Genomic DNA, 72089 nt, shown 5'->3' on the forward strand with positions numbered 1-72089 from the left:
AAAGTCGCTATCTTAAAACAAAAAAACTTCAAATCCAGACTCCAGCGAGGAACTGCTGAATTGGAATTCATTTGCAAATTGGATACTATTAATTTAGGCTTAAATAGAGACGAGGAGTGGCTAAGTCATTATGCAAGGTAGCCTATTTCCCCTTGCTTTTTCCTACCTCCCCCCCCAGACGTTCTGGTTAAACTTGGATTGAAACTTGGAGAGTGGTCAGTTTGGATGAGCTATTGCCAGCAGGAGAGTGAGTTTATGTGTGTGTGTGTGTGTGTGTGTGTTCCCGGGGGGCGGGGTGGGTGAGAAAGCCTGGATCTGTGCTGAAAATGACCCACCTTGATTACCATGCACATTGTAGGGAGAGTGGTCACTTTGGATGAGCTATTACCAGCAGGAGAGTGAGTTTGTGTGTGTATAGGGGTGGGGGGCGGTGAGAAAACCTGGATTTACGCTGGAAATGGCCCACCTTGATTATCATGCACATTGTAGGGAGAGTGGTCACTTTGGATAAGCTATTACCAGCAGGAGATTGAGTTTGTGTGTGTGGTTTTTGGAGGCGGGTGAGGGGATGAGAGAACCTGGATTTGTGCAGGAAATGGCCCACCTTGATTATCATACACATTGTGAAGAGAGTGGTCACTTTGGATGGGCTATTACCAGCAGGAGAGTGAGTTTGTGGCGGGGGGGGGGGGCGGAGGGTGAGAAAACCTGGATTTGTGCTGGAAATGGCCCAACTTGATGATCACTTTAGATAAGCTATTACCAGCAGGACAGTGGGGTGGGAGGGGGTATTGTTTCATGGTCTCCGTGTGTATATAATGTCTACTGCAGTTTCCACGGTATGCATCCGATGAAGTGAGCTGTAGCTCACGAAAGCTCATGCTCAAATAAATTGGTTAGTCTCTAAGGTGCCACAAGTACTCCTTTTCTTTTTTTAAAAAATGTTGATTTGCAACTAAATATAGTCTTTACACTAAATTTGGTGCTTTTTCTTTTGCTAACCATGATGGTAAAGTATATCTATGTACATTTATATAAGCAGTCATGTGGCTTAATTTACATGTCTTGTGTCTAATTTTTACATTTTAATTATGTTGGAAAATGGCAAACGATGCATTTATTTCCAAGACTATGATGGATTTTTTACTTATGATTTGTCCACGCACTATTTCGATGAAAATTCAAATGCACTTAAAAATGCACGAAAACAGCATTTTCAATTGGTTTATTAATTGAACAAAACTACCTTAAATGTGCTGGATACATAAGAACAAAAAAATTTACCGAAACATATTTTTCATTTAAAACTAACTGATTTAAGGAAGTATCTGCAGTTAGTGAAATGAACTGATTGTATTTGGTTATCGTGTCTCTCAAGATTTTAGAACTAATAGGTCTGACCCCCCCATGTCTAGTATTTATTTATAGACTGGAAGAGGAAAACAAGCTTTCCTTCTTTTTCCACTCCCAGTTTCTGAAATTTGAATGTAATTGTTATTGAACTGAACTAGCTGAATCAACTTAAATTAAAAAAAATATTCTTTCTGTGCCTGCAGAAGAAGCTACTGCTGTCAAAAGCTGGTTTACCATTTCAATAAACTCTGGTTCCAGCCAAAGACTGCCATGAGTTCAGTGGTTTGATTACCATTAAAACTTGGCAGCAACCATGGACTTGTGAATATTTATTACTTAATTTAAATGACTTTACTAAGCTATTGCAAGTTTAGGCATTAACATGGGTTGTCATAATTTCAAATTTAATCTCCAATAGATTTGTTTTTCAAAAAATAAATCTGTTTTTAATTTAAATAAAAATAATCCAATTTAACTTTTAAAAAATCCCTTTTTGGGTTTCTTGGTTTTGAAACAACCATTGATTTTTATTCATCTTGATTTTAGGAGAACTACTACATTCATGAGAATCATAAACTGCTCATATGCCATTGAAGGAGAGAAGGCAGCAAAAGTCATCATATCAATAATTTGTTATGAATTATTGACTCAGTCTTAAAAGAGACTAACTAGAGGGTTGGACACTTGTTTGTTTATGTAGGGCCAGTTTCTACCTCTGAACCAGTAACAATTGCACTGGATAATGCTGTAAAACCTACATTTTATTGTCAAACCGTCTAAGCCATTCCTCTTCTGCTCTTCTTGGTTTATAAGTTTCAGATCAACAAAATCTTCCCCTTGACAGTTAGTCACTGCCCATGGGGCTCTGCAGGCAGAGTAGCCTGAGCAGTAACATTGTGACATCCAAGGTAATTCAGCCACCCATCACTCACTCACTCCAATAACCCTGACCTTAAATCCTAACCCTACAGCCTCTGCCTTGGTCATCTCTCCTATTGAAACCTGCAGGATCATTTGCTGATTCCTTTTAACCAATGGGGTTTAATGATGCAAATCATCTGCACAGGATTAGCATTGACTGGCTAAGTTAACTCTGATGTCACAATGTGCCTCTACCTGCAGCACCAACTAAATGGGCACAGTGTGGAGATCAAGCTTTCCTGGTGGCAGTGGTTCCCAGTTGTCACTAAAATCAACAAAAAGAAAATCAAGTGACTTCAAGTGAGCTCTAGCTCACGAAAGCTCATGCTCAGATAAATTGGTTAGTCTCTAAGGTGTCACAAGTCCTCCTTTTCTTTTTGCGGATACAGACTAACACGGCTGCTACTCTGAAATAAAATCAACAAGGTTCTTTCCACCAATGCCTAGAAATTCCCTGAAATTTTGGAATCAATAGGACGTAGTCTTCAAAAATTACCGCATTACAGACTGACAAAGAAATGCCATTGAATTGTGCTTTAGACCTCACTGCTCTCAGCCAACAATGACTTGAATCTCCTCCCTTTTAACTCCGTAATAACCCCCAGCTCACCCACTCAGCATGGAGACTCTCAGGGACTGGAGGCTGAGCATTCTCAACAGGTGGCCAAAAGACAGCACTAGTCATGACAGGAGATCACTCTGGTGGAGATCTCTGTCAGTGCACTCTTCCACCCCACCTCTTTGTGAGGGCCTCCTACAATGACAGCTGGAGAACAGCCCCACCTGCCTCAGGAAGAAGAGCAGCAGAGAGAAATGGAACAAGAGAAGAGAAAAGAAAAGACATGAGGAAGGGCGGAAAAGAGAAGCAAAAAACGGACAAATTCCAAACGCCTCAGTGAGTCATAGATTTCAAGGTCAGAAAGATCCACTCTGACCATCTAGTCTGTATAACATGGGCCATAGAACTTCCCTTAAAATAATTCCTGTTTGAATTAGAGCGCACATCTAAGAAAAACAGCGAATCTTGATTTTAAAAATGCTAGTTGTGGAGGATCCATCACAACCCTGGGTTAATTACTTCAAACCCTGACTGTTAAAAATGTTTGCCTTATTTCCAGTCTGAATTTGTCTAGCTTCAACTCACAGCCATTGGATCTTGTTATACCTTTGTCTGCTCAAATGAAGAGCCCATTAGCAAATAGTTGTTTGCTTATGCTCATCTTTTAACCCTCTCTGTGTTCAGCTAAATAGATTGAGCTCCTTGAACCTATCTTTATAAGGCATGTTTTCTAATCCTTTAATCATTCTTGTGGCTCTTCTCTGAACCCTCTCAAATTAATCAGCATCTGTCTCAAATTGTGGACACCAGAACTGGACACAATATTCCAGTAGTGGTCGCACCAGTGCCCAGTACAGAGATACAGAACCTCTCTACTTCTACCGGAGATTCCGCTATGGATGGGTCCCAGGGTCGCATTTGCCCTTTTGGCCAAAGTGTCTCAGTGGGAGCTCATGGTCAGTTGATTATCCACCATGACCCCAAGTCTTTTTCAGGGTCACTATTTCCCATGATAGAGTCCCCCTCTTGTACATATAGCCTATATTTTTTGTTCCTAAAGGGAAACTTTACATTTGGACATATTAAAATATATGTTATTTGCTTGTGCTCCGGTAACTAAGCAATCAAGATGGCTCCATATGAGTGACATGTCCTCTTCATTATTTACCACTCCCCGGATCTTTCTGTCATCGGCAGATTTTACAGTGATGATTGTATATTTGCTTCCAAGTCACTGATCAAAAGTTTAGGTCGTATACATCCAAGAACCAATCCCTGCAGAACCCTACTTGAAAGACACCCGCTCGATAATGATTCCTTATTTAAAATTACATTTTGAGACCTATTAGGTAGCCCGTTACTAAGGGGCGTAGTCTGAGTTGGGACATTTTTCTGAGAACTTTACTTGTGTTTTCCGAACCTAGAACTCGGCTGGCAACGTATGGATCAGGCTGAATTGGTTCCAACCTCACTGAGAATCTTACCTTCTACACAGGGGATATCTGCTTTCTGCAAAATCAACACCGAAAGGAGAAACACTTCCAAAGAAGCTCCTCCTTAGCACTCAGGTGCGTGAACACAAATCCTCTCTTAGTCCTCTGGGAGAGACTGTGAGAAGGAGGCTTGCTGCAGCAAGGCTACAGGGGTCTCCCAGGTTCCCCCTGCCCTGCATCCCTGTCCTGCCTGGCTGATGTCAAGGGAGCTCTGTGAGGTCACAGCCTCCTCACCACCTCTGCCCAATAGGTTGAGTTCCTGCCAAAGGCCCTTGTGAAGTCACTGCCACACCCACCTCTCCCTTGCAGGGCTGATGTCTCCCCCTGGACAGCCCAGTAGGATGTTTGAGCTGCTCCCCACATCACCCCACATGCTCATTATTGATTCTGGGCAGCAAATAGGCTACCCAGAGTCTGTTCCTCACCCCACACTGAGTTTTTCGTAGATTCATAGATTTTCTTTTAGGCCATTAGATCTCCTAATGAGGCCTCTATTTCACAAACCATGAAATTTCACACCCTTACCCCCATATTAAGCCCAATAGCTTGTGTTTCACTAAAACACGCCTTCCAAAAAGGCAGCCAAGTGTGATGTGAGGCCACCAGGAAACAGAGAATCCACCTCTTCCCTAGGCAATTTCTTCCACTCATTAATCTCCCTCACTCCTAGATTAGGACTGGGCATTTGCTGTATTCAGATGTGTTGTTTGAGTGGGCTGACTTGTCCACATCATTATTTACCACGACACCAATCTTTGTGCCCCCTGCAGACGTTACCGGCTGTGATGTGATATTGACTTCCAGATGGTTGGTGTAAATGCTGAAGACAGTTAGTGGCTGAGAGTCTGTTCATTCCCCGCCGTCCCCCAGGTACCACACACCCACTCCCCGCTGTAGTACAGGAAAAGGGCATCCAGCCCTACTCTCATATGGTTTCAAAAACACGCTTAGCAGCAGTTTCAACCATGGGGTTATGAACCACGCATGGGGGTCCCCTGTTAACAAACACACTTCACATCTAGCGTGTCAACAGGCTGCAGTTCTATGCATCTGAGTTTCCCACCTTCTAAACTGGTATGAGAAACCCACCTTGATGATCTTCATTTAAAATTGGGGAGACTGTATGGCACAGAGAAATGAAGTGACTTGCTTGTGGTCACACAGTGATTGAATGGAAAAGCCTGGATGAGAACAATGTATTTGTTCTGGTTCCCAGACCAGGTCCTGGTCCCTTGTGTTCCTTGCCTCTCTGGTCTAAAATTCAGGAAGCATCTTACTGGATGCTTTTCCTTCTTCTCCATTTTGCAGAGAGCAGCAGAAGACGACACTGGAGGGGTTTGTTGGGGAAACTTTACTGGCGCCAAAGACGACCAGGAGCACCCAAGACTCCCCACTGGACAGGAACTTTGCCCAGGACTCCTGAACTCTGTGTGCAGACACATTGCTCGGTGTCAGCCCTTTCAGAGTGTGGTACCACTGGGCCTGTAGGACCTTGTGTTGAATGTAACCCTGTTTTACTGCTTCCCCTATCTTTGCCCCTGTTGTTTTTCTCCTCTGTAAATATCAGTTTCCCTTTCCTGTAGGCATTGTACTCTTCCAATGTGTGTGTGTGCTCACTCTATTGGAAGAGAAGGTTAAAGGACTAGGCAAGTATCAACCCTGCGCTGCATTAGAGAACATGAAGATTTTCTGGATAGAAGTCTGTTTGGTGCTTGAAGCACAATATGCTGAAAAATCCAAGAGTGCAGTGCAGAACGGGGGAGAATATTGGCAGCTTGTTACCTCCAGAAGAAGAAAGAGGAGAACCTATGTACCCCCAATGCAGATAGAGGTACAAAACCATTTTCAGGCTCTCTGCACAGCAAATGCAAAAAAGCAAACGCAATATGGGTTGCATAAAGAGAGGCATACCATGCAAGTCATAGGAGATGATGGTACTGCTCTATTCAGTGCTGGTTAGGGCTCAGCTGGAGTACTGTGTCCAATTTTGGTCACTGCTGTATGAAAAGGATGTAGAGAAACTGGAAAGGATCCAGAGGCGAGTGACAAAAATGATCAAAGGTGTGGAATGTAAGTCATATGAGCAAAGGCTGGATGAATTGAGTATGTTTAGATTGGAAAAGAGAGAAATGATAGCAATCTTCAAATACTTCAAAGGCTTTCATAAGGAAGATAGAGAAAAATTGTTCTCTTGCCACAGAGGGCAGGACAAGAGGCAATGGGTTCAAACTATAGCATAGCAGATTTAGATTAAATCTCCAGAAATACTTCATAACTAAGATTTTATCAATGATGATTGTATATTTGCTTCCAAATCACTGATCAAAATGTTAAATAGCATTAGCGCCAAGAACCAATCCCTGCAGGATCCTACCAGAAAGATACTTGCCTGAGAACGATTCCTCCTTTACAATTACATTTTGAGACCTATTAGGTAGCCCGTTACTAAGGGGAAGAATCCTAGGCGGGACATTTTTCTGCCCATTTACCTTTTGTTTTCCGAGCCTAGAGCTCGGCTGGCAATGCATGGAGAAGACTGAAGAAGTTCCAACTCTCACTGAGAATCTTACCTTCTACACAGGAGATGTCTGCTTTCTCCAAAATCAACACAGGAAGGTGAAAACTCCCAAAGAAGCTCCTTCTTAGCACTCAGGTGCGTGAACACAAATCCTCTCTTGGTCCTCAAGGAGAGACCGTGAGAAGGAGGATTGCTTCAGGAAGGCTATAGGGGTCTCCGAGGTTCCCCCTGACCTGCACCCCTGTACTGCATGTCTGATGTCAAGGGAGCTCTGTGAGGTCACAGCCTCCTCACCACCTCTGCCCAATAGGCTGAATTCCTGCCAAAGGCCCTTGTGAAGTCACTGCCACACCCACCTCTCCTTTGCAGGGCTGATGTCTGCCCCTGGACAGCCAGGTTGGACGTTTGAGCTGCTCCCCCAATCACCCCACTTGCTCACTCTTGATTCTGGGGAACAAGCAGGCTTTCCAGTAAAACAGCAGAGTCCGTTCCTCATCCCGCACTGAGTTTTTCATAGATTTGTAGGCCATTAGATCTCCTAATCCAGCCTCTATTTCACAAGTCATGAAATTTCAGACACTTACCCCATATTAAGCTCAATTCCTTGTGTTTCACTGAAACCCACCTTCCAGAAAGACAACCAGTTGTGATGTGAGGCCATCAGGAAACAGAGACTCCACCTCTTCCCTTGGTAATTTGTTCCATTGGTTTGTCTCCGTCACTGTCAAAAATTCTTGCCTCACTTCTAATTTGAATTTCTCTGGCTTCAGCTGACAGCCGTTGCTTCTTGTTGTGCCTTTCTTGGCTAGACTGAAGAGCAATTTGGTACTCATTATTTTCTCTCCATGAAAGGAGTTCTATACCGAAATAAAGTCATCTCTCAAGCTACTTCTATAGCTAGGCCCCTACCAATTATAAAGGACAGTGAAATTAGCCCTGCCCTGTGAAATCCCATCTTCCCGTGCCGGCTTGGAGCATCCCGCTAATCCGCTGGACTGGGGACAGGACAAGATTTTCCCCTGCACAATTGCTCTCAGTGGGTCTATCAGACTCACCTGTAGAGGCAGCATATTAGTGAGGTTGGTACACCCTCAGATCTGTAGTGCAGCAGCCCCGGAGTTGGGCTCAGGGCTTTGGCCCTGGCAGCTTCTGCCCAGGCTTGGGGATTCTGCCCCCACCCCCACCTGCTCCTGTTCCGGCCAGGGCTCTGGGTGCCCAGGCTCAGGGCTTCTGGCCCCTGAGCTTGCAGCCAGGGTTTGGGGAACCCAGACTCATGTCTTGAGCTCCCGAAAACTCCAGCCACGTGCCTGGGCTTGGGGCTTCTGCCTCCTCCCTACACACACACACACTCCTGCCAGGGATCTGGGCACCTCGGCTCAGGGCTTCTGCCCGGCAGCTGCAGTGGCCGCTCGAGGCTTCAGCCCCCACGGCTGGAGCCAGAACTTGAGGCACTCAGGCTCAGAGCTGCTGCTCCGCAGCTGCAGCAGGGACTGGGGTGCCGGGCTTGAGGCTTCCACCCTCCAATTCTCTCCTGCCAGGGCTCTGGCTGCCCAGGCTCGGGGCTTACTCCCCCTGTGGCTCCTGCTGGGGCTCAGGTGCCTATTTTTCTGGGGCCCCGGAAATTGGCCGGGGCCCCTGCATTAATCTGCCAGGGAACCAGTAGCTAGGAGCCCCAGCTGAGGTGCTCCCACCAGCTGGGACCCACCTCCACATACGGGAGCCTCCTCTCGCTTCAGGAAGGTTAGTGGCTGCTGCCTTCAGAGTCCAGCACTGAAGGCAGCACAGAAGTGAGGGGGTGTCAAGGTTCCTCCCCCACTCTGAACTCTAGGGTATAGATGTGGGGACCTGCATGAAAAACCTCCTAAGCTTATCTTTACCAGCTTAGGTCAAAACTTCCCCAAGGTACAAAATATTCCACCCGTTGTCCTTGGACTGGCCGCTACCACCACCAAACTAATACTGGTTACTGGGGAAGAGCTGTTTGGACGCGTCCTTCCCCCCAAAATACTTCCCAAAACCTTGCACCCCACTTCCTGGACAAGGTTTGGTAAAAAGCCTCACCAATTTGCCTACGTGACTACAGACCCAGACCCTTGGATCTTAAGAACAATGAACAATCCTCCCAACACTTGCACCCCTCCTTTCTTGGGAAATGTTGGATAAAAAGCCTCACCAATTTGCATAGGTGACCACAGACCCAAACCCTTGGATCTGAGAACAATGAAAAAGCATTCAGTTTCTTACAAGAAGACTTTTAATAAAAATAGAAGTAAATAGAAATGAAGAAATCCCCCCTGTAAAATCAGGATGGTAGATATCTCACAGGGTAATTAGATTCAAAAACATAGAGAACCCCTCTAGGCAAAACCTTAAGTTTCAAAAAAGATACACAGACAGAAATAGTTATTCTATTCAGCACAATTCTTTTCTCAGCCATTTAAAGAAATCATAATCTAACACGTACCTAGCTAGATTACTTACTAAAAGTTCTAAGACTCCATTCCTGGTCTATCCCCGACAAAGACCAGCATATAGACAGACACACAGACCCTTTGTTTCTCTCCCTCCTCCCAGCTTTTGAAAGTATCTTGTCTCCTCATTGGTCATTTTGGTCAGGTGACAGCGAGGTTACCTTTAGCTTCTTAACCCTTTACAGGTGAGAGGAGCTTTCCCCTGGCCAGGAAGGATTTCAAAGGGGTTTACCCTTCCCTTTATTTTTATGACAGGGGGGAAATGCTGTGACACCTCCCCCAAACAACTTTTGACCTCCCCGCATTATCCCATTTTGGGTCAGGACTCCCATGGTTTCAGCACTGTGAAATTTCAGATGTAAACATCTGAAATGGTGAAATTGACTAATTTAAAAACCCTCTGCCCATGATATTGACCAAAATGGTCCGTGAATTTGGTAGGGCCCTAGTTATTATGGATGCCACAGCAGCTTTGCACTCCCAGCTCACCTGAAAGAGCATTGATAATTCATGCTACATGAGAAATTTCCTGGAAAAAACTACCAGGATTGGGAAAAAATGAAGGAAATCAACCAAAGCCTAAGCTAGTATGGAGAGCATTCATCCAAGCAGCATTTCAACCCCTCCCCTCCCACCTGTCTGCCTGCCGTGAAATGGGGGGATACAGAGGGGCATGGATTTCTGTTTGTGAACTTTCTAAAGACTGGGAGTACTTGTGGCACCTTAGAGACGAACACGTTTATTTAGTCTCTAAGGTGCCACAAGTCATCCTTTTCTTTTTGCGAATACAGACCAACACGGCTGCTACTCTGAAACCTTTCTAAAGACTATAGGCTTTAGCACCAACCCTACAGCCCAGACTCTGAATTCTTGAAAAAACATCCATTTTGGATTGTGCACAGCAGAGGCTGCTTGAAGGGGAGGGGAAGGTGGAGGAGGGAGGGTGAGGGAACAGGCTGGGCAAATGGCATGGCGTCTGCACTATACCAAAGACACACACACAACGATGCATGGAATATTATCCAGGACAGTAAATTATTTGGCCATAATTTACAAAGTCCTGAGTTTTGAAAGTACAATTTATCCAGGAAAAAAATCGGGGTGGAGGGTAGAAGAGTTGCAGTTACCAGCCTGGACTTCCAGTCTCTGGCCAGGCGCATCCCCCTCTTTAGGGTTTTCACCAGTGTCTTCTCCAAACTGCTCCTTCTGATATAATTCGACGACCACGTCCTGGCCTTCAGGGTCATTTGCAGGATCTTCATTGTTCCCAGCTGCAGCACCCCCCTCATTATCCTGTCTGATAATGAGCCCGCTATGGTTCAGCAAAATGGCATGTGTCATAATAGGCCGTTTGCTGAGAGCCCTCGATGTAGGGATAATACTCCCTTTTTCTTTTTTTTAATAAGTTCTTTCCCTTGTTTCCTATGAGTTGCCCTGTGTAACCGTTGGTTGTCCTATGATATCTATTCTGCCTAGTAACAGAGCGAGGGAGAGACCCCACCCTTTTTGGTGCCACGTGCCACGCAGGAAGTGGGCTGTGTGCAGAAAGTCAGTTGGCTGTCAATGGACTGGCAGTTGGCTGACAGTTTGTTGCTCGTGGCTCAGGGACAGCTTGGGTGGAGCAATCAAGGTGCTGCTGTCTATTCCACCACTTCAGAGACAGAGGAGGTCCTTGAATTGTCCTTACCCACGCACACTGCCCGTTATAGCGGCAGCATACCGCACTCACTCTGCCCAGCGGGGGTAATTTGCTCGAACTCTTGAAGATGAGCGGAAGAGGAGGAGAGAGACGTATCTTGTGAAGGGATCTTACCTTCCCCCCCACTCTTCTCTTTCTCTCCTCTTTTATTCCTGCCACTATCATTTGCTTGTTAGGGACTTGGCAACTGCCAAACTTATTATCTTTATAATTAAGGTGTTATTAAGGCCTCTGCAAGTGCCGCAAATGTGGCCACCCCATTGCACTTGCAGCTATCAGTGTGGACAGACTGCAGCGCTTTCCCTACTGCGCTTTATGAAGGTGGGTTTAACTCACAGCGCTCTACATCTGCAAGTATAGCCATGCCCTAAGAGTAAAGTGTGTATGTTTAAGAAGTTATTTTGCAAATCCTGTGGTTCCTCCCTTTAACTGCTCTGTGGTCCCTGAGGGGCTAAACTGGAAAGAGAAGTAAAGAGAGATGAAGGGGGAATCTGGGAAAATGTGGAAAGTGCCTGGAGAGGCTTGGGATGTCCCAGCACTGGCTTTAGTTGCAGTCTGAAAGACAGACAGTCCCAGTTGTCCCCCTCCCATCTCCTCATCTGGTCTGTCTCTCTCCAGCATCCTGGCCTCCTGTACCAATCTAACTCCCCAGGCTCCTCATCCATTCGCAATCTGCAGCCCCAGCTCCTGCTTTCAATCTCTTTGCCCAGCCAGTCCCAGTTCTCCAGAATCCCAGCTCTTCATCAGATCCATCTGCCATTCCCCCTCACCTCCTTTCTGGTCATGGTATATGGAGGTACCAATGACATAGGGAAGGATAGGAGAGGGGTCTTGGAGGCCAAATTTAGGTTGCTGGGGAAGAGATTGAAGTCCAGGACCTCCATGATAGCTGTCAAGGTTCCTCCCCCACTCTGAACTCTAGGGTACAGATGTGGGGACCTGCATGAAAAACCTCCTAAGCTTATCTTTACCAGCTTAGGTCAAAACTTCCCCAAGGTACAAAATACTACCCCCGTTATCCTTGGACTGGCCGCTACCACCACCAAACTAATACTGGTTACTGGGGAAGAGCTGTTTGGACGCGTCCTTCCCCCCAAAATACTTCCCAAAACCTTGCACCCCACTTCCTGGACAAGGTTTGGTAAAAAGCCTCACCAATTTGCCTACGTGACTACAGACCCAGACCCTTGGATCTTAAGAACAATGAACAATCCTCCCAACACTTGCACTCCCCCTTTCCTGGGAAATGTTGGATAAAAAGCCTCACCAATTTGCATAGGTGACCACAGACCCAAACCCTTGGATCTGAAAACAATGAAAAAGCATTCAGTGTTTTACAAGAAGACTTTTAATAAAAAATAGAAGTAAATAGAAATAAAGAAATCCCCCTTGTAAAATCAGGATGGTAGATATCTTACAGGGTAATTAGATTCAAAAAACATAGAGAACCCCTCTAGGCAAAACCTTAAGTTACAAAAAAGATACACAGACAGAAATAGTTATTCTATTCAGCACAATTCTTTTCTCAGCCATTTAAAGAAATCATAATCTAACACATACCTAGCTAGATTACTTACTAAAAGTTCTAAGACTCCATTCCTGTTCTGTCCCCGGCCAAGACGACTACAGACAGACACAGACCCTTTGTTTCTCTCCCTCCTCCCAGCTTTTGAAAGTATCTTGTCTCCTCATTGGTCATTTTGGTCAGGTGACAGCGAGGTTACCTTTAGCTTCTTAACCCTTTACAGGTGAGAGGAGCTTTCCCCTGGCCAGGAGGGATTTCAAAGGGGTTTACCCTTCCCTTTATATTTATGACAATAGCTTTCTCTGAAATGCTATCAATTCCACACGCAGGGCCAGCTAGACAGGCAGAACTGCAGGTTCTCAATGCATGGGTGAGACAATGATGTAGGGAGGAGAAGTTGAGATTTATTAGGAACTGAGGAATCTTTTGGGAAAGGGGGAGCCTAAAGAGGAAGGATGGGCTCCACCTAAACCAAAGTGGAACCACATTGCTGGCACTTAAAATTCAAAACGTCGTAGAGTAGTTTTTAAACTAAGGGCTGGGGAAAGCTGACATATGTGGAGGAGCATGTGGTTCGAACAGAGACGTCTCTTAGGGGAGGATCTATTAATGGAGATTCTTTGTGTTCTAGTAAGGAGGAGAGGATGGACGATAAAATACTGCTAGGATTGGATGAGAAACAATCAAATGAAAAAGAGTCCCATTCATTTACATCACAAAATGGCAGACAGCTGAAAAGTAACAATTTTAAGTGCTTATATACAAATGGTAGAAGTCTAAATAATAAGACTGCTGAACTAGAGAGCCTCATCTTAAATGAGGATATTGATACAGTAGACATCACAGAAACGTGGTGGAATGAGGATAATCAATGGGACACAGTAATACCAGGCTACAAAATATATCGGAAGGACAGAACAGGTCGTGCTGATGGGGGAGTGGCACTATATGTGAAAGAAAAAATAGAATCAAATGAAGTAAAAAGCTTAAATGAACCAAACTGTACCATACAATCTCTATGGATAGTTATTCTATGCTTGAACAATAAGAATATCGCGGTGGGGATATACTACAGACCACCTAACCAGGATGGTGATAGTGACCGTGAAATGCTCAGGGAGATTAGAAAGGCTACAAAAATAAAAAACTCAATAATAATGGGGCATTTCAACTATACTGACGGGATACATGTCACCGCAGGACTGGATGCAGAGAGAGTTTCTTGACACCTTAAATGACTGCTTCTTGGAGCAGCTAGTCTTGGAACCCACAAAAAGAGAGGCAATTCTTGATTTAGTCCTAAGTGGAGCACAGGAGCTGGTCCAAGAGGTGAATATAGCTGAACCGCTTGGTAATAGTGACCATAGTATAATTAGATTTAACATCCTCGTTGCAGGGAAAACACCACAGCAGCCCAACAGAATAGCACTTAATTTTGGAAAGGGGAACTTCACAAAAATGAGGAAGTTAGTTGAACAGAAATTAAAAGGTACAGTGCCAAAAGTGAAATCCCTGCAAGCTGCATGGAAACTTTTTAAAACCCCATAATAGAGGCTCAACTTAAATGTATACCCCAAATTAAAAAACATAGTAAGAGAACCAAAAACATGCCACCGTGGCTAAACAACAAAGTAAAAGAAGCAGCGAGAGGCAAAAAGGCACCCTTTAAAAAGTGGAAGTTAAATCCTAGGGAGGAAAATAGAAAGGAGCATAAACTCTGGCAAATGAAGTGTCACACTATAATGAGGAAGGCCAAGAAAAAATTTGAAGAACAGCTAGCCAAAGACTCCAAAAGTAACAGCCATTTCTTTTTAAAGTACATCAGAAGCAGGAAGTCTGCTAAACCACTAATGGGGCCATGGACAATCGAGATGCAAAAGGAGCACTCAAGGACCACAAGGCCATTGCAGAGAAATGAAATTAATTCTTTGTGTCGGTCTTCATGGCTAAGGATATGTGGGAGATTCCCAAACCTGAGCCATTCTTTATGGTGACATATCTGAGGAACTCTCCCAGATTGAGATGTCATTAGAGGAGATTTTGGAACAAATTGATAAATTATACAGCAATAAGTCACCAGGACCAGATGTTATTCACCCAAGAGTTCTGAAGGAACTCAAATGTGAAATTACAGAACTGCTAACTGTGGGAGATTAAATCAGCTGCTGTACCAGATGACTGGAGGATAGCTAATGTGATGCCAATTTTTAAAAAAGCTCCAGAGGTGATCCTGGCAATTACAGGTTGGGAAGCCAAACTTCAGTACCAGGCAAACTGGTTGAAACTATAGTAAAGAACAGAATTATCAGATACATAAATGAACATGATCTGTTGGGGAAGAATCAACATGTTTTTTATAAAGGGAAATCATGCCTCACCAATTTACGAGTATTCTCTGAGAGGGTCAACAAGCATGTGGACCATGATCCAGTGGATATAGCGTACTTAGATTTTCAGAAAGTCTTTGACAAGGACCCTCACCAAAGGCTCTTAAGCAAAGTTAGCTGTTATGGGATAAGAGGGAAGGTCCTTTCATGGATCGGTAATTGGTAAAAAGATAGGAAACAAAGGATAGGAATAAATCGTCAGTTTTCAGAACGGAGAGAGGTAAATAGAGGTGTCCCCCAGGGGTCTGTTCTGGGACCAGTCCTATGCAACATATTCATAAATGATCTGGAAAAAGGGGGTAAACAGTGAGGAGGCAAAATTCGCAGATGATACAAAACTACTCAAGAAAGTTAAGTCCAAAGCAGACTGTGAAGAGCAACAAAGCGATCTCACAAAACTGGGTGACTGGGCTACAAAAATGGCAGATGAAATTCAGTGTTGATAAATGCAAAGTAATTTGCATAATTTTAGAAAACATAATCCCAACTGTACATATAAAATAATGGGGTCTGAATTAGCTGTTACCACTCAAGAGAGAGATCTTGGAGTCATTGTGGATTGTTCTCTGAAAACATCCACTCAATGTTCAGCAGCAGTCAGAAAAGAGAACAGAATGTTGGGAACCATTAAGAAGTGGCTAGATAATAAGACAGAAAATAACATATTGCCTCTATATAAATCTATGTTACACTCACATCTTGAATACTGCGTGCAGATGTGGTTACCCCATCTCAAAAAATATATATTGGAATTGGAAAAGGCACAGAAAAGGGCAATAAAAATGATAAAGGGTATGCAAGAGCTTCCATATGAGGAGCAACTAATAAGACTGGGACTTTTCAGCTGTGAAAATAGACGACTAAGGGGAGCTATGATAGAGGTCTATAAAATCATGACTGGTGTGGAGCAAGTAAATAAGGAAGTGTAATTTCCTCTCTCTCATAACACGAGAACTAGGGGTCACCGCCTGAAATTAAAAGGCAGCAGGTTTAAAACAAACAAAAGGAAGTATTTCTTCACACCATGCACAGTCAACCTGTGGAACTCTTTGCCAGAGGGAATGTTATGAAGGTCAAGACTATAACAGGGTTCAAAAAAGGACTAGATAAATTCATGGAGGATAGGTTTACCAATGGCTATTAGCCGGGATTGGCAGGGATGGTGTCCCTAGTCTCTGTTTGCCAGAAGCTGGAAATGGGCAGCAGAGGATGGATCACTTGAAGATTACCTGCTCTGTTCATTCCCTCTGAAGCACTTGGCACTGGCCATTGTCCAAAGATAGGCTACTGGGCTAGATCAACCTTTGGTCTGACCCACTATGGTCGTTCTTATGTTCTTCCACCCATCCCACTGGTTCTCACTCCTCTCTGCTCTCTGGCTGCAAGTCCCCTTGCTCACTCAGGGCTACTCTCCGCCCTCTCCTTTACTCCAAATGCCAGTTTCTTTCACCCCCTGCCAGCTTCCAACATCCCTTAGACTTTTTCTCCCAACCTACTCACCCCGTCCCCTAGTCTCTGCATTTGAATCAAGTACTTCCTCGTCCGGGCCCAGTGGGATGGGGGAGGTGGGTAATTGAGAGCACAGGAGAGACAGGCTCTCTGCTCTCAGTTCAGGTATCTGGACCCAGCACAGACCGCATCAGCTGAGAGCTGCAATTGTAGGGAAAGTCCTGCTCAGCCCCAGGCTGGAGCATGCCAGTGCAGACACAATTGCCAGGGGGAATGGAGCTGCTAACCTCAAAGAAGCCTCTATTGGGTCTGTGTGAACTCTGACTTTTCAAAGACTTCTCATTTGGTCAATTTAGGTAGATTTTCAGAGACAGCAAAAGCCGCATCCCTGGCACAAAGGCCACCTCCTTGGGAAATTTCAAGTCCCTGCTTCAAAGCCTGGGGGCACTAGAGCTTTTCAAAGAAAATGTCATCAGAAGTGTTTAGCATTGGTAAGCACTGTCTACATAGACTAAGGCCAGAAGGGACCACTGTGGTCATCTCGTCCCCGCCTATAACAGACCCATAACATCTGGCCTAGCCTCATTCTCACTAAAGCTGAATGACTTTGACTGAATGTTTCAGGAAATATTCAGCCTCAAGGCAGACACCCAGCATGGGAAATTTCAGCCCAGCCAGTTACAGTTTGGCAATGTTATAAGCAACTGAAAACAAAGGCGTCTCTTGGGAAGCACTGGGCAACCTTCAGAACAGGCAGTGCTGGCAGCGCCCCGTATAATGTGAGGCACTCACAGCTGGGCTGGAGCGATGGGATGTCAGTCAGGGCCAGCAAAGGTGAGGATGTCAGAAATCCTCCTGATTTGAATTCACACACCAGAAATCTTCTTTGCAGCGCCCCACAGCCCCTAAATTGGGGGCTGCAACTTATCGTAAATAAGATGCGAGAGCAGAATCATGTCCAGAGTCCAAAAAACAGCAATTAATCCAGAAACAATAAATTAATTATAAAATGCTGTTAATACCTGGAGTGACCCCACCAGGAAGCCAAATAGCCTGAAGACAAACCATGGAGCAGGTACTTTAGGAATGATTCTTTAGAGTTAGTATTCTAAAGGCTGGTGCCGATGTCAGGAAGGGCAGGGCGAGTCACTTCTCTCCCCAACCTGCCTAAACACCCACTGTAACCCCTTTGGGGTTTAGAGAGCATGGTCCCTTTAAATCTTTTCCCGGGGAACAGGGAGTTGATTGTTCTATGAGGAGAAAGTCCTGTTGGGAGGGCAGGGGAGCGGGGAGTGGGGGAAGAGCACAACAAGGTATTTAAGCCCTCCTGCTGATGTCCCAACTTTTTGTTAAAAACGGTCCAATTGTCACGTATTTTCTGTCTCCCCCCAGTCGGTACTGGTGGGTCCCGCTGCTGGCTGGATCCCTGCTTGCCAGCCGCCTGCCCACCAACGTTGAGTGGGGGGACCCAGTGGCTGACAATGGGGGTGGGTGTGCAAAGCTGGTGGCAGGGCGTTCCCCCTCTCGCTGTCCTCTCCCTGCTTTGCCCCTTCACCTTGACCCCAGCCCCACTGCTCCTCCATATCTGCACCAGCGGGGAGATGAGCTCTGCAAAGACATGGGCCAGGTCATCCCTCCCCACCCCTCCAGCCCCACTGTGGCTGGAAGCATCTTCCATCCCTTCCCTCCTGCACAGTGCAGAAAGGCTGTTGCTGGCCACATTCTGGTGTGAACCCTGGCAGAAATCTGGGGTGGGGGGGCATGTGAACTTGTGTGCCACCCTCCCCACACACACACACAGGTTGCCTTGGGAAGATGTGGTACCAGGTACCAGGAGAGGCAGGTCCGGCCCAGGGGCCCAGCCAGGCATGGAGAGTGGAGAGCGCCAGGCAGCGAGGGTCGAGCCTGTCGGTCAACCTGTCAAGCCCTGTGTCAGAGAGGTGCTCGGGACTGTATGTGTGTCACCTGTCTCCATGTGAACCCTAAAGCCTAAAAGATAAGAAGGGAAATAAAAGGAATCCAACTACTCAGTGTTCTTTTTAACAGGGGCTCAGTCAACTTGATGTTAATGTTAACATTTGTACTGCATCGTTCTGATCGATTGCAGCTGAACTTGCTTGAATATGAGTAATTTTACCAGGTGTCCCGTATTCAGCATAGGGAAATATGATCACACTAAATAAGAGGGAGGCTATTAGCTTGTTACGTGGGGAGGCTGTCACTCTGTGTGGCTTTGCAGAGAGTGACAGAAGAGGGCACCAGAGAGGTTTGTTGAGGAAACTTTACTGGCGCTGAACACAACCTGGAGCACCCAAAACTCACCACTGGACTGGAACTTTGCTCAAGACTCCTGAACTCTGTGTATAGACACATTACTCGGTGTCAGCCCTTTCAGACTGTGCTACCACACAGGGGATTGGGGGTCAGGACTCCTGGCTTTTATTCGTGGGTTTTCTGTTGAGTTATGGGACCTTGGGCAAGCTATTCCCCTTCTCTGTGTTTCAGTCCGCAGCAGTAAAATGAGGATCTAATACTTACTCACTATTGTAAAGTGCTGTGAGATTTACCCAGGAAAAGTTGCTCTGTGAGTGCTATGCAGCACTGGACCATCCACGGTCAGATCCAGATTCCTAGAGCGAGGAGTGTTTAGATCCTGGCTTTCAGTTCAGCCCAGTACAGAGAGAGGAGCCCATCCTAAAGTTTGGATTGAGAAGGTTAACACCTCCTGGGTGGGGAGATGAGCTAAGAGGCATTTCCATACCCAGCCTGGTCGATATAAATAGATGATTTTTAAAATATAAACTGGATTTGTAATTAAATTAGCCACAGGTTTGTTTATTAAAATTAAATTTGAAATTGACAAGTTTATGACAATCTCTGAAAATAATTTAAAAAGAAGAGAAAAATATCGTTAAGCAGAGCATGTTCATTGCAAAGTTTTTAAGACAGTCAAACCACTGAAGTGATGGCTAAGCCCTGGCACCAAAGATAGCTGAAATGCTAACACAGCTTTGGACAGCAGTATCTTTCTTGGAAGGTGCAGAGAATATTTTCTTCCTTTCAGTTTATTCAGAAAGTTCAGTTCAATGACTAGTTCACTGAAATTTAAGAAAGCCATTGGGTGTTGACAAAGAAGGCAATCTTGTTTTCCTCCTTCAATTTATGTATAAAAATTAGGTGTGAGGGACTGAAATCTACTAGTTCGTAAATCTAGAAGGACATGGTGACCAGAATGCATCAATTGAGTTCACTAACTACATATAACGTTTCCTTTGTTTAAGAAATCAGTTTTTATCAAAAATGTTTTACATTTAAAACTTTTTTCGTATGCTTCTCTTTCTAGCTCTGCCACGATGGTGCTGTGTGACCATGGATAGGTCACTTCCTTTCTCTTTACCTCATTTTCCGCACCTTTGTAATGGGGGTGGAGAAATTTCTCTTACTCCTAGCAGTAGGGAGATGTGAGCAGGTCAGGAGTGTTAGAGCCCTTTGAGCTCAACAGGACAATGGGTGATTATTGTTTGGGGCAAGAATCCCTACTGATTTCCCATTTGTCCCCCATCCAAAGCCAATAACACATCTCTGTGTTTGCAATCATGGGTTAGAAAAAGACAATTACCTTTTCCGTATCTGCAAAAAGAAAAGGAGTACTTGTGGCACCTTAGAGACTAACCAATTTATTTGAACATGAGCTTTCGTGAGCTACAGCTCATCCGATGAAGTGAGCTGTAGCTCACGAAAGCTCATGCTCAAATAAATTGGTTAGTCTCTAAGGTGCCACAAGTACTCCTTTTCTTTTTGCAAAGACAGACTAACACGGCTGTTACTCTGAAACTTTTCCGTATCTGGTGTTCTTTGAGATGTGTTGCTCATGTCCATTCCACAATAGGTGTGTGTGCTCGCCATGTCCCTTAGCAGTACCCATAGGGGAGCACCCCTAGTGACTCCTGGAGTGGCGCCGCCATGGCACCATATAAGGGGCACTGCACGCTCCCCCCACCCTCAGTTCATTCTTGCCAGGCAACTCCGACAGAGGGGAAGGAGGGCGGGATGTGGAATGGACATGAGCAAAACATCTCGAAGAACAAGTTACGGAAAAGGTAACTGCCTTTTCTTCGAGTGATTGCTCATGTGCATTCCACAATAGGCGATTCCAAGCTATATCTGTTAGAGGTGGGTAGGAGTTCACAGACACTCGGGACAGAGCATTGCCCTGCCGAACCCGGCTTCCTTCCTAGTTCGGGAGACGATCGCATAATGTGAGGTGAACGTGTGTCCTGATGACCATGTGGCAGCCCTACAAATGTCCTGAATAGGGATGTGAGCCAGAAAGACAGTCAACGAGGCTTGCGCCCTTGTCGAGTGCACCCTCACAATCGGCAGTGGGGGAACTCCCGCCAGGTCATAACAAGTCCGGATACACAAAGTGATCCAGTTGGAGCGCTGCCAGGTAGAGATCAGCCGACCTTTCATGTGCTCAGCCGTGGCGATGAACAGTTGCGAAGACTTCCTGAACAGTTTCATATGTTCCAGGTAAAAGGCCAGAGCCCATCTAGCATGTGGAGGCAGTGCTCCTCACTGGACGCATGGGGCTTGGGACAGAGCACCAACAGGAAAATATTCTGGCCCATATGATAGGCGGAGACCACCTTAGGGAGGAACGAAGGGTGTGGTGGGAGCTGGATCTTGTCCTTATGGAACACCATATACGGGGGTTTGGAGGTCAGGGTCTGGAGCTCGGAGACCCGCCTAGCAGGCTTGATCACCACAAGAAAGCTACTTTCCATGAGAGGTGGGACCAGGAGCATGTAGCAAGCGGCTCAAATGGAGATCCTGATAACTTGGTTAGCACCAAGTTCAGATCTCACTGAGGAACCAGGGGCCTAACATAAGGAAAGAGGCGATCCAAGCCCTTAAGGAATCGACTGGTCATGGCATGAGAGAATATCATGTGGCCTGTACTGGTGGGTGAAAAGCCAATATGGCTGCCAGATGCACCTTGACAGATGAGGGAGCTAGGCCCTGAGATGAAGGAGGTAATTCAATGTGAGCTGGATTGGGGCAACCACTGGAAAACGCCCCAATCAGTAGCCCACAGGAAACCGAGACCATTTCACCAGGTAGGCCTGAGGTGTGGAGGGCCTCCTGCTCTTCAGTAGGATGCGCTGGACACCTTCCAAGCAAGTCCTCTCCTCCTGGTCTAACCATTGAGCAACCACACTGTGAGGTGGAGGGCTGCTAGGTTGGGGTGGAGGAGGCAACCTCAGTCCTGGGAGAGAAGGTCCGGGCAGGTTGGCAACAGCCATGGCGGGGCGACTGCCAAGCTCATGAGAGTCCTGTACCAGTGCTGCCTGGGCCATGCCAGGGCGATCAGAAGGACGTGAGCCTTGTCCATCTTGATCTTTTCCAAGACCTTGACAATCAAGGGGGGAAAGCATACAGAAGCTGACCCGACCAAGACAGAAGGAAAGCATCGGAGATCACACCCACGCCCAGCCCTCCCCGGGAGCAGAAATGGAGGCACAGGCAGTGCTGCCTGGTCGTGAAGAGGTCCAGTTGGGGAGTGCCCCACGTGCGGAAAATCCAGTGCAGCGACCATTCATGCCGAGAAGAAAAGTCTCGGCTCAGCCGATCCACCCGAGAGTTTCGGACACCCGGTAAGTGGTGGGCTTCCAAGGTGATATCGTGGGCTATACAGAAATCCCACAGCCTGAGGGCTTCCTGGCAGAGGGCTGAGGAGTGGACCCCGCCTTGCCTGTTGATGTAGAACATGGAGGCCGTGTTGTCCGTGAGAACCCTGACCCTCCTGCCTGCTAGGCACGAGCAAAAGGCCACAGCGGCTAGACGGACTTCCCTGAGCTCCTTGACATTTATGTGCAGGGCTAGTTCCTGTGTGGACCACAGACCTTGGGTCTAAAGATTTCCCACATGGGCCCCCACCCCAAGTGCGACGCATCGGACACCAACTCTACAGTTGGGGGCCAGCTCCTGAATGGGACCCCTAGAGCATGTTCCCCGGGGTGGACCACCAGCAGAGGGAGGTTCGGGCACAGTGAGGACTTTGTCCATCCTGTCTCTGGACTGGGAGAAAGCCGAGGCCAACCAGAGCTGAAGGGGCTGCATCCTGAGTCTGGCGTGACAAACCACGTATGTGCACACCAACGTATGACCCAGGAGCTGGAGGCACGTTCTGACAGTCATCACAGGAAACCTTGTGACCACCCCAATGAGCTCCCTCAGGGTTTCGAATCTCTCTGGAGGGAGGGAGGCAGGCTCTGGCCAATGTCACATCCAGAATCGCTCCAATGAACGTTATGTGTTGCACCGGTACCAATGTGGACTTGGTGCTGTTTACCAGCAGCCCCAGTGTGGAGCGTGTGGACATGAGGAGAGTTACATGATCCTGTACCTGTGATCTGGAGCTGCCTTTGACCAGCCAGTTGTCGAGGTAGGGAAAAATCTGGACTTCCCCCAATGCCCGAGGTAGGCCACTACCACAGACATACACTTTGTGAAGACCCTGGGAGCAGTTGATCGGCCGAACAGGAGGACAGTGAACTGGTAGTGTTCCTGCCCTACCGTGAAATGGAGGAAACGCCTGTGGCCCTTGAATATGTGAATGTGGAAGTACGCCTCCTGTAGATCAAGGGTGGCATACCAGTCTCTGGGATCCAGGGAGGGGACAATGGAGGCCAGAGAGACCATTTGAAACTTCAGCTTTACCACATACTGGTTCAGGCCTCACAGGTCCAGGATGGGCCTGAGCCACCCTTTCACCTTTGGGATAAGGAAATAGATGGTAGTACCCCTTGAATCTGAACTCCGCCAGCACCACCTCCACCACTCCTAAGTGAAGGGGCCGCCACACCTCTTGCTCGAATAAGCCCTCTGTCCCTGAAGAGTGATGGGAAGGGAAGGTGGGTGGGTGGGTGGGGTAGCAAGAAACTGGAGGGTATAGCCCCAGGAGATGGTGTTGAGGATGGTGTTGAGGTGTTGAGGATGTGTTGAGGACCCACTGGTCTGAGGTCAGCCGTGACCACTCTGGGAAGAAAATACATAGGCAGTTGGAGAAGGGAAGGTCAAGTGGATCCCTGGTACGTTGTCCCCAGGTGTCCCATCAAAACTGGCGTTTACCTGCCTGCTTGCCCTTGGAAGGCCCAGGCTGAGGCGCAGGCTGAGATTGTCATTGTGGGTGCTTTTTATCGTCCCTTGATTTTTTACAAGGGGGCTCATATCTGGAGTGGGTGGCCTGACTGGGGGCCTGTGGTGGTTTGAGTTTGGTCCTGGCCAGGGGCCAGAACATAAAGCTCAAGAGTCTTTAATGTCATGTGGGAGTCCTTAAGATCTTGTAACTTCACATCTGTTTGTTCTGCAAACAGGGCCTTGCTATCAAAAGGGAGGTCCTGCAGGGAGTTCTGTGTCTCGATGGACAACCCCAATAACAGGAGCCACGACGCTCTCCTCATGGACACCGCAAAGGCCATAGATCTTGCAGACATATCTGCAGTGTCCAAAGCTGCTTGAAGGGCCGCCCTGGCAGCAGCTGTGCCCTCATCGACCAGAGCCTTAAACTCCTTTTTAGCATGCTCCTGGAGGGAGCCCACAAACTTGGACATTGAGCCCCACAAATTGAAGTCATATCTGCCCAGGAGGGCTTGGTGGTTTGCCACCCTCAGATGGAAACTTGAGGAAGGATAAATCTTCCTATCAAATAAATCTAGTCTCCTCGAGTCCTTATTCTTAGGGGTAGGAACAGGTTGGCCCTGGCACTCTTTGTGGTTGACTGCCTCGACCACTTAGAGAGTTGGGGGCAGGGTGGGTATACAGATACTTGTGCCCCTTGGGGGCATGAAATACTTTCATTCTGCCCTCTTAGAGCTGGGGGGCAAGGAAGCTGGGGTTTGCCACAGGGCTTTTGAGATCTTTGCCACCCCTTTGTGGAGTGGGAGAGCCACCTTGGCCAGCACTGTAGCTGAGAGGACATAGAAGAGGGAGTCCGAGGGCTCCTCCACCTCCTCAGCTTGTAGGTTGAAGCTTGATGCCACCCTTTTCAAAAGTTCCTGGTGGGCTTTAGTGTCCTCCTGCGGGACAGGAGGAGGAGGGGCCATGATCACCTCATCGGGGGAGGATGAGGATGGGGGTGCAGTGCTCTGCGTCCCCACCAGTGCCACAGGACCCACCACTTGGTCCCCTTCTGAGCACAGAATTGGGGAGGAGCACTCCACTGACCCCTTTCTGGGGGGCTGAGAGAGGGAGGCCAACGGTCTTTCCGAGGCTCCAGCCACCGAGCGAGCCACCAACAGGGGCTGCGTTGCGGCCCCTTGGTACCATGGTGCTGGCCAGGGAGCCTGCTGCGGTACTGACAAAGCAGACTGTCTTGCCTCGCTCACCAACTGTTGACTTCAAAGGGAGGCCGGGCTGGCATACGATCTGCCGCTATCCCGGGATGAGGATGAGCTATGGCATTGGAAGCGGTGCTGATCTTGGGCCCGTGATCCCAGCGTGGAGGAGCGGGAGTACCGTCTGTAGCAACTGCTCCACGAAAGGCTATGACAGGCGGATCCGTGGCAGCTGGGTGCCAGCAAGCTTTGCCTGGGGCTGCGGGAGCGGTGCCGTGGCGGGAACCTTGAGCAGGATGAATAACGGGAGCGCCGTCGACATCCGTATCATGAGGGACTACAATAAGCTTCTCAGAGTCAGCAATCTCCTGTGCCACCTGTCCCGGTGGGGCACACTCTGATCGCGAGGTCTGTGTTCCCTCGAGGCGGAGCGGTGCCTGGAACCCCTGCTGCTTGGCACCCAGCCAGGCAACCTGGTGGGGTCAACAGGGACCGGTGCAGGCTGCATGCAGGACGGTCACTGCACGGAGAACAGCTTCGGGAACTTTCCCTTGACCGTGAGTGGTACCATCCAGGCAGTGACTGTGGAGGTGCGAGTGTCGGCTTGCCTCTGGACTGGAGAGCCGCTGGCATCGGTGCAATGAGTACCAGTAGAGACAGAATGTCTCAAGCTGCCTGCAGGGCCTCCGGCGTGGAGGGCACCTGAATGTGGCCACTGGTGCCCAGAGAGGTTGGCTTCGAGTGGGACTTGAGTCGGAGGCCGCGAGGGTGATGGGGATTGAGAGCTGCCCAACACAGGTCTAGTCTCTCCTACAGCCTTGCCCCAGTGCCTTGGTGGAGAAGACCTCTTCTTCGCCTTTTTAGAGTGTGCTGTGGACGGGGAGCGGTGCCAACTAGTGAAACGCACCAATGGGTCACGGCGCACTGATGCCACGGTGCTCAGTGCCGATTCGGAGCAGAGTAGCGATGTCAGAGTCAGGGCCGACTCCATGAAAATGGCTCGGAGCTGTATGTCCCGCTCCTTCTTGGTTCGAGGCTTAAAGGATCTGCAAATTTTGCAGCGGTCACTGAGCTGGGTTTCCCCCAGACAGCATAAACAGTTAGTGTGTGGATCACTCACTGGCACAGGCCTTTTACAAGTGTCACACATGACTTAAAACCCGGGGCATGCCCCAACCCAGGTGCACATGATTATTCTAACTTCTTTCTTTTTTTTCTTTTTTTTTTTTAAACTACAAGTACTAACTAACTATGAACTAACAAAGTCCAAAGAGGGAAGCTACAGCAGAGCTGGAGCAAAGCAGTTCGGAGGCACCTTTACTGGCAGTAAGAAGGAACTGAGGGTGGGGGGAGTGCGCAGCTCCCCTTATACCACGCCATGGCGGCACCACTCCTGGGGCTGCTAAGGGCGTTCCCCTATGGGTACTGCTGAGGAACAAACTTCTGACACTGGTGCACGTGGCAAGCATGCACACCTATTGTGGAATACACATGAGCAATCACTCGAAGAAGAACGGTCAGTGCCCCTCTGTCCTCCACTGCCTTCAGTTGTTCTTTGGAGTTAGAGGCATGGGTGCTAACAGGACTAGAGTCCCTAGCCAATGAGGGTCTCAGTCTGGCCTGTAGGCCCAGAATTCCAGACAGTAGAGATCAGGACGGATTGATTTCATTCAGAATGTTTTGCATTTGTACTTTTTCGTTATTTTCCTAATGAAAGATTGATTCTCATGAATAGGTGACCATTAAAACATGTTGACTTTCTGGATGCGTAGGATACATAAAAACAAAAAGGTTGTTTGAAACATACTTTTAATTGAAAACTAACTGATGTAAGCAAGTATCTCTAGTTAGTGAATTGAACTGATTATTCACGGTCATAATGTCGAGTAGCTCACTTCCTCTCCTAGCTAGTGTTTATTCTTTTTATTCTACTCCCAGTCAGTTTTTTAAATTTGAATGAACTAGTCATTGAACTGAACTAGCTGCATCAACTGAATGAAGAAAATAGTCTTTCTGCACCTGCAGAAGAGGCTATTGCTGCCAAAATCTGGTTTAGCATTTCATCAAATTTCAGTTTCAGGTCCTTAGCCAATGACTTCCAACCGTTCAGTGGTTTGACTGCCTTTGAAACTTGGCAGCAAACATGGACTTCTTAACGTTTTTATTTAATTTAAATTAGTTTAAAGCAACTTTAGGCCTTAATATAGGTTGTCATACTTTCACATTTAATCCCCAATAGGTTTGTTTTTCAAAAAATAAACCTGCTTTTAATTTACACTTAAAAAATCCTATTTAAATATTTTAAAAATCCCCCTTTGGGGGTTTTGGGTTTGAAACAACCATTGATTTTTATTCACCTTGATTTTAGAAGAACTACTTCATTCACGAGAATCATAAACTGCTCATATTCCATTAAAGGAGAGAAGGCAGCAAAAGTCATCATATCGATCATGTGTTGTATATTATTTGCTCAGTCTTAAAAAGACTAACTAGAGGGTCGGACACTTGTTTGTTTATGCAGGCCCAGCTAACAGGTGTGGGGAGGGGCAGGAATGCTGTGTCTGTCCCTGAACCAGTAGCAATTGCAGAGGATACTGCCACAACACCTACATTTTATAAACAAATCATCTAAGCCATTCCTCTTCTGCTCTTCTTGTTTTACAAGTTTCAGAACAACGAAAGCTTTCCCCTGACAGTCAGTCACTGCCCATGTGGCGCTGCAGGCAGAGGAGCCTTAGCAATAACATTGTGACATCAGGGGTAACTCAGCCACCCATCACTCACTCACTCCAATAACCCTGAGCATAAACCCTAAGCCTGCTGCCTGACTTGGTCATCTCTCCCATTGAAACCTGCAGGTTCATTTGCTGACTCCTTTTAACCAATGGGGTTGAACTATGCAAATCACCTGCAGAGAGTTAGCACTGACTGGCTGAGTTGACTCCAAAGTCACAATGCCCTTCTGCTTACAGCACCAATTTAAAGGGCACAGTGTGGAAACCAGGCTTTTGCGGTGTGGTTGTTTTCCAGTTGTCACCAAAATCAAGAAGATTCTTCCCACTGATGCCTGCCTAGAAATTCCCTGAAATTTTGGAATCAATCAGACTTAGTCTTCAAAAATTATCGCATTACAGACAGACAAAGAAACGCCATTGAATTGAGCATTAGGCCTCACTGCACTCAGCCAACAATGACTTTAACTCCCTTTTAACTCAGCTCACCCAATCAGCATGGAGACTCTCAGTGACTGGAGGCTGAGCATTCTCAACAGGTGGCCAAAACACAGCACTAGTCATGAGAGAAGAGGAGAGGAGAGATCACTCTGGTGAAGATCTCCATCAGCGCACTATTCCAGCCCCACATCTTTGTGAGGGCCTCCTGCAATGACAGCTGGAGAACAGCCCCACCCTCCTCAGGGAGAAAAGCAGCAGAGGGAAATGGAACAAGAAAAAAGAGAATAAGAGAGGAGGAGGAAAAGGGAAACAAAAAGGACAAATTCCGAATGCCCCCCGTGCGTCACAGATTTATAAATCCCAAGGCCAGAAGGAACCACTCTGATCATCTAGTCATAATACTTTTTCAATGGACACCAATTTAAGTACTCAAGATACATAAAAATACTTGCATAATAAAATTACTAGACAGACCTATATTTCATTTTTATCCCTTCTACATTTCACCTGAAACAACTTTGAAATGGAGTTTATCTATCTGTAATTGGAAGTCTTTCAAGATGTGCGATCCTTATCTGTAGTCCACACATGGGCACATATGCACGCCATGCACCTGAGTCTGGAAATTCTAACAAACAGCATCAGTTGACCTGCACACGTGTGGTAGATCTCCTTGTACTCTCAGTTCTCACCTTCTGTGTAAATATGGGCCATAAAACTTCCCTCAAAAATAATTTGTACAGGAATTAGAGCAGATTTTTTAGAAAAACACCCAATCGTGATTTTAAAAAATACCAGTTGTGGAGGATCCATCACGACCCTGGGTAAATTGCTCCAAACCCTGACTGTAAAAAATGTTCGCCTTATTTCCAGTCTGAATTCATCTAGCTTCAACTTGCAGCCATTGGATCTTGTTATACCCTTTGTCCGCTCAAGTGAAGAGCCCATTAGCAAATATTTGTTCCCTTATGTTAATCCCTTAACCTTCGCTTTGTTAAGATAAATAGATTGAGATCCTGGAGTCTGTCATTATAAGGCATGTTTTCCAACCCTTTAATCATTCTTGTGGCTCTTCTCTGAACCCTCTGCAATTTGTCAGCATCTGTCCTAAATTGTGGACACCAGAACTGGACACAATATTCCAGTAGTGGTCACACCAGTACCCAGTACAGAGATATAGAACCTCTCTACTTCCACCTGAGATTCTGCTATGTATGGGTCCAAAGATCATATTTGCCCTTTTGGCCACAGTGTCCCACTGGGAGCTCATGGTGAGCTGATTATTCACCTTGAATAATAATCACCTATATTTTTTGTTGCTAGAGGTATAACTTTACATTTGGACATACTAAAATGCATGTTATTTGCTTGTGCTCAGGTAACTAAGCAATCCAGATGGCTCTGTATGAGTGACATGTCCTCTTCGTTATTTACCACTTCCCCAATCTTTCCGTCATCTGCAGATTTTATCAGTGATGATTGTATATTTGCTTCCAAGTCACTGATCAAAATGTTAAATAGCGTAGGTCATGGGCAGTGGGTATTTTAGGCAAGGGGAGGCTTTGCCTCCCCAAAAACAGCCTACTGTGGCCCTGCCCCCAGACCAGCGTGCCTCTTGGCTCCTGCAGGAATTCAGAGCCGCCCAGGGCGGCTGGTGCTGGGCCATGCTGCCTGCCTGGCGCTGGCTGCCCGAGCACCGGGACTGAGGGCTGCCTAGAGCCCTGAGGCTGTGAGAGCAGCGACTGCGCTGCCTGGCCACTTGGAGCTGGGGGCGCGGCGACCATGCTGCCCAGCCGCCTGGAGCTCTGAGGCTGGGGGGCGCGGTGGCTGCGCTGCCCAGGGGCTGTGGGAGCTGAGGCTGCGGCTCGCTGGGGCCTCGCCCCTCCGCCCGGCGCTCGGGGGGCCATGGTGAGGATGCTTTGGGGTCCTGTGGGGGATGGGAAGGCAGAAGGGGAGGGGAGGGTCCTCAGGCACAAAGGGAGGGGCCCAGGGTTAGCTCCAAGAACTGATACCGTAGCTCCAAGAACTGATCCCTGCAGGACCCTACTAGAAAGACACCCGCTCGATAATGATTCCTTATTTACAATTACATTTTGAGCCAGTTACTAAGGGGGCGGAGTCCTCGGCGGGACATTTTTCTGCCAACTTAACCTGTATTTTCCAAGCCTAGAGCTCGGCTGGCAACGTCTGGATCAGACTGAACAGGTTCCAGCCCTCACAGAGAATCTTACCTTCTACACAGGAGATTTCTGCTTTCTCCAAAATCAACACGGAAAGAAGAAAACTCCCAAAGAAGCTCCTCCTTAGCACTCAGGTGCGTGACCACAAATCCTCTCTTAGTCCTGAAGGGGAGACCGCGAGGAGGCTTGCTGCAACAGGACTACAGGGGTCTCCGAAGTTCCCACTGCCCTGCGCCCCTATCCTGCCTGGCTGATGTCAAGGGAGCTCTGTGAAGTCACAGCCTCCTCACCACCTTTTCCCAATAGGCTGAGTTCCTGCCAAAGGCCCTTGTGAAGTCACTGCCACACCCACCTCTCCCTTGCAGGGCTGATGTCTGCCCATGGACAGTCCGGTTCGATATCTGAGCTGCTCCCCCGATCACCTCCCTGCTCACTATTGATTCTGGGGAGCAAGGGGGCTTCCCAGTAAAACATCAGAGTCTGTTACTCACCCCCAAGTTTTTCATAGATTCATAGATTGTGAGGCCCTTAGATCTCTTAATCAGGCCTCTATTTCACAGGCCATGAAATTTCACACACTTACCCCCATATTAAGCCCAATAGCCTGTGTTTCACTAAAACACACCTTCCAGAAAGACAACCAGGTGTGATGTGAGACCATCAGGAAACAGAGAATTCACCTCTTTCATCTTTAATTTGTTCCAGTGATTAATCACCCTCACTGTTAAAATGTATGCCTTACTTCTCATTTGAATTTCTCTGGCTTCAGCTGGTAGCCGCTGGTTCTTGTTGTGCCTTTTCTTAGCTAGAATAAAGAGCACTTTGGTACTCATTATCTTCTCTCCATGAAGGTATTTATAGGCCATAATCAAGTCACCTCTCAATCTTCTTCTATAGCTAGCCATCTTGAGATCTACTTGCCTCGAGAAGGCGGTTCAGGGGTTTCAGTGTGAACAACAGGTAGTTTGGGCTCACCTGGACATGCGTAGCGGCTGCCCTAAGAGGCAGAAAGCCTTATATCCAATTTCCCATATAGAGCACATGACTAGTAGCAGGTATATGACCTACACCTACAGCTCTAAGTTTTGAAAGACTGCAAGATGTGGACTAGGACATGTGCGTGCACCCCAGGGCCACTGCCCTGTTAAACTAGGATTCAAGGAAGTGACACGATGAACACATGTAGTGAAGTTTAGTTGCACAAGTCAAATGAATTCTGCTCCTGGAAGCTGCCAGCTCCTCCGGCAAAAATGCTGGAATTTCTGAATTTCATCAGAAAGATGGAGGAATTAGTGAAGTATTCCAGGTGCCGCACCAACTATCCAAAAGAGTGAAAGGCAGCCCCCAATTCCACAGGTTGGCATGGCAATGGAGAACACCCCGCTACTTTTGCATCACAGACTTCTTACAGACTTGGATCCAACTATCTGAAAGACTTTCTTCCTGCTTATTATCCTTCCCAGGATCTGCACTCCTGCTCAAGCCAGCTCTTAATGATACAGCCAGCTTGCTTTAAGTCAGTGGGTAACTGGATATTTGCATATTAGCCATTAATCTCTGTTTTAATAAAAATATTGAAGACTATTCCACAGGTTCTATAGTACTAAGGAATTGCCAGCATTATAGCTATATTTTAACTCATTTTATTTTTATCCCACATTGTTTTCTAAACTATTCAACAGGGGCTCCCAAGCACTTTAGCCTAAGAGGATTTTTTTTAACAACATTCTTGGAAAAACTTGTATTCAAAATAAATAAAACAAAAGGAATGTATTTTTTACATAATTCATTTTTTCAGTTATAGTACTTGTATATTGCTAGTCATGATAATTACCGTGGCTAGATACTACAGACAGATAATAAACTTTTTAAGTACTCATAAAAGTATAGCAAATACTTCTGCAGAATTGCACTTTGTGCACACATATCTGTCTGCATGGAAACTATATTATAATCTTACTGGGGTATGAGCCATGTCTGTTTACATCAGTAGAGCAATGAGTACATTGTTGGTATTCTGTAAATAACAGCAGTATGCTACTATAAACAATTTTTAAACTTCCACATAGAACAGAACCAAAACAAAGAGCAACATGTTGAATTCAGGAAAAAAGGTTTTTTTAATAAATAAAATATAATCAGAAATGTGGTTTTGGTAAGAGGAAAAAAATTATGTATCCAACAGTTTTAATTAAAGACTACAAATTATTGAACAAACCATCCACAATCCAATAAAATTTTCAGGGAACAAAACAATTACAGTACTCACCAAAACCATGTTTGCTTTATAAATATATATACATATATGCAAAGAAATATAAGAGGAAAAAGTTGCTTTTCATTACAGAAAGGAATAGCTCAGTCTCTATGTACTCGAAGCATATATAATTGGTTTAACTCCTGAGGACCTAATTCACCACTTCATTCTGGTAAATTATCTCCTGTGAAAGCAAGAGAAACACTACATGCATCTTTGGAGATGATTTCAATATTATTTAAAGGAAAATTGTTTGTTTCTTATTAAAAACTCTTCTCTTTATATATAATCTTATTAGAGAAGTGACTCAAATAATTTTAAGCTTATGATTAAGGCTATGTTTTAGGCATGGGTATTTTTAGTAAAAGTCATAGACAGGTCACGGACAGTAAATAAAAATTCACAGCCCGTGACCTGTCCATGACTTGTACTATATGCCCCGGACTAAATATTGGGGGGGTGGGGGTGGCCCGGCGGTGCTGCAGGGGGCATCCCGGGGGCCACCATTAGTGCTGGGGTGAGAGGCAGCAGCGTGCAGCACGGGACCCCTGCAGATACTGGATTGGCAGGGCTGGCAGGCTCCCTACCTGGCTCCGCGCCTCCTTGGAAGTGGCGACATTCCCCCAGCTCCTAGGCAGAGGCATGGCCAGGCAGCTCTGCATGCTGCCTCCTCCCCGAGTGCTGGCTCCGCAGCTCCGGTTGCAAAGTCAAGCACTCAAAAGTTGGGAAATGCCAGACACAAGGCGGCCACTGCAGCAGGTGACTTTAACAGTCCAGTCATGCAAGTCATGCCCCCAGGTTTCAATAATACCAATTCTATCAAATGTAGTTATCAGTGAGAACGTTTAGTTCCTCCTGCTTCTTACCCAGTCTCCTAGCAATGGTGCATAAACAATTCAGTTTCTTCTCTTCACATTTCTTTACCACCTCTAGTCAATATCTTCCCAATACCCTGAGTTAGAACCCCATTTGACAGCTTAGTACCCTCCCTTTGTACTGTTAGAGGAATGTCCTCCCAGCTGCGTCACTAGTCTCCAAACCGTGAGATTATCCCCCACTTCGGAGATGCAGCCTCCCACTGGTACAGCCCCTCTCTCACTGGAACATGTCACTATAGCCCTGAGGCTGCAGTACAACCCTGGAGCAGCTTAGCCCCACTCCCCGGCTTGTGGTGGAGGAACCCATTCCCTGAGAGTTTCTGTGAGCCAAGCCCTGCGGGGATGGGGGAGGGGAGGTTGGCTCATCACAGGCTCAATACACTCTGAAAGGGGCCTAAGAGAGCAATGCTCATCAATGATATTTGGCCATCACCGCACAACAGTGCTAACAGCATTCTGAGGTTGAGTGTCATGCATGCTGTGTACAGTACACCATAGCATTTCACTGAGAGCAAGGATGGGTTATCTGTAGCCAGGGAGAAATTCACAGGGTCAGACGCTTCCCTCCATTGGCAGTGTAGGGGGAGAAAGACAACGACTGCATCTGCAGTGGCACGGGATTGCTGGCTTTGCAGCATGCTCTGTAAGGGGACTCTCCACTCACCGCTCGTCAGGCACCTCGCCCTGGCCGTTCCGGTGAATCATGTTCTGGTGAATTTCCCTCCCACCTGCCAGCTATCCAAACTGCAGCTGCTGAGATGATCTTCCTCTCCTGGTGCTGTCTTCCCCACTTTCCCAAGTCTGGCTCTGGCTGCCCTTTTTCCATGTCCAGTTTGGACTTCTTCTTACCTCCAAAGCTCCCTGTGCAAACATCTCCCTGTGTAAAAATATCTCCACCTCAGTCATCTGCTCCTCCCCTCCCACTCCCATCTTACAGACCCTTCTTCCTGCAGCATCCTGCTGCTACTGGGAAGGACCCAGCAACCTCCGCTCAGGCTCCCCTTTCTATTCATTCCATCAGACTCACCCGGTACCTCTCCTACACGCCTAGAGTGACCCCTTTAGCTTGAGTGAGAGGGGCTTGTGCTGATGGACCCTGGTTCAATCCACAGCAATGCCTGTGGTGTCTGTATGTGGCCAGGGTTTTACTTACCTATCATTGTAGGTTGTTCAGCCCATTCCCAGCCATCTGTGGTACATCTTTTGCTTCTTGCCATCTCTGTGATGTCGGTCCTTCATCTGTACAAGGACACGGCATATCAAGGCCAATCCAGCGGCTCGCATCCAGTCTTCACCTCCATGATAGACAGCACATCCCAGCCTGACCACAGAAAGACAGGGTGGTGTTCTTCAGGGGAACCTGCTGGAGCTCCAGTCTCCCCTGATCCACCTCACCCCCACACACTAAGGGTTTTCAGAAGATACTGCTAATCTCAGCTAAACAAAGCAGCTAAAATGAGGTCAGTGTGGGTGGACTTACTGAATAGACTGGTTCTAAGAGAAGAGGAGATTCCTTCTCTGCTCTCATGAGATTCCCATAGGAAAAGTATCTGATGACAGGTTGGTGACAATACACGCCCTCAGCCCCTGGAAAGGCAGGAAATCAGGACTCTGGGAGTTAAGGCTTGTCTCTGTCCTGCTGGAGGGAGCAGAGCTGGAGACCATGAAGGGCCCTGGTGTAATTGTATGAAAGACAGTGACCTCTACCTGTGAAGGTGGCTGAAGCTTCTTGCAAGCAATAGAGTCCAGGATTCTTACGCCTCCTTTGACGTTGCTTTTCCTAGGAATAAAATCAACACAGTACAATGAGAACAACGTGTGAGTTCCAGGGCTGGGATCCAGGGATAAGGTCTGCTCTCAGCCAGGCTGCATAGCAGGAACTGGATCTTTATCCCAAGAGCTGCAATCACCCAGATGAGTGATTTCAGAGTAACAGCCGTGTTAGTCTGTATTCGCAAAAATAAAAGGAGTACTTGTGGCACCTTAGAGACTAACCAATTTATTTGAGCATGAGCTTTCCTGAGCTACACCTGTAGCTCACGAAAGCTCATGCTCAAATAAATTGGTTAGTCTCTAAGGTGCCACAAGTACTCCTTTTCTTTTTCCAGATGAGTGAGTAGTTCCTACCTCTGTGAGGGGTTGTGGTTTTCCGGCTAAGCATCACTGAGAGCCAGCTCCTCTCAGTTTGACAGGATGAGGTCATTGCTCCCCAAGCTGGGCCAGCTGCAGGCTGCATTGATGTAGGAGGCATGGACAGATCCCAAAGCCTGGAAGACAGAGAAGGGAGGAAGCCCCTGCTCATTTACCGTTCAAGGAAGGGAGAGGAGAATGAAGGGGGGAAGTGAAGCTGCCCTGTGGGGAGGGCACGAGAGTAGAACCCAGTCCCGTTCCCAGATCCACCCCATGTTTGTAGGTGTGACCTTAGAGAGGTCCATCACCTTCATTCCCTGTCTGTAAAATAGAGATAATAGTTTCTTATGGATTTGGTCAGTGCCAGACCCTTGGTGCCTCCTTTCAGTAAATGGTTTCCCTAGCGAGACAGACTGGCCCCTCCTGTCATCGGCAGTCCCCATACTATTTGAAGACCTTCCTAGTGTCCTCGAATGCCCCCTTAGTTCTTCTTGAATGTGATAGATTCGTAGAACCAGATTGCTAGCCAGGAATTTCGGAGAGGCCATTGCTAGTGTACAATGAAATCAGGGGGAAATCTATAGTTAGCAAAAAAAAAAAAAAAAAAGAAAAGAAAAGGTGTCATTGGCAAATTTGGAGCTGATCTGTCCTTTCAGCTGAAGGTACACAGTCACAGGAGGATGAAGCGTGCCATCTTGGTTAGTTGTTCTATGATAGTCAGTTCCACCACGTGGCCATTTGATTCAGGGAGTTCTACAATGAAATCCCTGGCAATGGCTGCCCATGGCCGGGGCAGGGTCTCCAGAGGCATGAGGTGCCAAGAATTTTGGTGTGTGGTGCCTTGGTAAGAGCTCAGAAGTCACTAGTCAATATGTCTGAATTTCAGCCCACATCCGGCACCACCAAATGAAGCAGGAGCTTAGGCAGGAGATTTTGAAGCACCCAAAGTGCCCTGTTGGGAGGTGTCCTGTTTCAGATGTAGGACCTTCAGCGCGGGACATCCTGGCAGAACATACAGGCAGTCCTCAGTAAATGTTATTGGGTCCCACATGGAATGTTGTTTCTCATTCCCTGGGCAGCAGGTCATCCTAGGAAGCTGATTTAATAAGCATGATTGAGGTATGGCAACATTAAACACGTTGCGGGGCTTGAGGAGAAAGGGCTGTTCCTGACTAGCTTTCTCCCTTCTTGGTTATATTCTCCATTAGGGGATAAGGTAATTCTTAGTTCCAGTTGGGCAGTTAAGTAATCTTGAAATTGAAGCAGGAAAAGAATATGGTCTAGCTGAATTGTCCCTGATTCAGTGCTTTGGCTTTACGCAGATACGGGAGGCTTTTGTGTACAACCTTGTGCTGGGTATCGAGGCCCCTTTAGCTACTTATACCAATCTTCAAATAAGGATTTAATCAGAACCTACTAATTATCAAGGGACTCCTACAGTTTTTGTCTGTGGGGTGAGCCTCCAGGAGCGGTATGCACAGGAGTGCAGCAGGTGCTGGGAGCCATGCCTCAGAGAGCATGGCCCCGATTGATATATTAGGTGTGTCAACTTCTGTGATGAATGCTCCAGTTGGATTGGGTGCGCCAGAACAGGTGCAGCGGTGAAGGCAATTTTGAGCTGTTTGAGGGCTTGTTGGGCCTTGGGTGACCAAACAAATTGGACAGTCTTGTGGAGGAGAGCTATCATGGGGGTTATTTCTTCTGAGAACCCTGGGCCGAAGCAACAGTAAAATTGGTGAAGCCTAGGAAACACTACTCTTTTTGAGTACTTCAAGCTTCCTCCCAGTTGTGGATGGCTTTTCACCTTATTTGCATGAATCTTAATGCCTTCTGGGGAGAGGATGTACCCCAAAAACTCCATGGAGAGTTGGCTAGAGGTACACTTTTCCAATTTTGTATAGAGACCATGCTGCCGCAACCTCTCTGGGGTCTGTTGTGGGGCACAGGCTGCTCTGGGTGCTCCAAAAAGAGAAGTATGTCATCTAAATAGATGACAATGTATTGATCCAGAATGTCCACAAATACATCACTGATGAAGTGTTGCAAGGTCAATCCAAATGGCATTACCAGACAATTAAAGTGTCTATAAAATGTATTGAAATCTCTCTTCCATTTGTCCACCACCCAAATAAGTGTTAGACTGTAAGTCCTTGGAAGTCTAGTCTGATGAATGCCCATACAGGTTTCATGTGATCCAAGAATTCTGGGATTAAGGATAGGGGATACTTTCACTTTGTTCAGGGGCTGGTATTCTACAGAGAGGCATAGAGTCCCTCCTTTCTTCTTTCCAAAGAGGGCCAGGGCCTCTGTGGGAAATGCTTAATAGTAAATAAACCCTTTGGATCCGTTTTCATGATATTACGCAGGGAGAGCCACTAGTTCTGGTTCGGACATTGCATAAATAAAGCCAAAGGCAACTTTCGGGCAAGGTTTAGGTCAATAGGGCAGTCATACTCTTGGTGCAGAGGTAATGTGTCTTCCTTTCTTTCAAAGATGTCCACATAATCCTGGTATTTATCAGGAATGTCGGGTGTCAGAGTCAAGAATGGTGGAGTAGGTCCAGGGGCAGAGGCTGGTTAAGGAAACCCCTACATTTTCGGTCACCTCCACTGAGCTATTTTGGCAGGGGCAGCACAGGGCCAGGCTCAGGTAGCAAGGCCTTGAGTCACACCTGGTATCCCCATTTACGTACAGGCCACTTACTTCTGGAAAGCCTGCTTTTCTGCAAACAGTCGCACCACCTGATGTCACATGTTGCATCTGATAATTAGGTCTAGTGGTTGGAGCTGAGATCACAGCTAGACATAGGATTGCACCTAGGCTAAGAGTGGTGCTAGAATCAAGATCCAGGAAGACGCCGGAGATGATGATGTGATCAGAGTCTGTAGACAAACCAGAATCAGAACTGGAGCCAGAGTCCAAGTGCAGGCCAAGGGTCGAAGCCGGGTGATCAGAGTCCAAAGTTAAGCCAAGTCGATATCAAGCCAGAGTCCAGATTCAGGCGGAAGGTTGAAGCCGGGTAGTCAGAGACCGAGGGTTTGGGGAGGATCAAGAGGAGGAGGCAAGGCTGGAGCGGGTCAGTTGTGGGGCTGGAGCAAGGCTAGAATACGACAAGGATAACGCTGAGCCAGAGTTGGTAGCCAACGTCAAGAGCCAAGGGTCACGCCGAAGTCAGCAGCAAGAGATTGGAGCCGAGGGTCAAGACAGTCAATAGCCGGTAACTGGAGGGTAGGGCAGGGCGGTGCATGCAGGCAGAAACCAGGAATAACATGGGGACTGTCTCAGCAGCAGGGCAAGCTCTGCCTTGTCGTCCAGATGACTTGAGGGTACTCCCAGGCACTGCCCACCCACGGCCCTAGACACCTGCGTTCAAGTCCCACGCATCCTCATCTGGGGACTCTCTTCCGAGGAATAAAAGAAGGACAGCAGGATGACAAAGATGTCTCTGTCCTTGGGCTGGGATCCAGGCCAAGGGGAGCTCCCACCAAGGCTAGGTGTCACAGCCTCCTCACCATCCCTTGCTCCTGTTCATTTCACACTCAGAGACGCCATAGCAGGAGGGAAGAATAAAGGGCAGAAAGTGAAGCTGCCCCTGGGGGGAAGGCACTAGCCTGGGACCCAGTCCAGTTCCCAGAGCTACACCCAGGATTGTGAGACCAGGCACCACAGCCCTTCCTCTGTGTCTTTGTCACCACCTGTCAGATGGGGAGGATCCTTCACTTCCCAGGGTGCTTGGGGGGAGTTTCATTCCTGGCTGGGAAGAGTTCAGATACAATGTGGGTGGACTGGGCCCCCGGTGCAGGATGGATCGGACATTCACCAGCTCAAAGGTGACACGGGCCAGGGGAACCTCTGAGCAGTGAGCACAGGGGAGGGGTTCCACATCAGGCCACCACTCCCAGACTGCAGTGGTTACTGATGATAAACCATGGTTCTACCGATGTTCTCATTTGTAGTTGTCCTGGGCGGGGCCAGCCCCATGGTGCTGAAAGCCTGATGCTTCATAAAGGCCTCTGGGCATGGGGCAGGAGGGTCGGGGAGGGCGTGTGGTGAGAGGTGGTGTTCTAGGTTTGGCTCCCTGAGGGCAGATTCCTCCTATGGCCCCTTGGCATGGAGGAGGGACTGAGGGGCCCCGCCACAGCAGCCCCGGGTCAGGAATTGTTTCAGATGTGACACTAGGCCATTCCCCCTGCTCTAATGCAGAGCTTTCAGAGCTCCACTGGGGGACATGGGCCTAACATGCAGGCCCTTCTGCATCAGGCTGGGCAGGGAGAAGGGGCGATGGCAGAGAGGCCAAGGCCAAGAAAAAGAGGGTGGGGAGAACCTCATGCCCCAGACAAAGGGGATTTGGCAGCAGAGGGAAGGCCCCCCACCCCCCACCCAGAAGGGAGAGGGTTTCACTCAGTGCTGTCACCTCTATCTCCACTCCCACTAGCCTCCATCCCCCATGTATAGTGAGACAGAGCAGTACCTGCAGCAGGGAGTGTTAGCTGCTGGGCATGTGAGGTGGGGGCCCTTTAAGGGTGTCCCATGGGGCAAAGCGCATGCAGCGCCTTGGGCACCTGGCACATACACAGGATGTAAAATAGGTGGGCCATCACTTTGTCTGTAATATCCTCCTCCTGCAAGGGAACAAGGATTAGTCAGAGATTCAGACACTCCCGGCAACAAAGGGTAATAACGGCACCTGGAGCCAGCTAAATTTCCACCCAGCTCCTCGCCACATCTGAGGGATGGATTCTCCCACCCAACCCCCGAGATGAAGTCTTGTCTCCTCTCTAGTGACCTCCAATCCCACTCCAACAATTGCAGAATGAACTCCTTCCCCATTCCTCTCAGTCCCCGCATTAGAGCTGTTCTACCTCCAAACCCATCTGGGGAACGAGCTCAGCTCCCCAGTATCCTCTCAACCAGCCCCTACCCCTCCAGCTATGGGTTTGGAAGGCTTCTGGCAGCAGGGAAGTTGGGTGAGAGGAAGTTGACATCTTTCCCCAAGTGACCCCTGGTCCTTACAGTGAAGCCGTGGACGGTAGCTCTGGTGAATGGGCCACATGGGTGCCTTCTGTTGACTGAATCCTCCAGTTCTCCCAGAGGAGGTCCAGCCTGGCCAGCAACAGGGCAAACTTTCCCCGGCCCATGTGCTCCAGCCCAGCCTGGTTAGGAAGGTCATGCCTGACTAATCTAATCGCCTTCTATGATGAGATTACTGGTTCCGTGGATGAAGGGAAAGCAGTGGATGTATTGTATCTTGACTTTAACAAAGCTTTTGACACGGTCTCCCACAGTATTCTTGTCAGCAAGTTAAGGAAGTATGGGCTGGATGAATGCACTTTAAGGTGGGTAGAAAGTTGGCTAGATTGTCAGGCTCAACGGGTAGTGATCAATGGCTCCATGTCTAGTTGGCAGCCGGTGTCCAGTGGAGTGCCCCAGGGGTCGGTTCTGGGGCCGGTTTTGTTCAATATCTTCATAAATGAACTGGAGGATGGTGTGGATTGCACTCTCAGCAAATTTGCGGATGGTACTAAACTGGGAGGAGTGGTTGATATGCTGGAGGGCAGGGATAGGATACAGAGGGACCTAGACAAATTGGAGGATTGGGCCAAAGGAAATCTGATGAGGTTCAATAAGGATAAGTGCAGGGTCCTGCACTTAGGACGGAAGAACCCAATGCACAGCGACAGACTAGGGACCGAATGGCTAGGCAGCAGTTCTGCGGAAAAGGACCTAGGGGTGACAGTGGACGAGAAGCTGGATATGAGCCAGCAGTGTGCCCTGGTTGCCAAGAAGGTCAATGGCATTTTGGGATGTATAAGTAGGGACAAAGCGAGCTGATCGAGGGACGTAATCGTCCCCCTCTATTCGACATTGGTGAGGCCTCATCTGGAGTACAGTGTCCAGTTTTGGGCCCCACACTACAAGAAGGATGTGGATAAATTGGAGAGAGTCCAGCGAAGGGCAACAAAAATGATTCAGGGTCTGGAACACATAAGTTATGAGGAGAGGCTGAGGGAACTGGGATTGTTTAGTCTGCAGAAGACACGAATGAGGGGGGATTTGATAGCTGCTTTCAACTACCTGAGAGGTAGTTCCAGAGAGGATGGTTCTAGACTATTCTCAGTGGTGGAAGAGGACAGGAAAAGGAGTAATGGTCTCAAGTTTCAGTGGGGGAGGTTTAGGTTGGATATTAGGAAAAACTTTTTCACGAGGAGGGTGGTGAAACACTGGAATGTGTTGCTTAGGGAGGTGGTGGAATCTCCTTCCTTAGAAGTTTTTAAGGTCAGGCTTGACAAAGCCCTGGCTGGTATGATTTAATTGGGTATGGGTCCTGCTTTTGAGCAGGGGGTTGGACTAGATGACCTCCTGAGGTCCCTTCCAACCCTGGGATTCTATGATTCTATGATTCATGGCACTTTCAATCCCTGGGCTCCAAGGCTGCCAGGGATGGGGCAGCTCTGGATGGTGGTTCAGATGACGTAGACACTAGACCACTAGGAACTGGCCTGAGACCCTGAGGGGAAGAAAGGCTCATAGAGGTCATAAGGGGCACTAGCGCGAGCAATGGCAGCTTGTCCTGTTGATGTGATGCCTGTTATGAAATAGCCTTGCTGGAGAGCTGAGTCTGAACTGCTTTGATCTGCTCAGGGGACAAGCTGGTGCCTAACAATGGCACCTGCTGTGACTCATTCGTCTCCTTGCTCCCAGGTCAGCAAATGGGGATGGGATGGCAGTGACCTTCTGTGGACTGGAGGTGAAAGGCCCTGGGTCCCTCCCAAAAGCTAGATTAATGCTTCTCTGGTTACCTCGTCCCCTATCAGCTGGCCGCCTTCCCCCATGATGGAGAAAGCTAGGACCAGCCCAGCCTGGCTGACATGTAGCCGGGGGTCGTGGATGGCCAGCAGAGCCACCTGCAGGAAGGATCTTCTCTGCCCTTCTGAGAAGATCCCTCCGAAGACCTAAAACCAACAGCACGAGAGCCATTGGCAATTGCCCAGAACCAGGCTCCAAATCCAGCTAGTGGCTCATGTGGAGAGTCAGAGTCCTGCTGCAGCCAAGCCAGCTAATTCCCCACGAGGACCTTTGGGGTCCCATGGCCCAGGGAACCCCCTTCAGTGAGAGGTTGCAGGCACCGAGGCCTCTCATAGCTCTTTCTGGAGCAGGATTCAACGCAGATGCCATGACCTGCTGGGAATGCGTCCATGTGCATGAGCCTGGCGCGCTCTGGAACGTAGCTCACAAAGACCACACAAGACCCTCTAAAGCGTCCAGCAGCGATATCTCCTGGAGCTCACATGCTAGAGGTACGGGCCTTTCAGAACTGCCTCCGTTCCCCACTCCCCACCCCACTGATATTTCCATGAGCCTTACGTATGGTGAAGTAATTCAGGCCAGGGTAGGAGCTCAGTGTCTCTGACCCAAGCCCCAGGGCAGGCGCAGATACTGCTTCCTGACTCATGATGGTGCTAAGCAAACTCCACACCCTTCTTGTTCTTCCACAGGGTGCAGGGATCCAACAAGGATCTGGTCACGCAATAGCTGGGTGTATCCTTCCCAACTCACTGACCCAGTGGCTCCCATCTCGGATACTCAGGTGTCAGCCAGGGAGTCGGTGAGCGAAGCCGGATCCCTCGAGACACCATCCGCCATTAACTCAAGGTCCTAGAGGTTTCCTGTTATGCCACCTATCAATGGATCCATGTAACACACACAAACCATGGCCGTTAGCAAAGCTCCAACCCAGGATCCTCAGCCTCTTGCAGCTGAACACTGTCAGCTGGAAATAAGGAGTAGACTCTGGCCCTGTATCCAGGACACAGCCACTGCAGGGAGACACAGCTCCGCATTTGAGCTGCTACAATGCACCAGCTGAGAGTCCTTACCTCCCCTACCTTGGCCATATTCCTGTAACCAAGGCGCTTGGTGATCTCGAGCCCCTCCCGGCACCACAGCTCCTTGGCATCTCTGATGTTCAACCCTTGGGGAGAAAGACACGCAGGTTTGTGAGGTTTGCCATTCTGGTTTCAGTGTCTGTCTCCTTCTGTTCCCATTACTGGGTGCTCACTGGCTGGGGCTTCGCAGCATCCATGCCCCCATGAAATCGCAGGGTCCCCACCAGGTGGTTTAGTACCTGGAGGGGGATTTGTCCCATTCATCACAGAAATCAGGTGACCCTTACGGTCATTGTGTTCTGGGAGTGAGTGCCTGAAAATGACGGCATCTAATGCTGAGAACCCCCCACTCCCACTGTAGTCAAGATCTGGCCCTAGGTAACCAACTGGTGACATCCTACGAGTTTTGGGTGGGTCCCCTGTCGTCCCTGCTCCTGCCCCTGACTTCCCTATGGGCTCTTTCCCTCCATGTGTCCCAATAGCTCCATTCCTGTCCCCTCACCAGCTGGCAGCCCCATGGATGGGCTGATTTCCCTGGGGTGGGGGACAGAGCTGGGCTCGGAGATAAAACAGCCAATTTCCCTGGCACTTTCACACTCATCTCCCTGATTCAGGGAGCAGGGAGAGAAATAATCAGCATCTACGTTGGGGTCCATCTCAGAGGAGGGGGCTTCTTTCTATAGGCTCCCATTGCCCAGCAAAATGAGTCCCAAATGAGGGAGCTTGTTTCTATTGGGGTCCGTCTGCCCAGTTCCGGTTGGTCTACAAGGAGAGGCCTTAGTTCTATAGGAGTCCCAATGTCCATCTGCAGGTAGTCTCTGAGGATTCATTTCTATAAGGTGCCATTGCCCAGTTGGGTTTCTTACCCCTCTTCTGCAGCGGTAGCTGGTAGAGCCAGTAAATCCCACCCTTGGTTTGCCGGCTGATGTCATCTGGTGGGTCAGTGATATACAGACCCAGCTGTGCCACAAGGTAGCCCACCTTGGGGAAGTCAGATGAGCTCTGATGGAAGGAGGAGGAGAGGGGAATCCATCAACATTCTACCTTCAGCTCTCCATCTGCCCTGGGCCAGGAGTCTCTCTCCTCCCACTCCATCTGTAGGAGGGGCTGGGGGAGAGGAGCTACAGCTAGAGATCTCATTCTCTCTGCCCCCAGGGGAGCTTGGAATAAAGGGACCAGGGAAAGGGCCCTCTATGAGGATTCGCTCCTCAGCTGCTCCAGAATGACAAGGGCCCTGAGGCCAAGCATGAATCTGCCAGCCAGTGGGCTCTGGAGCACAGTCCCTTACAGACCCAGGGGGAAAAACTTAGCCAGGAGATGAGGGACGTGACTCAAGCATGGTTGAATCTCAGTTCTGACTCTGGCTCCACACAGGAGCCATCAAAATCTCGAACCCCTGCAGCTGCAAATCCCACAGCCTGTCAGAGCCAGCCCTGCCTCTGCAGGATGCCGGGGTCAAAGGTCACCTACATCAAATCCAGGGAGGCAAGCAGTGAATTGCCGCAGGGCAGTGCTACTCCGTATGGCCCTGGCTCTCTCTTGCTTCTCTCTGGAGTGCATCCAGAAATTGACATGTTGTGGGAGAAGGAGGCAGGTGAGGGTCAGGAGGCAGGTGCACATGCTCTACAAACGAGTCTCTTCCCCTCCCCATGGGGCTGAGACATTGTGCTCAGGGTGGAAGAGCTGACTGGCTGATCGCAGAACTTTAAAAGGGGCTTCTTGCAACCAGGATGCTGCCCAGGTCCTGCTGGGCACAGGCTGTCATTGTCTCTCTAGCTGGGGAAAATGTTAGGCCTGGGGCTGGTCCATCCTCTCTGTACCTGATCCATGAACAGCACATCAGGATCAAGGCACATGCCCTGGACCCTTCCCAGATGCAAAGGTCTTGGTGGGATGGAGGGAGTGGCCGTGAGGACAATCCCTTTGGGAACTGCAGCGTCCATATCAGAAGAGCTGATTCCCTGAGGATCCTCCTGTACTCAGGGTCTTCCTAGAAAGGAGCCAGTGACTTTTCTAAGAGGCCCATGTCCTGGATCTCACAGGACTTTCAGTCTCTCATTCCCCCAGACCCTGCCATTGTGCTCACCTCCAAGAGGTGCTCCAGCTTGTCCATGGTGGGGGTTTCTGTCAGGAGGCTCCTCAGCATGACATCCATGCTGTCTGTATAGGCCTTGGGCAGAGCCTGCAAGGGGAGGGAGCACCCGTCCGTTATGGGATCTGGGGCTACGCTGGTCAGAGGATGATTCGAAGGGTTCTCTGGGGAGCCCTGGCAAGACCCCAAAGACACATCCTGGCCTCTCCCATTCAAATCACCCCAGGGACACTTAGCAAGAGTTCATGGCCGGATGCCAGCTGGCTCTTCAATCCTTGCCCTTAGCAGTTCTCTGCAGAGGGCCAGGGACCTAGCAGGGTATGGAACAGCCAAACTACAATGGATGGGAGCGAGGCGCCCGGACAGAGTCCAGGCAGCGAAGCACAGAATGAGGAAGGAGGGAGAGGATCTGCCAAGGGCGGGTAACACTATCCCCTCTGGAGGGAAAGGGCGCTCTCTGCCATTTTGTTAACCCCCGGGCCTGTTCCCAGCTCTGCTCACCCCTCCCCTATTTTCAGCAGCTCCACCAAACTAAGGGAGTAGGGACCACAGGACCGCTCCTACAACAGAGAAGTAGGATAGTGACGTACCCGGAAGGGAACAGTGTCCTTCCCTGGGCGCATGGTAAAAACACTGCACAGGACAGCTCGCAGGAGGCCTGATTCCAGCTCCAGGTCCAGTTTGCTGGCAGGAAAGAGGAGCCTCAATTCGACTTTGCAGTAACCAGAGTGGCATCACCATGGACATGAAACATGAGGGAAATAGGCACCGGCCAGCAAAAACGGAAATGGAGGTGCCAACGAGACTAGTGACCAGGCTGAAGTCACAGAGCCAGACACTGGCAGGGCTGAAACAGGGCCCGTTCCCCTGATCTCACCCTGGACCCTGCTGCCCCTATTATATGTCCCCCGCCCCAATGATCTTCTCCCTAAGGCCACTGTAATGTTACTGGAGTGAAATGAACCACCCAGCCTGGAAAGAGTGAACGTTCCCGCCTCCTTGGCCGGAGGATGTGCACAGCCACAACCGGAGGGGGAGTGGGAGGATCTGTGACTCCTGGGTTAGGGCCGCTGGACAGGAGGGTCCTGGTAGCTGAGGTGGCAAACTGCAGCCATAGAGCTCGAGAGGATGGAGCTTAGCTCAGACTCCAGGGATACGTCTTTAATCAGCTCTTGGGAGACCCAAAGAAGACAAAAGCAGAGGATGAGATCCTGGCCCCACTGACCCACAGACACTTCCAAGAGAGGAGGCTGCCAGTATAACCCTGCCCCCCGCCCAGCCAATCCAGCTGGGCCCCCACATTCCTTCCACCTTTCAAACTTACTCCCTCCCTCTCCAGCTGGGACCACCCAATTCTTTCCTCCCCTTAGCCGCCCCTCCGGCCCTACTATTCCCCACTGCCAGCTCTGTGTCTGTGACAGAATTTCCCCTTCCCCTGCTCCCCAATCCTCAGCCCCAAGAATCCCTGTCCTCTGCTGCCCCCTCCAGCCCCACCATCTCCCAGAACTGGCCCAGGGGAGGCCTCTCTTAGTCTCATGTCTAACTCCCTCCCAACTGGGGTCTCACTCACCGCAATGCTCTCCACAGGGGACGCTTTGGAGCAGTGCAGCTGCAGGGTGTCCTGCCCCTGCTTTTGTGCAGGGAAGCACAGAGTGGGGATAGCGTGCAGGAAGCGGAGCTGCTTGACCCTGTCCTGCACAGATGAGGAGTGGCACTGGGGGAGGGAGAGAGCCTGTTAGGTAGGGACCTCCCCACTCCACCCAAACCGGCTCCAGGGCCCAGGTCCTCCTTTGGGTTGGACAGGAAAAGCCCAGAATCACAGTGTCCTCCTGCAAGGCAGGGCTTCTTACTGGGACAATGGATGTGGGGAGAGGAGACCATGGCCTGCGTGGGAGAAACACCCTCTCTTCGGGGTCACAGATAATGGGGGTTATGGATAGACTCGATTGTACCTCATCTCGGCCCTGGTGATGCTGCTGGATGACCCTGATGGCAGCTTCCTCTGGGGACACGTCCTCCTCTTCCTCCTCAACCTCCAGCCGGACACTGGGGCTCCCTGCACCAGGCAGAGGAGGACAGAGGGTGACTGCTGCTGCTGCCGAGGGGAAGGACGGGGTGCAGTGGAGAGAGAAGGCTTAATGTGCCCCGCTCCTATGTAAGGAACCCCAGGGCAGAAAGGGCCTCACCCTGCCCCTCCCAGAGATGCCCTCAGCCCCATCAGCTTCAGGGCCCCATGGCAGTCAGGCCACCCCAGCAAAATCATCAGAGGTCCGGGAGGCTGGAGTGCCCCCGACTCCGCCAAGAATGCCCTGCACCGGGCATGGCTGTGCCACTCCCACTAGTGTCAGCAGGGCTCACGTGGCTGAGACCTGACGCCTTTCTGAACCAATGGGCACACGGTGTTACTAGCCCGCCCCGGTCCCAGTCACTCTCCCTTTCCCTTGGGTCTCCCCTCACCAGTACTGTGGGAGCCTCCAGCCTCAAGGCTCTCACACTCCTCGGAGGTGCTGCTGGCCCCTTGGGAGTAGGTGGAGCTGCTGGTGCTAGAGCAGGGGTTGCCCCATCTCCTGTCCTAGGCAGGGTGGGGACTCTTTAGTGGCCAGGCAGGGGCATGGCTCCTGCTGGGCCCTGGCGCTGGGCTCCTGGCTCCTCTGCTTCCTGGAGAGGAAGCCCCAGAGCTGCCTTGCCCGGCTCCCACCCTGTCCTGGCTCCCTCCTGCAGAGCCGCACCCTGGACCACCTCCATTTTGGCCCCGAAGGTGCCTCAGGGCCTGTCCTGGAAGCTGGCGTTTTCCTCCTCCAGAACGCCAGGCACGTCCACCACTTGGCTTGGCCACAAGCTGCTTCCCCGACAGCGGGGACAGAGGGGCCGCTCTCCTCTTGGGGAAGCCGGTAGCTGCTTCCCAGTGGCTCTGGAGCCTTCTTCCCAGCATCTGCTTCAGCCTCTTCATCCTGGAACCGAGTGGGGAGCAGCCGTGAGTCTGGGGTCAAGGCAGCCTCTCACTAACGGGCCTGTCTGCTCCGCCCCCACCTCTCCTACACTGAGGCAACTCCCCCTGACTGCACGCCCCACCACGGGGCACAGGGACTGCAATCTACACCCGCTGGCAGAAGCTCACAGCACAGGCTGCTCCCAAAGCTCCCCCTCCCCACTGAGGCACTGTGACACAGGGGGAGTCTCATCCTTTCAGAGCAGTGGGGTTTTCAGACTGTTTGGACAAGTAGCTCCCTCCTCCTGCCCAGGCCACATGCCCTCCCTGGCTAGAGAAAGACCAGAACCCGGGAAGGAGTCTGAGTTTGCCCTGGGAACTCGTCCCCAGCTAAACTTCACAAGGTTCCAATCATATGAGGCATGAGTCCCCCTCAATTTCCACTGAGTTCAGTGGGAAAGTGGGTGTTCAGCAGCTGGCAGGGTCTGACCCTCCAGAGACTCCTACAAGGGAAGGGCTGGGAGCCCTATTGCTGGGCTATTTCCACCATGCTGGAGATGGCTCTGGAGAACACCCTGCAAGAAACACGCTGCCCAGGCCCAGATCAAAGGGCTGCAGGGGGCTGTGTTAGCAAATCTAGTCTCACCGGGAGGAGATCCCCCCTCCTCCTCCCACCATTTCTGCCTCTCCCCAAGCAGAACAGAGAAGCTTCTGAGGAAATGCTACCTGCCACTCACTAGGTCTAGATGGCGCAGTGCTGGGTGGCAGATGCTCAGGACTTGGTCTGTTCCTGGCCCTCTTCCTTGCTCTCCCGCACCAAGGTGGGCTGAAAAGGGAGCTGCACAATGCCCTGCCAGCAGGGAGACCAACAGTGGCTGTGAAAACAAAATCATGTTTTATTGCCAAGGGATGGTTAAACTCAGGCTAGCAGCCGGGATCCAGAACTCTGACATACTGCGGGCAGGACGCCTCCCATCTCAAGGTCTCCTAGCACCTCACACACATTCCTGAAGCCTGACAAGCCAAGGGCTGTAGGGGAGGGACTCCAACCCCACTGATAGAAAACTGTGGCCTGGGCAGGGGAAGCCACTGCCTCAGGGTCACACTGGGAGTCAGTGACAGAGCCAGGGATGGAGCCCAGGAGCTCTGTGTCCAGGCCCCTACACTAACCACTAGAGGAACATTCTTTTCCAGAGCTGGCAATTGCAAGCAGGACCCTGTTCCCAGTCTCGCTGGCTCTGAGAGGGAGTGTGACCGGCTGGAGAGACTGAGGCAGAGGATTGGGGGTCAGGACTCCTGGCTTTCAGTGGCCATTTTCCTATTGACTTATGGGACCTCGGGCAAGCCATTCCCCGTCTCTGTGTTTCAGTCCCCAGCAGTAAAATGAGGATCTAATACTTACTCACTATTGTAAAGTGCTGAGATTTACCCAGGAAAAGTCGTTCTGTAAGTGCTATGCAGCACTGGACCCTCATCGGTCAGATCCAAATTCCTAGAGTTTAGATCTGGGCTTTCAGTTCAATCCTGTACAGAGTGAGGAGCCCAGCCCTAGACCTTGGATTGAGGATCAGCCCTTCTTGGGGTGGGAATTGAGCTAGGAGGCTTTTCCGTCCCTCGCCAGGTGGATTAACAATAGAGGGTTTTTAAAATATGAACCGGGTTTTTCAAATTAAACTCACCATGGGTTTTTTCGTTAAAAATAAGCCTGCTTCAAATTCAATTTGAATTTGACAATCTATGTTAAGGCCTAAATTTGTTATCATCTCTTAAAATAATTTCAAGAGAATAGAAAGAAATCCATCTTAAGTAGTACATGTTTACTGCCAAGTTTTAAGGAGAGTCAAACGACTGAAGCATCCGGAACCAGAGTTCATGGAAGTGCTAGAACAGCTTTAGACAGCAGTAGCCCTTCCTGTGAAAGTGCAGAAGGAATAGTTTCTCCCTTTCACTTTATTCATCTAGTTCAGTTCAATGACTAGTTAATGGAATTGAAAAAGAACACTGGGAGTTGACAAAGAAGGCAAACTTGTTTTCTTCCTTCAATCTAGGAATAAACACTAGGTGTGAGGGGATGAGATCTACCCATTGAAAAATCTGGAAGAACATGGTGACCAGAATGTATCAATTCAGTTCACAAACTACAGCTAAAATTTCCTTTCTTTAAGAAATCGGGTATTTTTAAATGCAAAACATTTTTGATGAATGTTTTTTTCTTATGCTTCTCTTTCTGGCTCGGCCACAGCATTGCTGTGTAAACACCTCTTGCTCTTTACCTCAGTTTCACCACCTCTGTTTGGGATAGAGACACTTCTCTAACTCCTAGCAGTAGTGCGATTTGAGTAGGTCATGAGAGTTAGACACCTACAGGGGGTTCTTGGTTTTGAAACAACCATTCATTTTAATCACCTTGATTGTAGGAGAACTACTACATTCACGAGAATCAGAAACTGCTCATATTCCATTGAAGAACAGAAGGCAGCAAAATTCATCATATCACCAATTTGTTATGAATTATTTACTCATTCTTAAAAGAGAGTTGAACGCTTTTTTTGTTATGTAGGCCCAGTTCCCACTGCTGAACCAGTACCAATTACACTGGATAATGCTGTAAAACCTATATTTTATTGTCAAATCATGGAAGCCATTCCTCTTCTCCTCTTCTTGTTTTATAAGTTTCAGAACAACAAAATCCTCCCCTTGACAGTCACTGCCCCTGTGGCGCTGCAGGCAGAGTAGCCTGTACAGGCTGCATTGTGACATCAGGGGTAACTCAGCCACGCATCACTGATTTCACTCCAATAAACCTGAGCATAAACCCTAAACCTGCTACCTGTCTTGGTCATCTCTGCCATTGAAACCTGCGGAATGATTTGCTGACTCCTTTTAACCAATGGGGTTGAATTATGAAAATCACCTGCACAGAATTAGCATTGACTGGCTAAGTTAAATCTGATGTCACAGTGCACCTCTACCGGCAGCACCAATTAAATGGGCACAGTGCAGAAACCAAGCTTTGCTGGTGGTTTCTTTTTCTAGTTGTCACCAGAATCAACAAGGTTCTTCCCACTGATGCCTGCCTAGAAATTCCCTGAAATTTTGGAATCAATTGGACATAGTCTTCAAAAATTATTGCATTACAGACAGACAAAGAAATGCCATCAAATTGAGCATTACGGCTCACTGCACTCAGCCAACAATGACTTTAACTGCCTTTTAACTCAGTAATAACGCCCAGCTCACCCAACCAGCATGGAGACTCTCAGGGACTGGAGGCTGAGCATTCTCAACAGGTGGCCAAAAGACAGCACTAGTCAGGACAGGAGATCACTCTGGTGGAGATCTCCGTCAGCGCACGATTCCAGCCCCACGTCTTTGTGAGGGCCTCCTACAATGACAGCTGGAGAACAGCCCCACCTGCCTCAGGAAGAAGAGCAGCAGAGAGAAATGGAACAAGAGAAGAGAAAAGAAAAGACAAGACAAGAGGAAGGGCGGAAAAGAGAAACAAAAATGGACAAATTTCAAACTCCTTAGTGAGTCAAAGATTCCAAGCTCAGAAAAATCAACTCTGACCATCTAGTCTATATAGAACTTCCCTTAAAGTAATTCCTGTTTGAATTAGAGCGCATATTTTAGAAAAAGAGCTAATCTTGATTTTAAAAATGCTAGTTGTGGAGGATCCATCACAACCCTGGGTGAATTACTTCAGTTCCTGACTGTTAAAAATGTTCGCCTTATTTCCAGTCTGAATTTGTCTAGCTTCAACTCACAGCCATTGGATCTTGTTATACCTTTGTCTGCTCCAGTGAAGAGCCCATTAGCAAATAGTTGTTCTCTTATGCTCATCTTTTAACCTTCTCTTTGTGAAGCTAAATAGATTGAGCTCCTTGAACCGATCTTTATAAGGCATGTTTTCTAATCCTTTAATCTTTCTTGTGGTTCTTCTCTGAACTCTCTCAAATTAATCAGCATCTGTCTCAAATTGTGGACACCAGAACTGGACAAAATATTCCAGTAGTGGTCACAGCAGTGCCCAGTACAGAGATACAGAACCTCTCTACTTCTACCAGAGATTCCGCTATGGATGGGTCCCAGGGTCACATTTGCCCTTTTGGCCAAAGTGTCTCAGTGGGAGCTCATGGTCAGTTGATTATCCACCATGACCCCAAGTCTTTTTCAGAGTTACTATTTCCCATGATAGAGTCCCCCTGGGACAGAGTCCCCCTTTTGTACATATAACCTATATTTTTTGTTCCTAAAGGGAAACTTTACATTTGGACAGACTAAAATGTACGTTATTTGATTGTGCTCAGGTAACTAAGCAATCGAGATGGCTCCATATGAGTGACATGTCCTCTTCATTATTTACCACTCCCCCGATCTTTCTGTCATTTGCAGATTTTACAGTGATGATTGTATATTTGCTTCCAAGTCACTGATCAAAATTTTAGGTAGCGTACATCCAAGAACCAAACCCTGCAGGACCCTACTAGAAAGACACCCGCTCGATAATGATTCCTTATTTAAAATTACATTTTGAGACCTATTAGGTAGTCCGTTACTCAGGGGCGGAGTCCGAGTTGGGACATTTTTCTGTCAACTTTACTTGTGTTTTCCAAGCCTAGAGCTCGGCTGGTAACGTATGGATCAGGCTGAACAGTTTCCAACCTTCACTGAGAATCTTACCTTCTACACAGGGGATGTCTGCTTTCTGCAATATCAACACAGAAAGCAGAACATGGCCAAAGAAGCTCCTCTTTCACACTTAGGTGCATGTCCACAAATCCTCTCTTGGTCCTCAAGGAGAGACCGCAAGGAGGAGTCTTGCTGCAGCAGGCTACAGGGGTCTCCGAAGTTTCCCCTGCCCTGAACCCCTGTACTGCATGTCTGATATTAAGGGAGCTCTGTGAGGTCACAGCCTCCTCACTGCCTTTGCCCAATAGCCTGAGTTCCTGCCAAAGGCCCTTGTGAAGTCACTGCCACACCTACCTCTCCCTTGCAGGGCTGATGTCTGCCACTGGACAGCCTGGTAGGATGTTTGAGCTGCTCCCCAGATCACCCCACTTGCTCACTATTGATTTTGGGGAGCAAATAGGCTTCCCAGTAAAACAGCAGAGTCTGTTCCTCACCCCACACTGAGTTTTTCATAGATTGTGAGGCCATTAGGTGTCCTAATGAGGCCTCTATTTCACACGCCATGAAATTCCACACTCTTACCTCCATATCAAAACCAATACTGTGTTTTACTAGAACACACATTCCAGAAAGACATCCATCTGTGATGTGAGGCCGTCAAGAAAAACAGAGTCCACCGCTTCCCTTGATAATTTGTTCCACTGGTTAATCTCCCTCACTCCTAGATTAGGACTGGGCATTTGCTCTATTCAAATGTGTTGTTTGAATGGGCTGACTTATCTTCATCATTATTTACCGCAACACCAATCTTTGTGCCACCTGCAGATGTTACCAGCTGTGATGTGATATTGACTTCCAGATGGTTGGTGGAAATGCTGAAGACACTTAGTGGCTGAGAGCCTGTTCACCCCCCAGGCACCACACACCCACTCCCTCCTGTAGTACAGGAAAAGGGCATCCAGCCCTCCTTTCATATGGTTTAAAAAACACGCTTGGCAGCAGTTTCAACTATGGGGTTATGAACCACGCATGGGGGTCCCCTATTAACAAACACACTTCACATCTAGAGTGTCAACAGGCTGCAGTTCTATGCATCTGAGTTTCCCACCTTCTAAACTGGTATGAGAAACCCACCTTGATTATCTCCATTTAAAATTTGGGAGACTCTATGGCACAGGGAAGTGAAGTGACTTGCTTGTGGTCACACAGTGATTCAATGGAAAAGCCTGGACGAGAACAATGTATTTGTTCTGGTTCACAGACTGGGCCCTGATCTCGTGTATTCCTTGCCTCTTTGTTCTAAATTCAAGTCGCAGACTGAGTCCCCCTGGTGGACACTCATTAGACTGCCTCAATCATACCCAACCTCTGGATCCAACTTACAACCAAGCCATGTGGGTCAGGCAATGTCCAGCCACTGCTTCAAGCTGTGGGGCTCCTAAGGCCCTGTCCCAGATACACACTTCTTCTCTGGCTCCCTTCCTGGTGATGTGGGACTTTGCAGTCCAGATGTTCTCGGCCCCAAGGGAAAGGTTTCACAGCCTGTTTTTTAAAGTGATGTGCTCTCTAAGATGAGAAAGCCAATCCTACGCCTGGAGTGCCAGGACACAGACCAAAACCCAATGGCTCTCAGAAGTGTTGAGAATTCAGAGAGGGGACTGAGGTGAGGTATTTATTTTTTGCACAGATGTGTGACTCTCTTGTGCTGTCTAAGAGTAAAGTGTGTGTGTGTTTAAGAAGTTACTTTGCAGAGCCTGGGGTTCCTCCCTTTAACTGCTATGTAGTCCCCAAGGGGCTAAACCGGAAAGGGAAGTGAGCAGAGGTGAAGGGGGAATCTGGAAAAATGTGGAAAGTGGATGGAGAGGTGTGGGACATCTCAGCACTGGTTCAGGGCCCATCTCCTAGACAGACAGTCCCAGTTGTCCCCCTCCCATCTCCTCATCTGATCTGTCTCTCCCCCCAGTCCTGGCCTCCTGTGCCAATCTCACTCCCTAGGCTCCTCATCCAATCGCAATAGTCATGAATCTCCAGCCCCAGGTCCTGCTTTCAATCTCTTTGCCAAGCCAGTCCCAGTTCTCCTGAACCCCAGCTCTTCATCAGATCCATCTCCCATTCCCTCTCAGTTCCTTCCACCCACCCCACTGCTTCTCACTCCCCGTCTCCTCTCTGGCTGCAAGTCTCCTTGCTCACTCAGACATATTCTCTGCCCTCCCCTCACCTCCAAATGCCAGTTTCTTTCACCTCCTGCCAGCTTCCAGCATCCCTTAGGCTCTTTCTCCCAATCTACTCACCCCTGTCCCCTAGTCTCTGCATTTGAATCTAGCGCTTCCTCCTCTGGGCCCAGCAGGGAGGGGGGCATTGAGAGCACAGGAGAGACAGGCTCTCTGCTCTCAGTTCAGGTACCTGGACTGAGCACAGACCGCAGCAGCTGAGAGCTGCAATTACAGGGAAAGTCCTGCTCAGCCCCAGGCTGGAGCATGCCAGTGCAGACACAATTGTCAGGGCGAACGGAGCTGCTAACGTCAAAGAAGTCTCTATTTTGACTTCTTTGAGGTTAGCAGCTCCATTCTCCCTGACTTTTCAAAGACTTCTCGTTTGGCCAATTTAGGTAGATTTTCAGAGACAGCAAAAGGTGCATCCCTGGTACAAAGGCCACCTCCTTGGGAAATTTCAAGTCCCTGTTTCAAAACCTGGGGGCGCTAGAGCTTTTAAAAGACAACGGCACCTGAAATGTTTAGCGCTGGCTAAGCACTGTCTTCATAAACTCATAGACTTTAAGGCCAGAAAGGACCATCGTGATCTTCCAGTCACCCTCCTGTAACAGACCCATAAGATGTGGCCTAGCCTCGTTCTCAACAACAACTGAATTATTTTGACTGAATGTTTCAGGAAATATTCAGCATCAGGGCAGACACCCAGCATGGGAAATTTCAGCCCAGCCAGTTTCAGTTTGACAATGTTATAAGCAACTGAAAACAAAGGCTTATTGTGGGAAGCACTGGGCAACCTTAATAACAGGCAGCGTTGGCAGCGCCCCCTATAATGTGAGGCACTCACAGCTGGCTGGAGCGAATGGGGTTTCAGTCAGGGCCAGCAAAGGTCAGGATGTCATAAATCGTCCTGATTTGAATTCACACGCCAGAAATCTTCTTTGTAGTGTCCCGCAGCCCCTCCCCTACTTCAAAAACAACTTTTGACATCTAGCTCGGGGGTCTGACCCCACCAGGCGCTTTCTTTGATCCAGTCATGAAGGAGCATCTACGTACAATAACTGATCTTGAAACACAGATTACTTTTCGTTACTTAGGAAAAAATAGGCAGAATGAACTGATTCAAATCCTAGCAAATGCCGTTAAAAAGAAAACTACAGAAGCTGCCCATTCTGCAAAATACTTTTCAATAATACTGGACTGTACTCCAGATGTGAGTCATGTTGAACAAATGACAATGATCATTCGTTTTGTGGATATGGAAAAGTCTGCAGATGAAGATAATATTGAAGTGCTCATAAAGGAACATTTCTTGGGGTTCGTATCACTGAAGGAGATGACTGGTGCATTTATGACAAACTATTCTACAAGAGCTTGAAACAATGTCATTATCTGTTGAAAATTTACGTGGTCAAGGCTATGATAATGGGAGTAATATGAAGGATAAAGACAATGGTGTGCAAAGGAGAATGATGGAAATCAATCCTAGGGCATTTTTCGTTCCTTGCAGTGCGCATTCTCTGAATTTGTTTGTCAATGATGCTGCTAGATGCTGTTTGGAGGCAAGAACTTTCTTTGACCTGGTGCAAGGTGTTTATGTGTTTTTCTCAGGCTCAACACGCCGTTGGGAGATTCTGACTCGCCATGTGAATTCTCTAACTGTGAAACCACTTAGTCAGACAAGATGGGAGAGTTGCATCGATGCTTTGAAGCCTCTTCACTATGAACTTGGAAACATTTATGATGCCCTAATTGAAATTTCTGATGATACTACCTTTACTGGGTCATCTGGCAATATGGCACGTTCAGATGCAGAAGCTCTTGCAAATGGTCTTTCCAAAGTCAAATTTGTGACTTCATTCATTTTGTGGTATAATATCCCTTTCGAGATTAACCTCACTCGTAAGCAGCTTCAGGAAAAGAACTTGAACATACATTCTGCTCTTCAAAAACTGCAGCAAACTCAAAATATTCTGGAGGAATTCATAAGTGATGAAGGGCTCGAAAGAACACTGGTAGATTCTCTCAAGCTTGCTGAAGAAATAGACTTTCCGACAGACTTTGAACCAGAGCCAGTTCGCATTCGGCAAAAGAAACAGCAGTTTTCATATGAATGACAAGACACACCTATTCAGAACCCAAAACAAAGGTTCAAAGTGCATTTCTCTTTGCAGTCCTTGATACTGCTATTCACTCGGTTGATGAAAGATGTCAACAGATGCAGCAGCTAGAGTCAATATTTGGCTTTCTAGATGATATCCACAGCTTGCAAAAGAAAACAGCAAAACAGGTAAGAGAATTTGGTATAAAACTGGAGTCGGCATTGACTCCTGAAAATTCTAAAGACATTGATGCTACAGATTTGTGTAGTGAGCCTGAGACTTTTTCAAGACGACTTAAGGAACATTCCACTCCTGAAGAAGTACTGAAGTTTGTTTGTGAAAACAAACTCTCAGCCAGTTTTCCAAACATTTTTATTGCTCTACGCATTCTTTCAACTTTGCCAGTTTCCGTAGCTAGTGGGAAACGTAGCTTGTCAAAGTTAAAATTGATAAAAACATATCGGCGTTCAACAATGGTGCAAGAGAGACTTGTTGGACTTGCCACAATGTCAATAGAGCATGAACTAGCTGGAAAACTCGATCTAAGAGAACGAGTGACTGAATTTTCAAAACTTAAAGCAAAAAAAGTCATGTTTTAAGAGCACAGAGTGTTTTTTATTCAGAGTGTTTTGTAAATACAGGTTGAAGTTCATTGAAGAGTTTTCTTATTTCTTTCTATATTGGATGTGGTGGTAATGGCAGTTAAAGCAGGATAGTGTAATGGATGATTTTGGATTTGTAATAATAAAAATTATAATTAACATTTTAAATGCATTTTTATTTGAAATCAACTGAAATATCACCTCACTGTCATGTACAGATCTATTCTGAAAAGTCGTGTCTCTATTTTATTTGATCTCAGAAACATTGGTTGGACAGATGGATGGATGGACAAACCGAATAATTAAGCCTCTGTTTAAAAAAAAAAAAGCTTAAAAAACATTAAAAAGAAAAAAGGGGCAAAATGTTTCCCAGTTTACCAAAAACCTCAGCCTCGACCTTCCCTTGCGGTTTGAGCCTGGGGCACTGTCATAAATATAAAGGGAAGGGTAAACCCCTTTAAAATCCCTCCTGGCCAGAGGAATAATCCTCTCACCTGTAAAGGGTTAAGAAGCTAAAGGTAACCTTGCTGGCACCTGACCAAAATGACCAACGAGGAGACAAGATACTTTCACAAGCTGGGAGGAGGGAGAAAAACAAAGGGTCTGGGTCTGTCTGTGTGATGCTTTTGCCGGAGACAGAACAGGAATGGAGTCTTAGAACTTAGTAAGTAATCTAGCTAGGTATGTGTTAGATTATGATTTCTTTAAGTGGCTGAGAAAATAGCTGTGCTGAATAGAATGAATATTCCTATCTGTGTGTCTTTTTTGTAACTTAAGGTTTTGCCTAGAGGGATTCTCTATGTTTGAATCTAATTATCCTGTAAGGTATGTACCATCCTGATTTTACAGAGGTGATTCCTTTACTTCAATTAAAAGTCTTCTTGTAAGAAAACTGAAAGCTTTTCTCATTGTTCTAAGATCCAAGGTTTTGGGTCTGTGGTCACCTACGCAAATTGGTGAGGATTTTTATTAAACCTTCCCCAGGAAGTGGGGTGCAAGGGTTGGGAGGATTTGGGGGGGAAAGACGTGTCCAAACTATGTTTTTTCAGGAAGCCAGATAAAGTTTGGTGGTGGCAGTGGAAGTCCAAGGGTAAAATAGTTTGTACCTTGGGGAAGTTTTAACCTAAGCTGGTAAAAGTAAGCTTAGGAGGTTTTCATGCAGGTCCCCACATCTGTACCCTAGAGTTCAGAGTGGGGAAGGAACCTTGACATGGTGGCAGAGTGGTGGGATTAACTTGAAATCATTTTGAGATCAATTTGAGATTTTTTTGAACCAGAAAAACAGATTTTAAAAGGAAATTTTTAAAATCCTTTGTGCTGCTAGAAAGCAGGTCTCCAACTGGCAATAGTTGGATGTGGTTTTTTGTTTTTGTTTTTTTGCTTTGGGGCCAGAGCAGAGACAAAAGGGAATTGTCTTTAGGAGCTGCAGTTTCTCTTCCTAAAGGAAGAGTAGTTAACCTCCTGCAGGGAAATTCACAAGTTTTCACAGACCTAAGAGCAACTAGAGGGGATTTCTACCTATTTGCCTGAAGACAAAAGTGTTAGTTTTGGGGTTTGGGGTTGTTGTTTTTTTTTTTTATTTTTCTGTAGGCTGACAATCACTATCAGAGAATAGGTATCCTATTCCAGCACAGCAAAATTTTACAAGCCAAGTTTTGTTTGTTTTATTTCTAAACGTCGGGTGTAAAGTTAGTTAAAAACAGAGAGGTTAGGATGACAGACTCCATGGCTCAACAAAAGCTGGAATTAGCCAGATTTCAGGGTGATGAAAAACAAAAGGAACATGAAAGACAGATAGAACTCATGCGGATCGAGAAGGATGTACAGGAGGCTGCCCACAGGAGGGAAATGGAGGAAAGGAAGCATGTGGAGGAGGAGAAGGAAAAAGAGAGGAATCATGAACTGGAGATGGAGAAGGTAAAGGCTCAGCAGAATATAGAAACAAACCCTAGCAATCCTTCTCCAGGTACCACTTCCCATCCCAGAAAGATCCCCACCTACAAGGCAGGCGATGATACTGAGGCCTTCTTAGAAAACTTCGAAAGGGCCTGCCTTGGGTGCAGCATCTCTACTGACCAATACATGGTAGAGCTGAGGCTACAGCTCAGTGGACCCTTAGCTGAGGTGGCGGCTGAAATGCCTAAAGAACACATGAACAAGTATGAACTGCTTAAATCCAAGGCGAGAGTCAGAATGGGGATAACACCCGAGCATTCTCGTCGGAGGTTCAGAGCCCTAAGGTGGAAACCAGACATGTCATTTACCCGACATGCCTACCACATTGTGAAACATTGGGATGCCTGGCTATCAGGAGCAAGTGTTGAATCTCCAGTAAATTTGCCCTTCCTAATTCAAATGGAACAATTCTTAGAGGGTGTTCCTGAGGAAATAGAAAGATACACCCTAGATGGGAAGCCCAAAACTGTAATCGAGGCAGGAGAGATTGGAGCCAGATGGGTAGAGGTGGCAGAGAAGAAGTAAACTGGTTGCAGTTGGAACAGAGACCAGAAGGGACAACCCCAGACCAGACCCTATTACTGGGGGCCGCCCAAGGCCCCACCTACCTCCCAAAGAACCCTCCAGACACCTTATCGTCCCACCACCCCGTTCTCCAGCAACCCGCCTCGCCCCAGTGACCCGTCAGCTGGACGATGTTTTAAATGTAACGAGCTGGAGCATGTAAAGGCCAACTGCCCCAAGAACCCCAACAGATTACAGTTCATTGCACCGGAATCACACCAGAGATCCGCAGGCCCAGATACCCTTGGAGCGGAGGGAAACCGTGAGTGTGGGCGGGAAGAAGGTCACCGCATGGAGGGACATTGGAGCACAAGTGTCAGCCATCCATGCTTCCTTAGTGGACCCCAATTTAATCAACCCAGAGATCCAAGTGACAATTCAACCCTTCAAGTCCAACTCGTTCAATTTGCCTACAGCCAAGATGCCTGTCCAGTACCAGGGCTGATCAGGAACGTGGACTTTTGCAGTCTATGATGATTATCCCATCCCCATGCTGTTGGGGGAAGACTTGGCCAATCATATGAAGCGGGCCAAGAGGGTGGGAATGGTCACCCACAGCCAGGCTAAACAAGCTGTGACGCCTAGCTCTGTTCCGGAAACTTCTATCAGGACCAAGTCAGAGGTGATGGACCCGGACCCCAGGCCAATGTCTGCAACAGCTGTAGTGGATCCAGTCCCAGAGACCCAGATGGAACCAGTCCCAGAACCAGAACCAGCGGAACAACCAGCACCAGATCCATTGCCAGCACTGAATCCAGTACTTGCAACCTCAACACCAGAGGGCCCCACCGAACCTGAACCGGCAGCAGCCCATAACCCTACACAAGAGGCTCAGCCAGAGCATGAACCCCAACATAGTGTCCCAGCGGAGAGCGGTTCAGAGTCAACGGAAACAGTCCCATCCCCTACATCGCTTCCAGAGGGACCAAGCATAGGTCCACAATCCAATGAGAAACTGATGTCTCCAGCATCAAGGAAACAGTTCCAGACCGAACAGGAAGCAGATGAAAGCCTCCAGAGAGCTTGGACTGTGGCACGGAGCAACCCACCACCTCTCAGCTCTTCTAATTGATCCAGGTTTGTTGTAGAAAAGGGACTTTTATACAAGGAAACTCTTTCTGGTGCACACCATGAAGACTGGCATCCTCAGAGACAGTTGGTAGTTCCAACTAAATACCGGGCCAAGCTCTTGAGCTTAGCCCACGATCATCCTAGTGGCCTTGCTGGGGTGAACAGGACCAAAGACCATTTGGGGGGGTCATTCCGCTGGGAGGGAATGGGCAAGGATGTTTCTACCTATGTCCAGTCTTGTGAAGTATGCCAAAGAGTGGGAAAACCCCAAGACCAGGTCAAAGCCCCTCTCCAGCCACTCCCCATCATTGAAGTTCCATTTCAACGAGTAGCTGTGGATATTCTGGGTCCTTTTCCGAAAAAGACACCCAGAGGAAAGCAGTACATACTGACTTTCATGGATTTTGCCACCCGATGGCCGGAAGCAGTAGCTCTAAGCAACACCAGAGCTAAAAGTGTGTGCCAAGCACTAGCAGACACTTTTGCCAGGGTAGGTTGGCCCTCCGACGTCCTCACAGATGCAGGGATTAATTTCCTGGCAGGAACTATGGAAAACCTCTGGGAAGCTCATGGGGTAACTCACTCGGTTGCCACTCCTTACCACCAACAAACAAATGGCATGGTGGAGAAGTTTAATGGAACTTTGGGGGCCATGATACGTAAATTCGTAAATGAGCACTCCAATGATTGGGACCTAGTGTTGCAGCAGTTGCTCTTTGCCTACAGAGCTGTACCACATCCCAGTTTAGGGTTTTCCTCATTTGAACTTGTATATGGCCGTGAGGTTAAGGGGCCATTACAGTTGGTGAAGCAGCAGTGGGAGGGATTTACACCTTCTCCAGGAACTAACGTTCTGGACTTTGTAACCAACCTACAAACACGCTCTTTAGCCCTTCCTAAAGAAAACTTACAGGATGCTCAAAAAGAGCAAAAAGCCTGGTATGATAAACATGCCAGAGAGCGTTCCTTCAAAGTAGGGAGCCAGGTCATGGTCTTAAAAGTGCTCCAGGCCCATAAAATGGAAGCATCGTGGGAAGGGCCATTCACAGTCCAGGAGCACTGGGGAGCTGTTAATTATCTCATAGCATTTCCCACCTCCAACCGAAAGCCTAAGGTGTACCATATTAATTCTCTAAAGCCCTTTTATTCCAGAGAATTGCAGGTTTGTCAGTTTACAGCCCAGGGAGGGGACAACGCTGAGTGGCCTGAAGGTGTCTACTACGAAGGGAAAAGTGCTGGTGGTGTGGAAGAGGTGAACCTCCCATGACCCTTGGGCGTATGCAGTGACAGCAGATCAAGGAACTGTGCACTAGCTATGCTCCGACGTTCTCAGCCACCCCAGGACTGACTGAACGGGCATACCACTCCACTGACACAAGTAATGCTCACCCAATTAAAGTTCAACCTTACCGGGTGTCTCCTAAAGCTAAAACTGCTATAGAACGGGAGATCCAGGATATGTTACAGATGGGTGTAATCCACCCCTCTGGCCGTGCATGAGCATCTCCAGTGGTTCTAGTTCCCAAACCAGATGGGGAGATACGTTTTTGCACGGACTACCGTAAGCTAAATGCTGTAACTCGCCCAGACAACTATCCAATGCCACGCACAGATGAACTATTAGAGAAACTGGGATGGGCCCAGTTCATCTCTACCTTGGACTTAACCAAGGGGTACTGGCAGGTACCGCTAGATGAATCCGCCAAGGAAACGTCAGCCTTCACCACACATGTCAGGTTGTATGAATTTAATGTACTCCCTTTTGGGCTTCGAAATGCACCCGCCACCTTCCAAAGACTTGTAGATGGTCTCCTCGCGGGATTAGGAGAATATGCAGCCGCCTACCTTGACGATGTGGCCATATTTTCGGATTCCTGGGCAGAACACCTGGAACATCTACAAAAATTCCTTGAGCGCGTAAGGGACGCAGGTCTAGCTGTTAAGGCTAAGAAGTGTCAAATAGGCCTAAACAGAGTGACTTACCTTGGACACCACGTGGGTCAAGGAACTATCAGCCCCCCCACAGGCCAAAGTGGATGCTATCCAAAAGTGGCCTGTCCCAAAGTCAAAGAAACAGGTCCAATCCTTCTTAGGCTTGGCTGGATATTACAGGCGATTTGTACCGCAATACAGCCAGATCGCTGCCCCACTGACAGACCTAACCAAAAAGAAACAGCCAAATGCAGTTCAGGGGACTGAAGAGTGTCAGAAGGCCTTTAACCAGCTTAAAGCGACACTCATGTCTGACCCTGTACTAAAGGCCCCAGACTTTGACAAACCGTTCCTAGTAACCACAGATGCGTCCGAGCATGGTGTGGGAGCAGTTTTAATGCAGAAAGGACCGGATCAAGAATTCCCCCCTGTAGTGTTTCTCAGCAAAAAAACTGTCTGAGAGGGAAAGCAACTGGTCAGTCAGTGAAAAAGAATGTTACGCCATTGTCTACGCTCTGGAAAAGCTACGCCCATATGTTTGGGGACGGCGTTTCCACCTGCAAACCGACCATGCTGCGCTACAGTGGCTTCATACTGCCATGGGAAATAACAAAAAACTTATTCGGTGGAGTTTAGCTCTCCAAGATTTTGATTTCGACATCCAACACATCTCAGAAGCTTCTAACAAAGTGGCTGATGCACTCTCCCGTGAAAGATTCCCAGGATCAACTGGTTAAAATCGTCCTTGAAATGTGGAAAATATTGTTAGACTTTATGTACTTGGTAGTATATTTAGAGGTGCATGTGTCTTATTAACGCTGTTTTTCCTAGAGCTCCAGGAAGAAATCCCAGCCAGCGTTTCACCCTAGCTGAGACTTGGGGGGCATGTCATAAATATAAAGGGAAGGGTAAACCCCTTTAAAATCCCTCCTGGCCAGAGGAAAAATCCTCTCACCTGTAAAGGGTTAAGAAGCTAAAGGTAACCTTGCTAAAGGTACCTGACCAAAATGACCAACGAGGAGACAAGATACTTTCAAAAGCTGGGAGGAGAGAGAAAAACAAAGGGTCTGGGTCCATCTGTGTGATGCTTTTGCCGGAGACAGAACAGGAATGGAGTCTTAGAATTTAGTAAGTAATCTAGCTAGGTATGTGTTTGATTATGATTTCTTTAAGTGGCTGAGAAAAGAACTGTGCTGAATAGAATGAATATTCCTATCTGTGTGTCTTTTTTGTAACTTAAGGTTTTGCCTAGAGGGATTCTCTATGTTTTGAATCTAATTACCCTGCAAGGTATCTATTATCCTGATTTTACAGAAGTGATTCCTTTACTTCTATTAAAAGTCTTCTTGTAAGAAAACTGAATGCTTTTTCATTGTTCTCAGATCCAAGGGTTTGGGTCTGTGGTCACCTATGCAAATTGGTGAGGATTTTTACTAAACCTTCCCCAGGAAGTGGGGTGCAAGGGTTGGGAGGATTTTGGGGGGAAAGACGTGTCCAAACTACGTTTTTTCAGGAAGCCAGATAAAATTTGGTGGTGGCGTGGAAGTCCAAGGGTAAAATAGTTTGTACCTTGGGGAAGTTTTAACCTAAGCTGGTAAAAGTAAGCTTTAGGAGGTTTTCATGCAGGTCCCCACATCTGTACCCTAGAGTTCAGAGTGGGGAAGGAACCTTGACAGGCACTGATTGCATCTTCGCCTGGGGCACCAGTTGCTGGCAGCTAGTCTAGGGCCGCCCCTGAGAGCAGGGGGTATTGGTTCCAAACTGTCACTTTGTTCAGTGGCTGGTAGTCTACATGGAGGCATAGAGTCCCACCTTTCTTCTTCCCAAAAAGGGCCAGGGCACCTGTGGGAAACCTGTTGGAAATGCTTAGTAGCAAATAAACCCTTTCTACCAGTTTTCATGGTTTTACACAGGGAGAGCCACTAGGTCTTTGGACATTGCGTAAACATGGCCAAAGGGAACTTTTAGACTAGGTTGTAGGAAACCCTTACATTTTCAGTCATCTCCATTCAACCACTCTGGTAGGGGCACCATAGGGCCAGGCACAAGTAATAAGACTACGGTTCACACCTGGTGTGATATGTTCCCTTTTGTATACAGGCCACCGAGATCAGACTCCATAGACAAACCAGAATGAGAACTGGAGCCAGAGTCCAGGTGCAGGCCAGAGGTGAAAGCCGGGTAGTCAGAGTCCAAAGATAAGCCAAGTTGATATCAGGCCAGAGTCCAGATACAGGTGGAAGGTCAAAGCTGGGTAGTCAGAATCCAAGGACTGGGGAGGATCAGGAGGAGGAGACAAGGCTGGAGTGGGTCAGTGGCGGGGCTGGAGCGAGGAAAGAATAGGGCAAGCACAATGCTAAGCCAGAGTTGTTAGACAACATCTAGAGCCAAGGGTCACGCCAAGGTCATCAGCAAGAGACCGGAGCTGAGGGTCAATCTTGAGTCAATAGCTGGGAACCGGAGGGTAGGGCAGAGCCATGCACGCAGGCAGGAACCAGAAACAAAATGGGCACTGTGTCAGCATCAGGGCAGGGGGTCTGCCTTGTTGCCCAGATGACTTACAGGTACCCCCAGGCACTGCCCACCTGGAGCCCTAGAGACCTGGGTTCAAATCCCACACATCCCCTTGTCTCTCTTCCGAGGAATAAAAGGAGGACAGCAGGATGACAAAGATGTCTCTGTCCTGGCACTTTAATCCTTGCCCTTAGCAATTCTTCCTCCAGGGCCTGGTACCCAACATGGTATGGAACAGCCAAATTGCAATGAATGGGAGCCAGGCGCCCAGACAGGGTCCAGGCAGCAGAGCACAGAACGAGGAGGAAAGGAGAGGATCTGCCAAGGATGGGAAACACTACCCCCTCTGGAGGGAAGGGGCCCTCCCTGCCATTTTCTTAACCCCCGGGCCTGTTCCCAGCTCTGCTCACCCCTCCCCTATTCTCAGCAGTTCCACCAAACCAAGGGACTAGGTCAAAACCACAGGCCACTCCTGCTCCTGCAACAGAGAAGTAGGATGGTGACCTACCCGGAAGTGAGCGGTGTCCTTCCCTGGGCGCATGGTAAAAACACTGCACAGGACAGCTCGCAGGAGGCCTGATTCCAGCTCCAGGTCCAGTTTGCTGGCAGGAAAGAGGAGCCTCGATTCGACTTTGCAGCACCAGTGTGGCGCTGGCATCACCATGGACATGAAACATGAGGGAAATAGGCACCGGCCAGAAAAAATGGAAATGGAGGTGACAACGAGACTAGTGACCTGGCTGAAGTCACAGAGCCAGACACTGGCAGGGCTGCACTAGGGCCCATTCCCCTGATCTCACCACTGGACCCTGCTGCCCCTGTTATCTCTGCCCCCGCCCCCCGGTGATCCTCTCCCTAAGGCCACTGTAATGTCACTGGCGTAAAATCAACCACACAGCCAGGAAAGAGTGAACGTTCCCGCCTCCTCGGCCGGAGGATGAGAACAGCCACAAATAACCTAGGAGTGGGGGGATCCGTGAGTCCCAGGTCTCAGCCTGACCAGCACCAGGGTTAGAGAAACTGGACGGGAGGGTTCTCGTACCTGGAGGTGGCAAACCGTGGCCATAGAGCTGGAGAGGATGGAGCTTGACACAGAGCCCAGCGGAAGGTATTCAATCAGCTCCTGGGAGACCCAAAGGAGACAAAACAGCAGGTGGATTCTGGCTCTGATTACCCACAGGCACTTCCCAGAGAGGAGGCCAAAGTGCACTGCAGACACAGCCAGCATATCCCCCCGCACACACACATATCCAGCTTCCCAGTATTCAGCCCCAGGAATCCCTATCCTCTGCTGCCGCCTCCAGCCCCACCATCTCCCCACACTGGTGCAGGGGAGGCTTCTCTTCGTCCCACGACTAGCCCCCTCCCCCAAGGGGCTGGGCACGAGTCTCGCTCACAATGCTCTCCACAAGGGACGCTTTGGAGCAGTGCGGCCGCAGGGTGTCCTGCCCCTGCTTTTGTGCAGGGAAGCACAGAGTGGGGATTGCGTGCAGGAAGCGGAGCTGCTTGGCCCTGTCCTGCACCCACTAGGAGTGGGGTTGCAGGAGAGAGAGAGCCTGTTAGGTAGGGACCTCCCCACCCCAACCAAACTGGCTCCAGGGCCCAGGTCCTCCATGGGTTGGATAGGAAAAGCCCAAAACCACAGGGTCCTCCTGCACAGGCAGGATTTGTAACTGGGACAGTGTCTGTGGGGAGCAGAGACCCTGCCCTGCGTGGGACAAACACCCCCTCTTGAGGGTCCCAGATAACATGGGAGAAATGCGAGGCAGAAAAGGAGAGAGGGTGACTTCTGCTGCTGCCGAGGGGAAGGACGGGGTGCAGTGGAGAGAGAAGGCTTAATGTGCCCCCCTCCTCTGTAAAGAACCCCAGGGCAGAAGGGGCCTCACCCTGCCCCTCCCAGAGATGCCCTCAGCTCCATCAGTTTCAGGGCACCATGGCAGTCAGGCCACCCCCGCAACATCATCAGGGGTCCAGGAGGCTGGAGCTCCCCTAACTCCACCTAGAATGCCCTGCACCAGGCATGGCTGTGCCACACCCATTGGTGTCAGTGGGGCTCACGTAGCTGAGGACTGACAACTTAGTGAACCAATGGCACAGGGTGTTACTAGCCCCCCCCGCCCCAGTCACTCTCCCTTTCCCTTGGGTCTCCCCTCACCAGTACTGTGGGAGCCTCCAGCCTCAGGGCTCTCACTCCTCGGAGGTGCTGCTGGCCCCTTGGGTGTAGGTGGAGCTGCTGGTGCTAGAGCAGGTGTCAAGGTTCCTCCCCCACTCTGAACTCTAGGGTACAGATGTGGGGACCTGCATGAAAACCCCCTAAGCTTACTTTCACCAGCTTAGGTTAAAACTTCCCCAAGGTACAAATTAATTTTATCCTTTGTCCCTGGATCTCCACTGCCACCACCAAACTCTAACTGGGTTTACTGGGAAATGTAGTTTGGACACCTCTTTCCCCCCAAAATCCTCCCAACCCTTGCACCCCACTTCCTGGGGAGGTTTGGTAAAAATCCTCACCAATTTGCATAGGTGACCACAGACCCAAACCCTTGGGTCTGAGAACAATGAAAAAGCATTCAGTTTTCTTACCAGAAGACTTTTAATAGAAGTAAAGAAATCACCTCTGTAAAATCAGGATGGTAGATACCTTAGAGGGTAATTAGATTCAAAACATAGAGAATCCCTCTAGGCAAAACCTTAAGTTACAGAAAAGACACACAGACAGGAATAGTCATTCTATTCAGCACAGTTCTTTTCTCAGCCATTTAAAGAAATCATAATCTAACACATACCTAGCTAGATTACTTACTAAGTTCTAAGACTCCATTTCTGTTCTGTCTCCGGCAAAAGCAGCACACAGACAGACACAGACCCTTTGTTTTTCTCCCTCCTCCCAGCTTTTGAAAATATCTTGTCTCCTCATTGGTCATTTTGGTCAGGTGCCAGCGAGGTTACCTTTAGCTTCTTAACCCTTTACACGTGAGAGGATTTTTCTTCTGGCCAAGAGGGATTTTAAAGGGGTTTACCCTTCCCTTTATATTTATGACAGCAGGGGTCGCCCATCTCCTCCCCTAGGCAGACTGGGGCCTCTTCAGTGGCCAGGCAGGGGGGTGGCTTCTCCTGGGCCCTGGCGCTGGGCTCCTGGATCTTCTGCTTCCTGGAGAGGAAGCCACAGAGCCGCCTTGCTTGGCTTCTGTCCCGTCCTCGCTGCCTCCCACACAGATGCACCCTGGGCCACCTCCATTTTGCCCCAGAAGATGCCTCAGGGCCTCCTCTGGGAGCTGGTGTCTCCCTCCTCCTGAATGCCAGGCAGATCCACCGCTTGGCCTGGCCACAAGCTACTTCCCCTCCAGTGGGGACAGAGGGGCTGCTCTCCTCCTGGGGAAGCTGGCAGCTGCTTCCCACTGGCTCTGGAGCGAGCTGCACAGCCTTCTTCTGCAGCATTTCCCTGAGCCTCTCCATCATCGGCCTGAGCCTCTCCATCCTGGAACTGAGTGGGGAGAAGCCATGAGTCTGGGGTCAAGGCAGGCTCTCACTAACGGGCCTGTCTGCTCTGTCCCCCTGTTTCTCCCCCCTCACTGCACGCCCCACCACGGGGCACAGGGACTACAATCTACACACGCTGGCAGCAGCTCACAGCACAGGCTGCTCCCAAAGCTCCCTGTCCCTACTGAGGCACTGTGACACAGGGGGAGTCTCATCTGTTCAGAGCAGTGGGTTTTCAGTCTGTTTGGACAAGCAGCTCCCTCCTCCCGCCCAGGCTACATGCCCTCTCTGGCTAGAGAAAGACCAGAACCCGCGAAGGAGTCTGAGTTTGCCCTGGGAACTTGTCCCCAGCTAAACTTCACAAGGTCCCAATCATATGAGGTATGAGTCCCCCTCAGTTCCCACTGAGTTCAGTGCAGTAGTGGGTGTTCAGCAGCTACCGGGGTCTGACCCCCCAGAGACTCCTACAAGGGAAGGGCTGGGAGCCCTATTGCTGGGCTGGAGATGGCTCTGGAGAACACCCTGCAAGAAACATGCTGCCCAGGCCCAGAGCGAAGGGCTGCAGGGGTCTCTGTTAGCCAATCTCACTGGGAGGAGATCCCCCCTCCTCCTCCCACCATTTCTGCCTCTCCCCAAGCAGAACGGGAAAGCCTCTGAGGAAATGCTACCTGCCACTCACTAGGTCTAGATGGCGCAGTGCTGGGTGGCAGATGCTCAGAGTTGATCTATTCCTGGCCCTCTTCCTCGCTCTCCCGCACCAAGGTGGGCTGAAAAGGGAGCTGCACAATGCCCTGCCAGCAGGGAGACCGACAGTGGCTGTGAAAACAAAATCATGTTTTATTGCCAAACGATGGATAAACTCAGGCTAGCAGCCGGGGTCCAGAACACTGACATACTGTGGGCAGGACGCCTCCCATCTCAAGGTCTCCTAGCACCTCACACACATTCCTGAAGCCTGACAAGCCAAGGGCTGTAGGGAAGGGACTCCAACCACACTGACAGAAAACTGTGGCCTGGGCAGGGGAAGCCACTGCCTCAGGGTCACACTGGGAGTCAGTGACAGAGCCAGGGATGGAGCCCAGGAGCCCTGTGTCAGGCCCCTACACTAACCACTAGAGGAACGTTCTTTTCCAGAGCTGGCAATTGCAAGTAGGACCCTGTTCCCAGTCTCCCTGGCTCTGAGAGGGAGTGTGACCGGCTGGAGAGACTGAGGCAGGGGATTGAGGGTCAGGACTCCTGGCTTTCAGTGGCCATTTTCCTATTGACTTATGGGACCTCGGGCAAGCCATTCCCCCGCTCTGTGTTTCAGTCCCCAGCAGTAAAATGAGGATCTAATACTTACTCACTATTGTAAAGTGCTGAGATTTACCCAGGAAAAGTCGTTCTGTAAGTGCTATGCAGCACTGGACCCCCATCGGTCAGACCCAAATTCCTAGAGTTTAGATCTGGGCTTTCAGTTCAATCCTGTACGGAGTGAGGAGCCCAGCCCTAGACCTTGGATTGAGGATCAGCCCTTCTTGGGGTGGGAATTGAGCTAGGAGGCTTTTCTGTCCCTTGCCAGGTGGATTAACAATAGAGGGTTTTTAAAATATGAACCGGGTTTTTCAAATTAAACTCACCATGGGCTTTTTCATTAAAAATAAACCTGCTTCGAATTCAGTTTGAATTTGACAATCTATGTTAAGGCCTAAATTTGTTATCATCTCTTAAAATAATTTCAAGAGACTAGAAAGAAATCCATCTTAAGTAGTACATGTTTACTGCCAAGTTTTAAGGAGAGTCAAATGACTGAAGCACCCGGAACCAGAGTTCGTGGAAGTGCAAGAACAGCTTTAGACAGCATTAGCCCTTCCTGTGAAAGTGCAGAAGGAATAGTTTCTTCCTTTCAGTTTATTCATCTAGTTCAGTTCAATGACTAGTTAATTGAATTTGAAAAGAACACTGGGAGTTGACAAAGAAGGCAAACTTGTTTGCTTCCTTCAATCTAGGAATAAACACTAGGTGTGAGGGGATGAGATCTACCCATTGAAAAATCTGGAAGAACATGGTGACGAGAATGTATCAATTCAGTTCACTAACTACAGCTAATATTTCCTTTCTTTAAGAAATCGGGTAGTTTTAAATGCAAAACATTTTTGATGAATGTTTTTTTCTTATGCTTCTCTTTCTGGCTCGGCCACAGCATTGCTCTTTACCTCAGTTTCACCATGTCTGTTCGGGATAGAGACACTTCTCTAACTCCTAGCAGTAGTGCGATTTGAGTAGGTCATGAGTGTTAGACACCTTTCAGCTCCAAAGGACAATGGGTGATTTATCAAGAATCCCTGATGATTTCCTTCTTCTCCCCCATCCAGAGCCAATATCACATCTTTGGGTTTTGAAATTCTCAGCACCCCTCAGTCTCCTGCTGCCTTCAATTGTTCCTCAGATTTAGAGGCTTGGATGCTCGCAGGACTGGAATTTGTTACTGGGTTCCTGTCTGTGTCAAGCCAATGAGGGTCTCAGTCTGGTCTCCTAAATTCAGAATCCCAGAAGTAGACATCTGGGTGGATTGATTTAAATAATTGATTTTAATCATGTTTTGCATTTGTACTTTTTAGTTATTTTCCTCATGATAGGTTGATTCTCATTAGTTGAGAATCATTCAAAAATGTTGGTTTCAGAGTCACAGCCGTGTTTGTCTGTCTTTGCAAAAAGAAAAGGAGTACTTGTGGCACCTTAGAGACTAACCAATTTATTTGAGCATGAGCTTTCGTGAGCTACAGCTCACTTCATCGGATGCATACT

The sequence above is a fragment of the Lepidochelys kempii genome, chromosome 2 (genome assembly GCF_965140265.1).
Source record: "Lepidochelys kempii isolate rLepKem1 chromosome 2, rLepKem1.hap2, whole genome shotgun sequence".
Taxonomy (NCBI): Eukaryota; Metazoa; Chordata; order Testudines; family Cheloniidae; genus Lepidochelys; species Lepidochelys kempii.